Source organism: Gossypium hirsutum, chromosome D02 (genome assembly GCF_007990345.1).
Source record: "Gossypium hirsutum isolate 1008001.06 chromosome D02, Gossypium_hirsutum_v2.1, whole genome shotgun sequence".
Taxonomy (NCBI): domain Eukaryota; kingdom Viridiplantae; phylum Streptophyta; class Magnoliopsida; order Malvales; family Malvaceae; genus Gossypium; species Gossypium hirsutum.
The window spans coordinates 40,291,665-40,363,753 of NC_053438.1; the positions used below are offsets into that span (position 1 = coordinate 40,291,665).

Sequence of the window (72,089 nt, forward strand, 5' to 3'; positions counted from 1 at the left end):
CTTTCAATTTTTGGATCAAAGTCGGCAAGAAAATTTGAGTTGCCTTAGGTCATAACACACCTAAAACGAAATTGAAGAATTAACAACAAAGAAAAACCAGTTAGTGAGTACTAAATATCATATAAAGAAAACAAAATGAAAAAAACACTAAAAAAAATAAACATTAAACAAGAGCCATCCTCGGCAACGGCGCCAAAAACTTGATCAACTGTAAACATCACAGCAATAATGTGCAAGTGTACACTATTAGTGCAAGTATAGTAGACAAATGTGAGTCTGTCAAATATCGATCCTGTAACATCCCGATTTTGAGCCTAGTCGGAACAGTGGTTTCGGGACCACAAATTCGATGAGGAAAAATTTATTTTTCTTATATTTTTATGGTCTAAAATTTCACAGAATGATTTTGTGAAAATTTCGTTCAAAAATTTCGATGTTTGGGCACTGAATTTAGTCAAAAGGACTAAATTGTAAAAAGTGTAAAAGTTGAGTTCTACATGTTAGTGGTGTCCAATTGTTTTGAAATTTTAAATTTGAGGTCCTTATATGGTAATTAGACCATTTTTTAATTTGGTAGACAAAAATAGACATGGTTAGGCATGTTTCCAAAGTTTTCCATTAAGGGTATTTTGGTCATTTAGTTATTAAAATGAATTAAAAACAAAATTAAAAGCCAATTTTTGTCCATCTTCAACCCCATGGCCGAATTTCACAAGGGGAAACCATGGCTAGGGTTTTTCAAGCTTCCAAGCTCGATTGTATGTCTGTTCTAGCCCCGTTTTTAATGTTCTTTACGTTTTTGGAATCTCGGTAGCTTAATTTAGCTTATTCTAGCAATAATTTAACCTAGGGTTCATATTTGGAAAAATAGCCATAGGTGAAATAGGTTTATTTTGATGTTTGTGGTAGAATATGAAGCTAGAAATTATGTCAAACAACTTTTGTTAGTCGATTTTAAGTGAAAACGAGTATATTGACATAATCGGCAAAAATACCTAATGTCATAAGTAAGTGTTAGAGTAAGAATTTGATGTTTTCATAGAAGAGAAAAATGTTCAGCATGTTATAAAACATAAGAATAAGAGATGAAGTTTAATTTTTGAGCTTTGGGGAAAAAGTGTAATTATGTAAAAGTTTAGGGGCAAAATCATAATTTTGTAAAAGTTAGAGTCGAGGACTGTTTTGATGAATGTGGGTATTAAATAAGCTAAATTTGAAATTATAGATTACGAAGAATGAAATCCGAAGCTAGACTAGGGAAAGAAAAAGATTGAGGACTAAAGTGTTAGATTTTATCACATTTTTGTACTGAGGTAAGTTTACGGTAAATAAATGCAATATTTTGATAATTATTATTAATGCTATTATTTTTTAGAAATTATGTATTTATTTCATGAAAATATCTAATTTTAACTCAAGTATGAGATGACAGAGAATCAGTGTTAAAAGGCCCCGTTGAAACATGAGGAATGTATCGGATACAAATGTCATGGCATTAAGAGGATGAGATCCCATGTAAGACCATGTCTAGGACATGGCATTGGCATCATTGAGATTATGAGAGGTCCCATGTAAGACCATGTCTGGGACATGGCGTTGGCACCAAGATGAGAGGTCCCATGTAAGACCATGTCTGGGACATGGCGTTGGCACCAAGATGAGAGGTCCCCCGTAAGACCATGTCTGGGACATGGCATGGGCACCTATATAAGAACTCTCGATTTTCTCTTGTCTCGCACTTAGAACTCCTCGTCAGGAATGGATCTACATCAATCTTCATGTTGGCTCACCCAAGGAAGGTTTAAGCTGTCATAGCCGTAAGCTCCAAAAATAGGGTAAGGAAAAATAGTGGTCCAAAAAATTCGTCTTTTCATTTTTCTCACGTTAACCTTTTATGTTTTCCTCAATAGTACAGGTGTCTTTCCCTCAAGATTCTTCTGTCCTTGTTCATACAGGGTAGTTACACTGGACTGGACAACTCAAGTATTTTTGGTTTTTTATCCAGAAAGCTGTCAATTGCAGCGACAATTCTGGACGCAATCTAGAATTAACTAATGCAGCGACATTAGTGTAGAAAAATAGAAAAAATAAGGATAAAATAGGCTAGGATTCACTGGGTTATAAAATGAAATTTATTAAACTAAAAATGCTAAAATGTATGCTAAAGATAACTAAATGGGAACAAATTAACCAATAAGTAGGGAGAAAACATATGTTCTTTCTAGTACAATCAGAAGTTTAACATTGATTCAGTGTCCACCCAAAGGCGTTGTCTTTAGATGGTCATCATGAATATCGTTCTTCAGATTCCACTATAAAGGCATTCATTTTTAGTAGAGCTTGCCACCAGACATTCATTTAACAAAGATAGCCACAAAGGCATCCTCTAGACAGAGATCACCACAAATGCATCCTTATAATAGAGATCGCCACAAATGCATCCTTATAACAGAGATCGCCACAAATGATTTCTTATAAAAGAGATTGCCACAAAGGCTTTCTTATAACAGGGATCGCCACAAAGGCTTTTTAATAACGGAGATCACCATAAAGGATTTCTTATAACAGAGATTGTCAAAAAGGCTTTCTTATAACAGAGATTGCCACAAAGGCTTTCTTATAATAGAGATCGTCACAAAGGCTTTCTTATAACAGAGATCATCAAAAAGGCTTTCTCATAACAAAGATCCCCACAAAGGCTTTTTTATGATAGAGTTTGCCACAAAAGCTTTCTTACGGAAACTTCTAAAATGACACTTCTTTAACAGAGATAGCCACAAAGACTCACTTTTAACTAAGATAGACAAAAAATGCATCCTTTTAGAGATGACCATAAAGGATCAGTTATACAGTAATTGGTGTTTTTGACGATAGAGATTCGTTTATACTCACCATCGTAAGGTTTGCCCCTATCGATGGTACTCACCCAACCGTCCTTTACATATTTCATATGATGTCGTGGCCTAGCAAGGTTTTACACTATATGGTCTTTAGTGTGCCATGACCATGGACTTGTCTTTATCAAATATTCATGTTTTTAGTCCCAACAAACCCCTTTAGATGACTCCGAAGACAAACACATACTCAACATACAAACTCATACTTGATAGAATTATTTTCTTCAAACTTCTTCATAATAGATGCATTCATGCTTACAAACATGTAACACCTTCCCTTAGACTTCATGTAGTGACTTGCTCGTGATAGACAGAATCATGCTTTCAAACATATTATACAAGCATATACTTCTTTTCTTATTAGGGACATAGTATCATACTTTATTATTTTCAGTTTCATGCTTTAGTCACTTAGCACAGAAGTATCTAGATTACAAACATGCATGTAAAAGCTGATCTATAGCCTCACCTTATTATAAATTTAAAGGTAGCTTAAACTTCAGATTTAGCCCTTTCTTTTTGATATCAACCACTTGAGCTCCAGATCCTTCATTCAATTAGATGCTATGGCCTTCTCGCCTCGCCAAACAAAGACACTTTGTTAGATTTCATTCGAGTAACCTTTCACCTCTACTTTGAAACGTACCTTGTTGAGAGGGAATCACTAGAAAAAATTGGGGTTTCAAACTCATCTATTGGGAGGTACCTTCATCTGCTTAAGGCCTTTATTCTTATGAAGGGAGAAAACCCCCTTAACTTAACCTGAGTGTCCTTTTAAGTTAACTCAAGTTTTCATGGGGACTTGGTAAAGGTCACATCCAGAAGGAGTGGTTTATCAAAATTTGCCACGTCTAACAGGCTTACCTGATACTTCTTCAACCTTTGACTCTTTTGATTCATGTTTGGTTAGTTACGAGTCGGCTTTCCTTACAAATAGACTGATACAGGACCACTTTGGTTACTGGAGGTATTATGTCTTATGGCATGGCCTTATACCTCATAATCATCCTTATTCTTAACTATCACTTTTGTTTCACTTATCATCCTAATCTGACTAGGAATCCTTGTCTACTTATTTCCATTTCAGAATCCACCCATTATATATGCCAAAAATGTAACACCCCTAACCTGTATTCGTCGCCAAATTAGAGTTACGGAGCATTACCGTACAATCGAAAATCATTTAACATCATAACATTAAATAAATTAAACATATTATAAACCATTCAATAATATGTGTTTTTCCCTAAATTGAGCCTTCGATGCCCTAAAAATAGATTAGAAGCAATTTGAGACTAAATTGAAACAAAACAAAAGTTTTAAGAAAGAGTTGGAAAAATTAAAAAATAGGGGGTCACACGGCCGTGTGGCCAGGCCGTGTGACATAGCTCAGGAAGTGTAATATTTGAACAAGGGACACACGGTCATGTCCCAACCCATGCCCTCACCCTGTAACTCATTGAATAGGTGGAAACACAAAGATTTATATACTTTTTCATACCGAATTTTACTTAAAATCATGCATTTTCGATAGAATTTTTGTCATAAAATAATTAAATTGTATTAAAATTTTGAAAATGTTAATTTTTTGTGAAATTTAAAATTATTTTTAGTGAATTTTGATTATTTTTGACAGATTCGTATAAAGGGAGAAAATTGACTTGGCAGACACCATTAGAAGAACAAAATCGAGAAGCAATTCGAAGTAGCAAGGAAAAATAATTTCCAGCCTAAGACGGTCCAAATATGTGTATTAATTCATAATATAATTAATTTTAATTTATTCTCAATTTAATTTGGTCTAAATAAATTGATTTTAATTAATTATGGAAAAGGGCCTAGTTGAACCGCACCAATTGAACCAAATTGAGCGAATCGAACCAGCCACCAATTGGGAAGCCCAGAACCATTAAAATGCTGACCCAAATAAGAATTTTCAGCTGATTAAATGAGCTGCAAAAAGGCCCTTCGAAGACTTCCAAATTACATTCAAACCTGACCTTAAAGTAAGGCTTTACGGATTTGCATCAGGCTAATTTTAGCAAAGTTGAAAGTCTCAACTTTGCCATGTAAGATGGCCGGCCATGAGGGGGCTCTTTGGCTGATGAAATTTTCTATTTTTAGCACCCATCCTCAGCTATATAAACCCCCCTTTGCTTCCCATTTAAAACATCCCTCATTCACATCCCTTCTCTCACAACTCTTCTCCCATCTCCCACTTTTTTCATTCATTTTCCGATTCAAAGTTCCTTGCTCTTGTGCCGGTTTCTCCTCTTGGGAAAGGGGTCTTCTTCAGCCATTTTGGAGAAGCAATTTACTGTTCATAGTAGCCTTGACCGACGAGGACAACAAAGAAGGAATAACGAAGCAACCTAGTCAAGCCACGGAAAACCACCGGATTTGATTCTTGTTCCTTATCTCTTTAATTTTTGTTATTTTTATGATGAACATATCTATGAATATTTATGCTATTGGAATGGTTAATTTAATCAGCTTAGCTTGAATTTAATTCATGTTGGGTTGATTGCATTTCGTCCTCTTGATTTGTTAAATTTATGTTTATGCTGTTATAGGCCTCGGTAAAATGTTTGATTAAGTAAAACCATGATTAAGTTATTCTTGCATTACAATTGTAAGATAACTAAAGAATTAGTTATTTAAACGAATTGAAATTGTAATTAATGGACACAGTACTCAATCAGTGCATGTTTAAATTTTCTAAGGTAGCTGAAGATTAGATTAGCATTGTATTTGGCGATACATATGCCTTGCATAACTTGCAAGATTATTGTGATTAAGCTATTTCAAGGTAAGGATATTTTGTTACCTCATATAGTCTTTTATATGCTTATTAGGTTGAATTAATCATTCTAATCGACATAGGAATATGCGAGAGATTGTTTAATCTAATAAGTATGTATGTGCAATAACATGTTTATCTTTATAAATCTGTTTTATCGGTCGAATTGGCATAGGAATATGTATAAGAGATGAATGTATTTTTGATTTGTAAATATTTTCATCAGTTAGGAAATTACCGAGTTGCCGTGATTTATTAGTAATAAGTATAAGCATAAGTTTAATGATTCTAAGGTAAGGAAATGTAATTAATCCAACCCAATTATATCATCTTGATTAAAATCAGCTTTTGAAATCATGCATTAGAAATTTATTTTATTTTCTTTTATTTTTCTAGTTTTTAATCATTTCCCAAATCCAAATATTTCTCTTTCACCAAAGTGTTTAAACTTACTTTCTTAAATAATTCTTTTACAGTCCCTGTGGGTACGATAAATCGACATTTACTTGTCACTTTATTACTTGCTGCGATTGTGTACACTTGCACATTTTCGTCGTTCTATGTTTTTGGCTCCGTTGCTGGGGACTATTTTAAAAAAAGCCATTATTTGTGAATCTATTTTTACATTTTGGTTTATTTATTTTCCTGTTTAAATCATTACTTACTTAATCTTTCTGTGATTATTTCAGGTGTTTATGAGTATTGAACAGATTATCGACTTACTCCCTGTGGACCCTAAAATAGAACTAACCTTTCGACAGCGAAAAAGATAAGCAAACCAAAGAAGGACCGATGAGATAAACTTTGAGAATATGAATCAAGGAAACAAAACAAACCTTGCTCAGAATCCTATCCTTATTACTGATGATAGGGATAGAGCTTTACGACAGTATGCAGTGCCAGTATTTAACGATCTTAATCCGGGTATTAGCAGACCCAAAATCGAAGCACAATAATTTGAGCTGAAGCCAGTCATCTTCCTGATGCTTCAAATTGTGGGCCAATTCAGTGGAATGCCTACTAAAGATCTTATATTCACTTAAGACTATTTATGGAAGTGAGCGATTCTTTCAAGTTAGCTGGAGTACACGGAGATGTATTACGACTAAAGCTATTCCCATATTCGCTAAGGGATAGAGCTCGTGCCTGGTTGAACTCATTGCCACTGAACTCTATTTTTAAATGACAAGAGTTAGCTGAGAGATTTCTCATGAAGTATTTCCCGCTGAACAAGAATGCCAAGTTGAGGAATGAGATCACTGTCTTTCAACAAATGGATGATAAGTCCCTGTATGAAGCATGGGAAACGTACAAAGAGTTATTACGAAAGTGCCCTCATCATGGAATCCCACATTTTATTCAACTTGAGACATTCTATAATGGTCTCAACGCTCACACGAGGATGGTAGTGGACTCCTCTGCTAATGGTGCTTTCCTTTCTAAGTCTTATAATGAGGCTTACGAAATTATTGAGAGGATTGCCAGCAACAATTATCAATGGCCAACCAATTCAACAGTGTCAAGAAGATGAGTCGCTGGAATACATGAAGTGGACACTCTAACTTCACTCGCATCTCAGGTATTTTCAATATCCTTAAATGCTTAAGAATCTTACCACTAATAGGTCTAATAGTTTTGTAGCCCAACCACCTAACCAATTTGAGAATATAACCTGTGTTTATTGTGGGGAAGGACATTTGTGTGAAGAATTTCCATCGAATCCCGAATCCATATATTACATGGGTAACCAAAATCAAAACCGAGAGAGGCAATGCTGCAATCCAACTTTTATAACTCATCGTGGTGAAATCACCCGAATTTTTCCTGGAGTAACCAAGCGGCTGGAACCAGTAACACTTATGCCTAACCTAGACCAACTCAGTCGCCTAGTTTCCCCCAACAAGTTAAAAAACCAACCCAAGCGGAACCATCCAATAGCTTAGATAATCTATTGAAGGTGTACATGGCAAAAAACGACGCCACTCTAAGGAATTTTGAGAATCAAGTGGGCTAGCTTGTTACTGAACTCAGGAACCGACCACAAGGTGCTCTACCTAGTGACACAGAGAATTCGAGAAATCTGGGGAAGAAACATTATAAAGTGTTGACATTGAGGAGCGGAAAGATAGTAGAGCCCAACACTATCGAAGTTAAAAAGGAGCCAGCTGACATTCAAGATTCAAAAGAAGTTTAACCAAGTGTTGAAATTCCAGTTTCACCAGAACCAAAATCTATAAAACCCGACAAAGTAACCTCAGGACCAGTTAATTCTGATCAACTAACAATTTCGTTAGAGAAACATAAGTAGGAGATTCAATTCAAGAAGTTCCTTGACATACTCAAGCAACTTCACATCAACATCCCGTTGGTTGAAGCACTTGAGCAAATGGCGAACGACGTCAAGTTCATGAAAGATATCTTGTCTAAGAAATGAAAACTTGGAGAGTTTGAGACGGTAGCTCTAACAAAGGAATGCAGTGCATATCTTCCAGATAAACTACCCCCAAAATTGAAGGATCTTGGATGTTTTACCATACCGTGCAACATTGGAGCAACATATTGTGGTAAGGCATTATGTGACTTAGGTGCGAGTATCAACTTGATGCCTATGTCAATATTTAGGAAGTTGGGGATAGGAGAAGTTAGACCAACTACAGTTATGCTTCAACTAGCAGATCAATCCTTAGCACATCCAGAAAGAAAAATTGAGGACGTTTTGGGACATATTGATAAGTTTATCTTTCCTGCTGACTTTGTAATTCTAGATTTTGAACCAGACAAAAAAGTACCAATCATCCTAGGAAGACCGTTCCTAGCAACTGTAAGGACCCTTATTGATGTGTAGAAGGGCGAGCTCACTATGCGTGTTCAGGATGATCAGGTAACATTTAATGTCTTTAAGTCTATGCGATTTCCTAACTCAATGGATAATTGCTCTACAATTTCTGATTTAAAGGATTTAATAGTGGAGAAGGAACTCAACTGTGCTGAGGACCCACTGGAAAGAAGTTTAACATCGGATCCTCCAATTGATGAAGAGGAGGATGAATACTTAGCTTTGCTAAAAGCTAATCAAATGGGATATAATCCGTAATCTCGCTTTAAATATTTAGAGTTAGAAAAGAGGGACAATTCCCAACCAAAAGTGTCGATCGATGAGCCACCTAAATTAGAAGTCAAGGTATTACATTCTCATTTAAAATACATTTATTTAGGTAACGCTTCTACTCTGCCTGTGATTGTTTCAGCAGAATTGACCACTAAGCAAGAAGCGAAACTTATCTTAGTTCTAAAACAATTCAAGAAGGCCATCAGATGGACCATAGTCAATATTCGCGGTATTAATCCATCTATATGCATGCACAAGATTATCGTGGAAGATGGTAAAAAAGGGACGATCGATGGAGAATGGAGACTGAACCCCATCATAAAGGAAGTAGTAAAAAAAAGATCATTAAGTGGTTAGATGCGGGTATCATCTATCCCATATCAGACAGTTAATGGGTAAGCCAAGTTCAATGCGTGCCAAAAAAAAGAGGTATCACGGTCGTAGACAACGATAACAACGAGTTGATACTGACTAGAATGGTTATGGGATGGAGAATCTGCATCGATTACCGGAAGCTGAAAAGGGCGACTAGGAAAGATCACTTTCCTTAGCCGTTCTTGGACCAGATGCTAGATAGACTCGCAGGACGATTTTACTACTATTTTCTCGATGGATACTCAGGGTATAATCAAATTATAGTAGCACCGGAAGATCAACACAAAACGATATTCACCTGCCCATATGGTACGTTTACATTTAGACGCATGCCATTTGGTTTATGTAATGCTCCTGCTACATTTAAAAGATGTATGATGTCTATTTATACTGACATGGTTGAGAAATATTTGGAAGTTTTTATGGATGATTTTTCATTACTCGGAGATACTTATGATGATTGCTTAGCCAATATAACTAAGGTACTAACCCGATGAGAAGAAACGAATCTCGTACTTAACTGGGAAAAGTGTCATTTTATAGTACGAAAATGAGTTGTTCTAGGACATCGGATAACGAGTCATTGGATCGAGGTAGACAAAGCAAAGGTAGACGTTATTGAGAAACTCCCACCTCCAACATCTATAAAGGGTGTTAGGAGCTTTTTGGGCCACGCCAGTTTTTATCGAAGATTTATCAAGGACTTCTCCAAAGTTCCTAAACCCTTATTGGAGAAGGACTCTATATTCAAGTTTGATGAGGAATGCTTAAAAGCTTTTAACGATTTAAAGAATCGATTAGTCATGGCACCCATAATCGTCACATCAGACTGGGATTTGCCATTCGAATTGATGTGTGACACAAGTGACTTCTCAATTGGAGCTGTCTTGGGCCAGTGAAGGAACAAATTTTTTCATCCCATCTACTACGCAAGTCAAACCCTAACAGGAGCTCAACTAAATTATACAATAACAAAAAAAAAGTTACTTGCTATTGTGTTTGCTTTCGACAAGTTTTGATCTTATCTGGTAGTTACCAAAGTGACTGTCTATACGTAGCATTCGGTAATTAAGTATTTACTTGTAAAGAAAGACGCTAAGCCGAGGCTAATCCGATGGGTACTTCTACTTCAAGAGTTGGATCTAGAAATTCAAGATCGAAAGGGAGTCGAAAATCAAGTAGCAGATCACTTTTCCATATTAGAGCCACAAAAAGGGAATTCTCCTCTTATACCAATTCAGGAGAGATTTCCAGATGAACATATCCTGAAGGTAAATCATGTCCATAATACCCCTTGGTTTGCTGATATTGATAATTATTTAGCTTGTGGTTTGATGCCAATTGATAAGACGTATCAACAAAGGAAAAAGTTTCTTCACGATGTGAAGTACTATTTCTAGTAAGAGCTATATGTGTTTCAACAGTGTGCAGATTAGATGATTAGGAGATGTGTGGCAGAAGATGAAATACCGAAGATTTTATACCATTTTCACTCAACTCCAAGTGGGGGACACTTCAGAGGTACACGTACAGCGGCAAAAGTATTACAAGCCAGATTCTTCTGGCTAACACTATCAAGGATGCATATGCTTACGTGAAGAGCTGTGATCGATGTCAAAGGGTTGGAAATGTCACCAACAGAAATGAGATGCCTCGAACAAATATCATTGAGGTAGAGTTGTTCGATGTATGGGGTATTAACTTTCATGGTCCTTTTCCTCCGTCTTGCGGTCACAAGTACATACTAGTAGCAGTAGACTATGTGTCTAAGTGGGTCGAGGCTGAGGCATATCCGACAAACGATGCTAAGGTTGTGATGAAATTTTTGCAGAAGCATGTGTTCAAAAGGTTTGGAACCCCAAGAGTTATCATCAGTGATGAAGGCTCCCACTTTGTTATTAGACAAAGTGAAACACAAGCCAGAGTGAAACACAAGGTTGGACCAGCTTACCATCTGCAGACAAATGGGCAAGCTGAACTGGCAAATAAGAAGATCAAAGGCATACTTGAGAAGGTAGTCTGCCCAAACTGACGAGATTGGTCCACAAGATTAGATGATGCTTTATGGGCTTACAGAATAGCATACAAGACACCTTTAGGAATGTCACCCTACAGGTTGGTCTTTGGGAAAGCCTGTCACCTACATCTGGAGTTAGAGCACAAAGCTTACTGGGCTCTTCGACAACTCAACCTGGATCATAAGCTTGCTAGATAGAAACATATGCTTCAAATCAACGAGCTAGAGGAATTTCAAATGTTCTCATACGAAAATACCAAATTACTCAAAGAAAGACTCAAGAAGTGGCATGACAAGCACATTCGAGTTAGAGAATTTGAAGCAGGTCAGCAAGTCTTATTATTTAATCCAGATTGAAGATCTTCCCAGGTAAGTTAAAATCACGTTGGTCCGGTCCATTTACGATTCAACACGTCTATCCATATGGAGTTGTTGAACTCCAAGGTAAGGGAGGTAATTTCCAAGTTAATGGTCAACGTTTGAAACATTACTGCGAAGAAAAACCTAAACGAGATCAAATCTTGTTTAGTTTATCAGATATTTAAATTTTATTATTTTTGATAAATTATTTAGGGTGTATTATTATGTATATTATGTTTAAATAAATTCTGTCTAGGAGATTGGAACTTAAGTGAGACCACTTGTGACCCCTCCAATCTTATTGGGAATTGATTTTTACATAATTTTCCAAGAAATTATTCCTTGAATGACAAAATAAATTTTTAATTTTTCAAATAAAAGGGTCAAATTGTGATCCAAGTTTTAAATTACAACTTAATTTCAAATTTTCATTAAGTTTAGGGACTTAATTGAATTATTTTAAAATTTTGGTTGTTAATTTCGTTAATAATATAAACTAGGTGCCTCTTTTTGTAAATATTTCCAAAAGGCATCCTAAATAAATATTTTTTTAATATATATATTTATATAAATATGATAAATTTTAATATATAATTATATCTCTTATAATTTATATATTAATTTTTATCAACTTAGCATAGAATTAGGATTAGTTTAATTTTAATCATATTTTATTCTTGTTTTAATAATTTAATAGCAATTGATAATTTCATTATTAATTGTTGTTAACTTTGAGTAGGACTAGACTTAGAATTTTTAAATTATTAAATTTCTCTAAGAATTCTACTCCAATTCCTACTTCTCCCACTATAAATTCCACCCTTACTTCTCCCCATTCATTTATCACTTAAAACCCAAAAGCACCAAATCCTTTAAGTGCCGCAAGCATCAATCGTACATTGCTTGGCTAGCAGCCTCAGCACGCCACACGCCCCAGCCCCAACAGTAGCCTAGGCCGTGTCCTGCTCCTGTGCGTCACACCTACGCACGTCCTAGCACATCAGGCTTGCTTGCCAAAGGTCCTGCACGCTACTGCTTACGCCTAACCCCTATTGCGTGTTGTTGCCCGCTTCTGCACCCATCTACCATACACCTAGTAGCCTTCCAACACTTCTGCGGCACACACCTTCACCCATCCTTAGCCAAATCCTCCAACCTACCTTAATTCGACCTCTTTTGCTGTTAATCATTTTTAAAAAAGGGTGGTAAGACCGAATTTTCTCTTGAATTTTAATTTTATTCAATTATTTAATTTTTCAAATCATTGAACTATTAATAATTTTTATTATTTAAATTTTTGAGAAAATAATTTTCCCATTTTATGTTCAGGTTAATCATGCCTAGCAAGAGAACTCATGCCTCTACCCAAATCGTTGAAACACAAAATAAGTTCCACTGTGAAGAAGCCAAAGTAAGATACAGAAGTATCTTCAAAAATCAACAGATGCATCTAGAGAGAGGCTTCACATTGAAGGAAAGCAACTACAGAGACTTTATGGCACGTATTCGTCAAGTTGCTGAAGCCCTCAATTGGGAATTGTTTTGTGAAAAGAGACCAAGGTGGATGAGGAACTAGTTCATGAATTCTATGTGAATTTAACCTCAACCGAATTGACCGAAGTCCCATTTCATGGAATCAAGGTACCAATAAATTCAAATGCTATTAATAAGTTCTTTGAATTACCTGATTTCGAAAAGGATGAATATCCTTCTTTGTTGAGCAACATTAAGCCTGAAAATTCACAAGAAATTCTTGAGGAACTCACAATTCCAGGTTCTAAGTGGACTGTGTCAAAGTAAGGAATCCACACTTGTCGAAAAGAATATTTGACACCACTTGCGAAGGCATGGTTCTATTTCATCCGTTTCAGCCTTATGCTTAGTTCGCATGGGACTACAATCTCATTAGAGCGAATGGTCCTATTATGCTCAATTCTAATTGGAAAGACCATTGATGTGGGAAAAATCATCCTAAGAGAAATGTGAAATTGTGCCGTTAGACGTTCTGGCCCAGCCTATTTCCCCTTTACGATAACAATTCTGTACTTAAAAGCAAAAATTCTTGCGAACGTAAAGAATAGAGGGTATAGTCAGGGCACAATCACCGATTGGGACCTCTACCGAGTAGCTGGAGATTCTGTTCCATAGCAACGAGTTGAAGAAAGTGAGGATCTCGAAGAAGCAGAAGATGACCCCACAGAGATCCCGCCAGAGCAATCAATTGAAGTCCCTAATGAGGCAAAACCAATGGAACAAGAAGCTAAACCTGATATCAAAACCTCAATGTTTGGAGCTCCACCGGCTAGCCCAGATCTTCGTGACGGGCTGTCAAAGCTGATGAACTTAATGCAACATATGCAATGGCAGCAACAAGCCTACTAGAGATACTCAAAAATAAGGGATAACTCGATGAGGAGTGCCCTGAGGAAAATTTATAATGACCCATTTATTTTTGTGCCTGAGTTTCCAGATTTCATATTTGAACTATGGACTTCATTGTCGAAAAGGGAGCAAAGCGATTCATGCAAAGGGAATAATGATGAAGCAAAAGATGAGTCGAATTCGGAAGGATCGGCAAACAAATTAAAAAGGGAAGACCCCAACTTTATTTTATTTTTATTCTTAAGTTATTTTAGGATTAGGTTAATTAGGAATCATGAATAAAATCTGAACAAGCCACAAAGGCTAAAGTGTGGCAATAGGTATATACATGTCTAGGATTGGATTTCGAGAGAGCTTGGTACTTAAGCAGTCAATTTGACTCACCTCCTCTTTTCTAAAATCCTACCTAGTGTATAGTATCTATTCACTTTAAACAATGAGGACATTGTTCATTTTAAGTTGGGGGGACCGGAAATTTGAATTAATTCCACTCAGAATTAAAATTTCTTTTAATTATGATTAGGATATATTTTGTTCAATAATTTGAAATTTTGTTAAGTATGTTAAACTTCAGTATTAATAAAGTTATATTATTTCAATAAGTTATTATGTTAGCTTAATAATGATATGAATGTATTTTTAATAAATCATGCAAATTAGTACCATAGAATTTATTTTAATTCCTTACGAAATAATTAGGCATGCATGAAAGTTTAAGTCTTTAGAATTGACTTAGTAAGTTCTTAAGGCGAAATCCTAGAAAGCAGGGAATATTGAAAATGACTTAGGCAATTGTTGTTTGAACCGTTTGATCCTTTCAAGCCGACTATGATAAAACTTTCCTTTGAAACCCAACTTTGAGACTATATGGCCTAGTTTTATTTGGACCTTTCCAATATTTAGCGATCACTTTTCTCTTCATTATCTTTAAATTTGTCCCAAACACTAGACTTATTACTATTCAGAATATAGTTTGAACATAAGTTTGGGGGAATTGAAAAGAAGTATCAATTGCCCGAAAATTGTAGTACATGAAGCAAGTGCTTGAATTTGAATTTTTTTTAAAAAATGTACTCAAAAGAAAATAGATGTACAAAAGAGCATGTGAAAGTAAAATAAGTTCGTATATCGAAGGTAAAAATTCTGAAGGTTTGATTTTACGTTGGGTCTAGGGTTTTTAAGCCAACATTTATCTATCTTTTACCTACCCATAGCCTAGCCACATTACAACCTTAATAAAGACCTATTGATTCAAGTTTCTATGCTACCTACATTAGTGGAGAGAAATTGATAAGATCAACATATGAAGACATAAGTTAAACTTAATGATTGTAGCTTAGTCTTGAATAAGGGAATAAAAAAATCAAATTGGTAAGGGTTAACATGTCTTTGTTAAAGAGACATTTAGTCTAATTTTTCTATTATAATAGTTTTTAGATGTAATTTGAACGATATGCATACTTAAGTAGCATAATTATCAAATTTCTTATTTTTGAGCCTAAGTATATTAAATTCATAATTTTGAGAAGAAAGTTATTCTGAAGGAATTCTTCAAAAGTGTTTCTAAGAAATTCTTTCCAAAATTTGTGCATTACTCTGGACGAGCAATGATTTAAGTTTGGGGATGTGGAAACACAAAGATTTATTTACTTTTTCATACCTAATTTTACTTAAAATAATGCATTTTCGATAGAATTTTTGTCATAAAATAATTAATTTTTATAAAATAATTAAATTATATTAAAAAAATTGAACATGGTAATTTTTAGTCAATTTTAAAATTATTTTTAGTGAATTTTGATTATTTTTGACAGATTCGTACAAAGGGCGAAAATTGACTCGGTAGACACAGTTAGAAGAACAAAACCGATACAATTCAAAGTAACAAGGCAAAATAACTTCCAGCCTAAGATGGTCCAAATATGTGTATTAATTCATAATATATTTAATTTTAATTTATTCCCAAATTAATTTGGGCTAAATAAATTAATTTTAATTAATTATGGAAAAAGGCCCAGTTGAACCGCACTAGTTGAACTAAATTGAGCGAACCGAACCAGCCACCAATTGGGTAGCCCAGAACTGTACAAATGCTGACCCAAACCCGCATTTTTAGCTGATTAAATGAGCTGCAAAAAGACCCCTGGAAGACTTCCAAATTGCATTCAAACCTCACCTTAAATTAAGTCTTTACGGATTTGCCTCAGGCTAATTTTAGAAAAGTTGAAAGTCTCAACTTTGCCATGTAGGATGGCAGGCCATGAGAGGGCTCTTTGGCTGCTGAAATTTGCTATTTTCAGAAGCCATACTCAGCTATATAAAGCCCCCTTTGCTTCTTATTCAAAACATCCCTCATTCACATCTCTTCTCTCACAACTCTTCTCTCCTCTCTCAATTTTTTCTCTAATTTTCCCATTCAAAGTTCCTTGCTCTTGTGCCGATTTCTCCTCTCGGTAAAGGGGTCTTCTTCGGCCATTTTGGAGTATAAATTGAGTGTTCATAGTAGCCTTGACAAGCGAGGACAACAAAGAAGGAAGAACGGAGCAACCTAGTCAAGCCACAGAAAACCACCGAATTTGATTCTTGTTCCTCATCTCTTTAATTTTTATTGTTTTTATGATGAACATATCTATGAATATTTATGCTATTGAATGGTTAATTTAACAGCTTAGCTTGAATTTAATTCGTGTTAGGTTGAATGCATTTCGTCCTCTTGATTTGTTAAATTTATGTTTATGCTGTTATAGACCTCGGTAAAATGTTTGATTAAGTAAAACTATTATTAAGTTATTCTTTCATTACAATTGTAAGATAACTAAAGAATTAATTATTTAAACGCATTGAAATTGCAATTAATGGACACAGTACTCAATTAGTGCATGTTTAAATCTTCTAAGGTAGCTAAAGATTAGATTAGCATTGTATTTGGCGATACATATGCCTTGCATAACTTGCAATATTATTGTGATTAAACTGTTTCAAGGTAAGGACACTTTGTTACCTCACATAGTCTTTTATATGCTTATTAGATTGAATTAATCATTTGAATCAACATAGGAATATGCGAGAGATTGTTTAATCTAATAAGTATGTATGTGCAATAACATGTTTATCTTTATAAATCTATTTTATCGGTCGAATTGACATAGGAATATGTACAAGAGATGAATGAATTTTTATTTCTAAATATGTTCATAAGTTAGCAAATTACCGAGTTGCCATGATTTATTACTAATAAGTATAAGCATAAGTTTAATGATTCTAAGGTAAGGAAATGTAATTAATCCAACACAATTATATCATCTTGATTAAAATTAGCTTTTGAAATCGTGCATTAGAACTTTATTTTATTTTACTTTGTTTTCTAGTTTTAAATCATTTCCCAAATCCAAATATCTTTCTTTCACCAAAGTGTTTAAAATTACTTTCATAAATAATTCTTTTACAGTCCCTCTGGGTACAATAACTTGACATTTACTTGTCATTTTATTACCTGTTGCGATTGTATACACTTGCACATTTTCGTCGTTCCAGTAGGGTCACACAACTGTGTCGCAGGCTGTGTAACTCTCTAAGGTGCTACACACAGCCGTGTACTAGGATGTGTAACTTATTGACTTGAAACACTAAGAAATTTCAAATGACACATGGTCGTGTCGCCAGGCCGTGTGTCTCACATGGTCATTTGACAGCTCGTGTCTCAGGCCGTGTGATCCCAAAATTTGACCTAAAATCAAGCCATTTCAAGTCAAATTGATACCTAACCATTCATACCATTTGGACATACATTCAAGGGATTTAAAAGTCATTCAAATACACATAAATATGCTATTTCAAACACCCTAATTCATCTATCCAATATGCCATTCAAAGGCACCACATATATACCAAAATGTCACTTACCAAAACAAGTCAGTATTGCCATTTTCCAAGCATGCAAACCTAGTTCATTTAATCACTACATGTTACCACAAATGATCATTTACAAACCATCACACACATACCAAAATGAACTTTTATACAAGCACTTTAAATTGACAATCGAAATAGGGACACACGGCTATGTCCCAGCCCATGTCCGTGCCAGTGTAACTCCCTGACTTGGGTCACATGCCCAAGCCCCCATGCCTATGTGCCAGGCCTTGTAACTCTCGAAATGACCTCACATGCCTGTGTGCCAGGTTGTGAGCTAGGTCGTGTAACTGCCTAACTTGAAACCTTTAAAACCTACAGGGGACACATGGCCATGTCGCATAATCCTGTGTCATACACGGCTGAGACACACGCCCATGTCTTAGGCCGTGTGGACAAGAAATTGGCCAAAATCAAGCCATTTCTTTCACCATTCAAGTATTTACCTACAAGCAATATACACATATACCCTAGGCACCAAAACATGCATAATAAGACCAATTCAATAGGCCATTTATCCATCCAAAAAATATGCCATATAGGCACCTCAATTACTACCAAGCAATTATACCTAAACTTATGTCTAATTGGTCATATTTCATCCAAACACATTTAGTTCAATTCTATATCAAAGCATACCACAATTAGCCACATTGCAAACATACCAACACTTATCACTTTGGTCATAAAACCATGCATCAACTTGACCATATTAACATCCAATCCACAAGGTACCAAAAGTACCAAAAATTCTAAGCAACATTTACATGCCATAAACATCAACTAGCCATTAAACATAAATTCACCTACACATGCCACTATAATATTCATCAAAACTTCAAAATCTACCGATATAATCGCTGGATAGTGTGATAGGTCTCTGACAAGCTTCCAAACCAATCAAGCTTTTGATAATCTATAAAACATAGGAAAGAAAACTACGTAAGCATATAAAACTTAGTAAGTTCGTATAATATAAACATAACTTACCATTTCAATGCATAACTTTAAAATTAAACATGATAAATCCAACCAATAGCTTGGCACAAGCCTAAGCATCATCAACAACAATTGTTAGTACTTTAACACATAATGCAATAGAGTTATCCCATGGTAAGGTAAATCACATGAATATAATGCCATTGGATTCATACTTTCCATAAACTTAGGTATATATTCATAGATCATTTCATACATTTCCATAGGTTTATAACATAGCTATTGGAACACTTACCATTCCTTCCCTTTTCATGTCCGTTGAAGCACTTAGAATAATATCAGATACGCGGGAAAGCTCACACAAAGTGTGCTAAACATATGATCGAAACCATTCCTTTTCCTTTACATCATTGCTCACTTGAGCCATAAAATGGGTCTGCTCACACAAGTTGACGGTCGAAATGTAAGCTACATGATGCCACTAACACAAGCTGACAAGTATCCGCAAGAAATGCTGGAACTCAACCATCGGTAGGACATTCAAAATCAGGACCCGAAACATGGTGACCCTAATGACATGTCATTTGTATCCTATATATTCCTAAGGTTCAAACGAGGCTCGATAATCACCGAAACATTGCTGGATTTCCATCATTTAATAACATGATAAATAGCAAATAGCATATATATCAAGATAACATTAAAAAGTTATTTAAACATACAAACTTACCTCGATTACAAAGATGTAAGAACGAGATCACTAATCTGAGGCTTAAGCTTTTTCTTGATCTAGATCCGTACGAGGTTTACCTTGATCTAAATAAGCAAATTCAGTCCATTTATTATTCATACTGTTCAATTTAGTCCATAATCCATACTTTTAAAAATTACAATTTTGCCCCTAATATTTTAACTTCTTTACAATTTAGTCCTTAAGCTCGTAAATTGACATTTATAGATATTCATCCATATTTCATGCTAGCCAAATTACCTAGGGACTTATACAACCTAATACAACTTAACATTTCACAATTTTATCATGGTATTTTACTACTTTTACAACTAAGTACCTACATGATAATTTTATCAAAAATCACTTTATAAAAATTTATTTAATTAACAACAAGGGCTCATAATCTTTCATTAAAATTCAAAAACAATAGAAACATGTTCTTAGAAAAACCCTAATCCTTTAACAGTTTTGCAAATTAGGCTCCATTTGTTTACTTATAAAAGCTTTTCCATAAAAGCTTTTCAACCTTTTCTGGTGTTTGTTTGGCTGAAAATAATTTCCTAATTTAAAACCTATTACAAAACACGGGAAAACACAGGAAAATGACTTACCATTTTTATTTCGATAAGACATTTTTGGGAAAAAGAAGCCTCTTACCCTTCGCCTTCCCCCATCCTTGACACCCCGATCTTCTGCTCGCCAGCAACGATTATCAACACTAGACACCGACATTCATCTTTGATTTTCCCATATTCACCTTTCGTTGTCGAAATCTGGACTTCACCACCAGTCAGGGATGGCGTTCATGTTCCTCTCTCAAAGGTAAGAACGAAAAAAAAAGAAATATGTGATTGTTTTTGTTTATTTTTGTACTTATTTGGGAAGGGCTGCGATTTATTCCAAAAAATACTAATCAATTTCTAGTAGTTCCTATCTTGGATTTGACCTCCTTCAAAAGGAAAAAATTCATTTAACTGGAGAAATACAAACATAATTTCTTTTTCCTTCTCTTCAATGGATTTCATGTTTTGTTCTGTGTTTCTGTTATTTGATCATTATCCTAACATTATTTGCAGACAAATTATGCTTATACTGAGAGGTACTATTTTGTCCCCCTCCCCCTCCCCTCCCCGAAGCTTAATATATAAGGGGCAATTTATTTTTTGTTTGATCTGTATGACAATGATGTGTTTCCTCCTACACAGAGATGTAGCTGTCTATGCCTTGGGTGTTGGAGCATGTGGTCGGGACACCGTCGATATCGATGAACTTAAATACGTTTACCATGAAAACGGGCAGTATTTTATCAAGGTTATACTTATACATCATTTGGATGGTTTTTTTTTAAAGAACACCACTGTTCTTAATTGGAAAATGCGCTTATATTTGTTGTTGCGGTTTAGCTTAACCTGTTGTATTAAAGGTGAATTGAAATTGCATTTGAACTGCAAGTGGGACACCTAATCTACCCAGAATTGAGTAAAAAAGAAACCCTTTTGTGTTAGTCGATTAGGGGAGGAAGTGGAGTTGTCCTAATCTGCTCGTAACAAACCATTGGTGCTTGTTTAATTACGGACATAACATAATACCTTTCCTAAGTTCTCCTACTCCTTCTGAAGTTTTGCCAACATTTTCTACTTTATTTTCACTTAGAGGTCTGCCACAACTTAGTGGTGTGCCTGACTTAAAGTAAGTTATTGGCCCATGTCATTTACCCTGTCTTGTCTTTCTAAAAAATAATCTTGTCTCTCATTTTCCCTTTGATTGATTTAAAAGATTTTAACAAATTGTTTAAAGCTTTTAAATATAAACTCGTTAACATTTCTAGTTTTTTTTTTGTTTTAAAAGGTTTGATAAACGTCTTCTATTGCATGGACAACAATGCATAGAAATACACAAGCCACTTCCTTCAAATGCCTCTATAAATCTATAATACTAACAATTGCTAACTCAAAATTTTATCTTAGGTTGAGGATTTCATTCTTTATTCTTTTAAAATAACATTTCGCACATAAAATCGATGATGTACACTTAGAGAATATTTGGTCTTCCTGCGGAAATTGTTTTGAAATTTCTGTTTATTACCAGAGTTAATTGTTGTTGTTATTAAATTTTTTTTCTTGCAGATACATAACAAAACAACCATCGTAGGTTTCCATGACAAAGGTTTGTACTCATTACTTGAAATGATGTCAAGTAAGTCGGGTGGTATTTGTCACCATGAAATCAAGTTGTTTATGGTAGTGTAAATCTATTACTCTCGTAGTCTTTCACTTTTTATCGATAATACTGTATTTAAAAGTGAACTTGTTAGGATAACAAGCACAAACGAATTGGTTGTTGGTTGCTAGTTGCTTCGGTATTTTATTAACCGTGGGAAAACTGTAAAAAGTGAATAGAAAGAGAAGTGATATCTGCAAGTCTATTTCGAAAGGATAGTCTTGACGGTTTTTCCCCTCCCCTCTAAATATCAGGTAAAGCAGCAATACTTGAACTTGAAACCAGAAGTTATGAGAAAAAGTATGGTGAAATATTAACCTTGAATCGGTAAGTTGTATTTCCCCACTATCTGATCTAACACTCTCATGCTGTAGTTTATTAATGTATAAATGAGTCTTTAGGACAAGTGTTTTTCTACGTGGTGCTGGTGGCTTCTCAGATCCATCTAAGCCCTTTACATACTCAAACTATCCAGTCAATCTGGCTTCAGCTATGAAAATTCCAAAAACTCAACCTTCTGTAGTATTTGAGGATTGTACCCAACCACCTCAGGCATGTAGCAACAATACTAGAATTTTATCCCCAAGAGCTTTTATGTCGCTTTCAAAATAAAAAAAAAGAGATGTTCCCTAGTTAATTCTCTTTTTTTCCATATACTATATAGTCTGTGGATTAGTTTGATCTGGTATCAACTTCTGCTTCGACAGCTTGTGCTATGAAATGCTTTTTTATGATGAAAAGCTTCTCTAGAAGTTTTGAACTACTATTTTTTTCCTTTGACAGGCTTTATTGTATAGGTTATCTGGTGACTATAATCCTCTGCATTCAGATCCTATGATTGCAAAGGTCACAGGGTTAGTTCATTACTTATGTTGAGGCTACGGTTATTGGTTGCATTACTTGATAAATCTCCTTTGCATCCTAAGCTTTTATACTGATTTATGCTTTGCCTATCCCATGTTCATAGATTTTCAAGGACAATTTTGCATGGATTGTGTACCCTTGGGTTTGCAATACGGGCTATTATCAAATGTATTTGCATGGGAGATCTAGACATGGTCAAAAGCTTCTTTGCACGGTTCCTTTTGCAGGTGTATCCTGGTGAAGCACTCATCACTGACTTGTGGCTTGAAGGCTTGAGGTACACTTCTTCTTTCTTTTTCTAATAACATTCAAGTGAATGTAGATCTGATGTTGGTGTTATAATCTACAGGGTCATATATCAGGTAACGGTGAAAGAAATGAATCAAGCAGTGCTGTCAGGCTATGTTGACCTCCATCGATTAGCAGCTTCACTATAAATCAACTAGAAATTAACTTGATATATATCCGACTTGTGTTATAACTGCTACTTCAAAGAGCAAACTGCATAAATAGGAAACTTAATGAATGGAAAATTTCAAGATAAAGTTGAATTTCTTAAACTTATTGAACATCAAAGTCTGTTGGCATTCAAGAATGTGATGTAATAAATACAAACCATTTCTTTTATGTTTGATTGGGGATGTTTTAGTTGTTAAATGTATTGACATGATCTTTTATTATCACTATTTTTTAACACAACTTAAAACAATTTAAAATGTATGTAAAAACAATTTAAAATATAAATTTATTAATATATGTAAAAACAGCTTTCTGGAAAATATTTTCGGGAACTCTGCCAAACAACGGAAAATATTTTACACAGATTCATCAAAACACCAGAAAAGTAAATCATTTTCAGAAAAGTAAATCATTTTCCAGAAAACATTTTTCTGGCTAACAAACGGAGCCTTAGTCCCAAGGCTAGTTAGATTAAGCTACAACGACTTCAAAAACATAGAAATCATTAAAAACGAGATCAAAACTACTTACATGCAATGGAACTTAGCTTGACCTAACCCTAGCTATGGCTTCCTTGATAATTTTGGTTGGGGGATGTCAAAATGAAGAAGATGTACACATTCTGTTTAAGTTAATTTAACTTTAATTACTTATTTATCATTTTGTCTTTTAAAATTATTCATAATTTCAATAAAACCAAACCCATAAATGTCCACTACCACATAAATTGATTTATTTTCCATCTAAATCCTCTTAATTTAAATTTCATAGATATTTGATACCTTTAGCTACTAAAAATTTACTTTTTCACCTTTTACGATTTAGTCCTTTTTACTAAATTAAGCATGCAAACGTCAAAATTGCTTAACGAAAACTTTATACGACCTTACTAATATTTTTAGACACTAAAATAATAAGAAAATAAATATTTACTCATCATATTTTTGGTCCCAAAACAACTATTCTGATTTCACTAAAAACAAGTCATTACATGGATAGTGTAATAGGTCTCAGACGAGCTTCCAACCGACCAAGCTTTCGATAATCTATAAAACAAAAGAAAGTAATTACGTAAGCAATGGGTGCTTAGTAAGCTCGTATAACATTAAACATAACTTACCATTTCATTAACACAATTCATAGATTAAGCATAAAATCATTACGAATGCCATAAGCTTAGAATAAGCCTATACAACATCATCAAAGTCACAAGTTAATACACTTGTCCATGATACAATGAATTCAAGCATAAGATTAGTAGATTTCCATATGTATGTATACATTTAACTAATCATCCTTTTCATAAGATCATGACTTATTCCATTTGCATACTTACCATTTCATTTCCTTTTCTTACCCGTTGAACCATCTAAAATTACATCGGATACTCGGGAATGCTCACACATAGTGTGTCTTTCCATATAAATGTAACCTTTCCTTTACATCAATGCTCACATGAGCTGTGAAATGGGCCTGCTCACACGAGCTGTAGGTTAGAATTTAAGCTACACGATGCTGCTCACATGAGCTGTGGAGAATCTGCAACAAATGCATGACCGTAGCCATCGGTAGGACATTCAAGACCAGCACTCGAAACATGAAATCCCTAATGATATGTCATTTGTATCCTAAGAATTCTTAAGTTTCAAACGAGACTCGTTATCCGTCGATTCATCATAACATTGATACATTTATATTCAAATTCATTTATATTAAAACAAAATAGCAAATAGTCAATTTAGATAACATTAAAACGATTATAGTTCGTATGAACTTACCTCGATAACTAGGGTCGTAGTAGTAGAGTCGAACTAATCTGAAGCTTTAGCTTTTTTCCAATTTAAGTCCGATCGTGGTTTACCTTGATCTAAAGAAATAACTTCATTAAATTAAGTACTTCTAGGATTCAATTTAATTCGTAATTCATATTTATGCAAAATTACAAAATTACACCTAATACTTTGACCTGTCCCAATTTAGTCCTTAAGCTCAGAACTTAAATATAATTCATTTTAGCCTAAATCCAACTTAACCAATGTTACAAGGGACCTTGGAACAACCCATTATTACCAACATTTTACAATAAAACCCATAGATTTATACTTTTAATAATTTAATCCTTAATTACAATTTCACCAAAAATCACTTAACAAAACATATTTATTTAACAACCAAAGTTAATAATCTATCAACTAACATCAAAACACATTAAAAAACAAGCATGGAAAGTCCCTCAAACTTTAACAGTTTTTCAAATTAACCCCTAGACTAGTTAGATTAAGCTAAAACAAACTTAAAAACATAAAAATAATTAAAAATGGGGCTTGAATTCACTTACATGCATAGAAGAATATCAACTGAACCTTCAAACCATAAAAGTGGTTGTTCCCTCTTAATTTTTTGGTGGTGAAGACAACTAAAGAAGATGGTATCCTTTTTGTGTTATTTTAATTTAGGTTTTATTCATTCAATTACAATTTTAACCTTTAAAAAGTATCAAAATTTCAATAAAACCTTGTCCATGCACATCCATTAACAATTTAAATGGTATATTTACCATTCAAGTCCATAACATTCATTTCCATAACCATTTAGCCCTTTTAATCAATAGAATTCAACTTTTACACCTTTTATGAATTAGTCCGTTTCACCTAATTAACCATTTAAACATCAAAATTTTTTAACGAAATTTTACCTTAATATAATCCCTTAGATATTAAATAAATAATAAAATAATAATTCACTCATCGAAATTGTGGTCCTAAAACCACTAATTTTGACACCACTAAAAATGGGCTGTTACAAAAATACATTCTTGGCTCGGCTATTCTATACGCCGAAATAGGCCTTTTTGGGCAAACACTTCTTTTCCTATCATTTTTCTATATAACTATACGCCTAATTCAAGTACTGATACACTCTCACTGTTATTCTTTGAATTGTCATACTTAAATTAGCCATAATTTTCGTTCACGCCTAACTAAGGCATTACACGCACGCTCAAAAAGCAACTTATACTTAATCCAATCCTAAAGTTGTACAACATAAATCTATCCTCTTAAGCATTAATTGCATGGACTATATTTCAAACTTTCAAGACTTCACCCAAGGGTGTAGTCATAAACTTTTATTTCTTAAATGAATCTATCACTTTAATTATTCAAACTCATTCTAAAATTCTTACTTCTAAAACAACACTCGAATACTAGGGCTTCATCGGACGAGTTGTTACATTTCCCTTATCATCGTGTCCTACGTTAAAATGGGTAAGATTTGGCTAGTTTAGGACTTGCTCCTTGGTAAACTCATCTCCAATTGATTAGGCCTTTCGAGGACTTGTTCATACTTGTCCTCGCTACCAACAACATTCACTACCGACTGTTTGGCCCAATATATGAACCGCTCAATCGACCACATGTAAGAGTCTACCGCCATGTCCTCTATAAGTTGATAGGTCTTCGCATAGGTCTTTGACATGAATGCTCCAGCGGATGCTCCATCAAGAGTAGAGCGTATGTCTACATCAAGCCCATTATAGAAGACTTGAAGTTGCATCCAATCTTGTAAACCATGATATGGACACTTCTATAGCAATAGCTTCAAGTGCTCCCATGCCTCATATAATGACTCTCTTTCCAATTTTTGAAAATCTGTAATAACCATACGAAGTTTCATTGTCTTCCTTGAGGGAAAGTACTTTGCCAAAAATTTTCTCATTAACTCATCCCAAGTGTTGATGGAATCTACCGACTATGAAATAACCACATAAAAGCATAATAAGTAAGAGAGAGGGAATAACCGAAGACGGATAACGTCATAGGATACCCCATTACATTTAAATGTATCACAAATGTTTAGAAATTTCTTAAGGTGTTGATTTGAATATTCATTCATTTACCCTCAAAATTGAAGGTTCAATTGTATCATCTGAATCATGTTTGGTTTGATTTCGAAGTTGTTAGCATTAATCACTAGGCAATTAATGCTACCTTGAACAACATCCAAGTTAGGCATCGCATAGTCGCACAAACTTCATTGCTCTATAACTCGGTATGGTGGTTGTTGAATCTCTACTTTCGTATCTTCGATGAGCTGCTCCCTTTGTGGAGGTGGGATGTCCCTAAAATGTTGCTCCCTCATCGTGAGTGTGATGATACATTTAGATTCCAGTTTGAATGGTAAGACACTATTATTGGTCTGAGTCATACAATGCCTCTTGCAAGCACAAAAGATTGAAGAAAATTAATATAAAAATTTCTAAAAAATAAAAACAAATAGAAAAAAAGTCGTATCTATAAATCCTACCTTTTCTACTTAGCTCTACTTAACATGAACACTAAAAATTACTCAATCTTACACCATCTCCCTAGCAGTGATGCCAACTACTTGACCAGCATCTCCCATGTGCACATAAAACAATGATTTTAGAAGAGAATTTTTAAAGTACAATTTTACTGCAAGTGTACAGGTCAGTAGTAATAATTATAGTGTTACAATGGAATATCAGGGTATTAAAAGGATCGAACCCTAAGGAGATCATGGTTGAGTGAGAACAAGCATACAAGAGAGAGTCTAAGTAGTTAATCATACGATTTTATAGTACGGCAAATTATAGCAAGAAAATATGATAGGAAAAGTAACTATGCTAATATAATGACTAAATTGTAAAGAATATAAAACTAAGAAATTAACCAAATAATTAACTAATAGTGGTTGGTTGATTTTAATATGGCTCATCAATTCTCGAACAAAACACTTAAATCGATTAAATAACTTAGTGGCTTCATTTTATCTTTCGAACTTAATTTTACCGACTTAGACGACTTAGCTCCAATTTATATCTCGATCTCACTAGTTAATTCGAGACTAATGAATGAGTACGCAACGAGATTACCTTTTGGCCTCACTTTCCTAGATATTCCCTTAGGGGCGTCACGTCCTAGGTTTTTAGGTCTATTCAATTTAGTCCAATTTTTTATGATTTAGTCATTGGTCCAAAAATCAGCTTATCCATATCTTTACCAACCGACCCCTTTGAGATTTAGCTACTCATGTTGAAAATAAAGAGGATGAACATGGAAATGAAATACAAAATAGTCAGCAAAGTAAAACTTAAGAAAAATAGAAAATTTGACATTTTATGTAAGAAAACTTAAAGAAGATGAAACTAAAAGCATTCAACAAGAAAATCTAAAGCAATAAACATAAAAGAAAAATATTTAACAAATTTAAAGTAAAAGAAACTGAAATATATTAAACTAAAGCTAAAAATGTCGTGCAACCAAGGCATAGCAACTGAAAGTGTAAATAAACCTAAGCTATAGTGGTAACTAACTTAACTAACACTAAGAACATCAAGAACAAGAAGTAAATGTAGAAAAATAAACTCTAAACTAAGAAATAAGAAGAGAAAATGAAAACCCTAAAAAAAGTGTAGAAAAACGAAGAAAAACCTAGAGAAAACTAAACTTAAAAACTAGGTTAATGTGTATCTCTCTCCTCCTCAGCCAATTTTGGCTTTTTTAGGCTGTCTTCTGATGAGTTTTCATTGCCAAAAATGTCCCAACACGGGCCTTCAGTGATTGGTGGACCAGGTGGACAAAGACTACCTTTTTGTCTAATTTTGTCCCATTGATGATGTCGATGTCGTGATATCCTGAAGAGGATATTGGGATACCTCGGGTAGTCTTGAGCCTTGGGATCTTCTTAGAAAGGTGGATATCGTGATACCACTAAAGGGTGTCTCCAATCTTCCATACTATTGGAGGTATCGGGATTCCAAGGTGTCGATATCACTATACCTTTACCTTTGGTTTCTATCTCACTTGTTTTTTACGTCCAAAATGTACCTACACCACTCAATCACACGTTAGGCTTCCTAGTGGCTCCATTGGCTGAATTGGGTCACAAAATGGGCAAAATGAGACATTTCCACTTATTAACTGAAAACCTAAAAATAACAAAAAACTATGCAAAAGATGTTACTTTGCTAGAGAACAAGCTCCTTAAGTATACTAGGAAAGCCTAATTTGCCAATCAATTTGTTCAAATGTTCCAATGGACATTTTGAAAGTTAGTATTGTAAATGGTTGAAATAGTTGGAAAATAAACATTGGTATATGGTTGTTAACAGGTTAGACTTTGGTAAATGATCAATTGTAGCCTTAAAGGTATCCATGTAAGTGAAATATGCTTGTGAAACAATATATGCAATTGGATTTTTAATAGAACAAGGGATCACGTCGCGACATAGGTTCTTCAATGTCGTGACAAGGGCTGGGCAGAGAGTTACATTATGATGATTGACTCTCAACGTCAAGATAAGTTAAGATAGAATATGGCATCACGACGAGGAACCACTAACGTCACGACGCCAACTTAATATTTTAAAATTTTTTACAATTTGGTTTTATTTCGACTTTGAGTTAGCAAAAGAGCTTTTGTAAGATCGTATAAAATCTGAAAATGATTATGTATCATTTTATACCCCTGTTTTACTTACATCTAAATGTTTAACATTTTGAAAATAAATGTAAATTAATCGTAGTTGCTCTAGAAATGAATGTGGCACCTTGTAACTAGGGCCCAACGATCAAGTCAAGTATCGGGGTGTTACAGCCAACGTCAAGGATATCGCGACTCCAGCTAGTCGATGTCGTGACATTGAAAACCCCCAAAGCCAAGATTGTACAACTACCGAGGTTGTCGTGACATTGAAATTTGACGGGGTAAAAAACACTACATGGGTAAAAAACACAAACAGAAGTAAACTCATACATTCCAGTGGCATTTTTGTCAAACTTTTGGGTTGAATTTTGCATGTATTAAAGATAGTTGGGTTGTCAAACTTAAATGAGCTAACTTTATCATCTTTTTAACTAATCTTTTATTCTATTATCCATTTTTAGGTTTAAAAACTTTTTATTTCTTAGCTTAGAAGTTGTAGCTAGTAGTTTCTTTAGTTTTTATTGTAGCTTTCATTTTCTTGCATTTATGTACAAAAAATCTACTTTGTATTTTGATTTCTCTTTACAAACTTTAATATATTTCGGCTTTTTGAAACTTCAAAAGTGAAAAAAATCTAAACTTTAGTTGGGTTTTCATCACTTTTGGTGTTGCTTTCATCTTCAAGAAAAACTCCATTAGGAGTCCCTAAGATTTTTTTTAACCTTGATTTTAATGAATCATTTGATCATTTATTTGACTGATGTTTGCATGTTGATGACGAGTGGTAATTAAATCTTATGGTGATTGGTTGATGGAAATGTTGCAAAGTTAGTTTTTGCTTCAATGACTAAATTGTAAAAATTGGAATAAATTGAATAAATTGAATAAATTTCAAAACCTAGAATTGGTTTATCTCTCGATCACTAGTAGCCCTTTTAGCTAGACTTCAATGGAATAAAGTGCACAAACCTATGACGATTTCTACTTTCATGAGGGCTATACCAAAATGGATAACAGTTGTCCAATATTCCCACCTTGGGAATCTTAAAAGATTCTTCCTTCTCCTGATGCCAACAGGTGGCTTACTTGCATTGATGGATTTGAATGGTTTCTTAGCACTCATTCAATTTTCCATAAATTCCTACGCTCTCCTACGATTATAAATAAACCCGAACGCTAAAGGAAAATTCATAAGTCTACTGGCCTTTGGATTGACCAATCCTCTCATTATTTCCCACTTCACTTTTTCCTATCTTTCCTATTCTCATCTATCTACATCTTTAGAATGCAACTCCCTTACTTCTCCAACTTTAAGATCTAGAAAACAAGTCCTCTATTTTCTACCTTCCTTGCCTGTCCACTGGTTAAATTCTCAATAGAAAGCATAGGCAAGGCAAAAATTCCTGACTTACAGGGGTACACCCACAGAATACAATATGGTGGTTTATCTGTTACCCCAGGAAATATGTTTTCCCCACCTTACTTTTTTCTCGATGTAGATTAAGAGAAAGGTCATCTAGGCGACTCTAATGACTACCTCATTTTCCTCTAGAGAGAATGCTCCACTACAAGATATTATACGTCTCCATCTTTGGCCAACTTAGAAAAAGGCAGGTTTCTGCCTTAAAAATTAGGGAAGTTCCTTTCCTCAACTTTTTTGTTTCTCCCCAGGGCCCGACTTATCACAGCTCCTACTTTAACACCATGGGATACCACATCAACATCGCTCAACTCCCCACCACATCAGTCCCAGTGTTCCTTCCAACTATTTAAAGGGTGGTTACATCCTTGCCTACCCTTTAAAGTGAAAGTGAAGCTAGGTGGGGTAAACTCAAAAGGGTTACCCATTCTAGAGGGCTGTGTTGTTTACAACTCCCTAGATTCATAAAAAGTTGTCTCAAGGTTAGAGGTTTACCTATGCTCTCCCAGCTCAGAGGTCCAAATTCAAAACCACTATGGGTATGCAAAAGAAAAGAGCTAGTGGGAGCCACACATTGATGAAGAGGTGAACTTGCAAAATAGAGGGTCTCTAAGCCTTGAGGATAGTACTACAAAAACCAAGTCCAGCATCCAAGTGTACCTTCCACCTCACCCCACTTGTTTGATCCTTATTCAATCTACTACAAGGGTCTTCCTTGTTTGGTTTCAAACTCGCAATCATTCCTAAATCCTTTTAGAGGACTCAACCAAAAGAAGGCAATGACATTTTTAAGGCAATAACTCAATCAACAGATAATGGTATTTTATCTTTGTTGTATCTCTTCTTTAATAATATTTTCCTTTCCCCAGCACTTGTACTTTTGAATCAATGCATCTACTTATCCTTACTTTATGTCTTTTTCTCTATTTGCCTACTTTTACCCTCATTTCTGTCCGCCAATTTAGGCAATCATATTTACACACTCAGCGTGTAACAACTTAATAAAAAATGGCTCGAATGATTTAGTCAGAGCGAACACCATGCACATAAGGGGTACACTTTCCAATTACTGGGTCCAAAATACTAAGTCGTACTCTGGTACCACTAAATTTGTAACACCCCTACTCGACCTGATTGTCGAATCCAGGTATGGAGTGCCACGGCTAAACCAGATTTTTCCTAACAACAAAATTTAAACTTACTATTTTAACAAACAAAATTCATTTCTCATTAATGATTACTTTTACAACAAATACCTTAAATTAAAACTTAAGTTGCTATCATAAGATTTCTTGACTCTAGAGAGGTTATTTTGTTACAATATTTTTACTACATGGTGATGTAACACCCCGTACCCGAAACCGACACCGGAGTCGGACACGAGGTGTTAACCGACTTTAACCCCTTACAAAATTTATTTTCCAGACACTGCCCAATCTGTGTACCAGTTGTTTTAAAAATCATATCTTGAGTTTCGTAACTCGAAAATCAGTTTCGTAATTTTTCCCAGAAACTAGACTCATGTGCCCATCTATCTATTTTTTTCTAGAATTTTTGGTCGGGCCAATTAGTACAGTTTATTAGTCAAAGTCTCCCAAGTTGCAGGGATCGACTACACTGACCTTTGTCCATTACGACTTGGATATCTCCCTACACGGGGCTTCAATACTGATGCCGTTTGTTTCTATGAAAACTAGACTCAGAGAGGAATCTGTACATATATGGTATGACCCCTAATTATCTCTGGTTAATTTATAATGAATTTCCAAAGTCGGAGCAGGGAATCCAGAAACCGTTCTGGCCCTGTCCCACAAAAATCTGATTATCTCTTAATATACTGCCCATATGATCTTTTCGTTACTTCCTCATGAAAACAGACTCATCGAGCTTCGATTACATAATTTATTCATCAATTAATTCCACTCCTACTATTTTTAGTGATTTTTCAATCTCATGACACTGCTGCTGCCAGCATCTGTTACGAAAGTAACTAGGTCCATTTCATGTCTACCCTTGATCCAACTCAATCGAACATACGTGCCATTTTCGCATGGCTTAAGGTTTACATGCCAAAATTCAAACACAACGTAATAGCTTATACATGCCAAAATGTTCTTCTAAGCCAACTAAGAAGAAAGTACCAAAACTTGCTATCCGGTGTGATGACTTCGATGACGGCCTGACCCCGCAAAATTAGATGAGTCCAAGCAACCTATAATGGGTGACAAGGAAACACCGAGTGAGTTTATAACTCAGTAAGTCATAAGCAATGCACTACCATCCATCAATAACATTATCACAAGAGAAAACAAAATGGAACGAGGCTAATTACTCCATCCATTCCGAACCATACCATAGTTCCTCCAACCTATCGATTCAATTTCATATCAATTCATGCATTCACATTCCATATACTCATCAATAGGACATTGAAGCATTTTCATAAATCAATTTATTTTCGTTACAATCAAACGAATAAACGGCCTTTCACCCATCCTACGATAAATTTTATGTACGTGACTTCAAGTATAGTTGTCACATAGGTTCAACTTACCGAGCTCAACACCAAGTATAAGCATAGCACATATTAGCCATGTACTCAAGACACTTACCCGATCCGCTGTCCGCGATCGACTCAATAGTGTCGCACACATAGTGTCCATAATGATTCACGATTGTATATTGAGTCCGCGCACTCAGTGCTATATAATCAACTCGCACACTTAGTGCTACGTAATCAAATCGCACACTTAGTGCTACATAATCAAATCGCACACTTAGTGCTACATAGTCAAACTCGCACACTTAGTGCCGCATGGTCAATTCGCAAACTTAGTGCATCGTATTCATTTCGCACACTTAGTGCAACATAGTCAAATCGCACACTTAGTGCCGCATGGTCAATTCGCACACTTAGTGCATCGTATTCATTTCGCACACTTAGTGCAACATAGTCAAATCGCACACTTAGTGCTGTACAATTTAATCCCGCGCACTTAGCGCTAATCTCATGGTCATAAATGGTTATCCCGCACGTTTAGTGCCAAGATCAACAGCTCAGTACATCTTACCTCTTTTCTTTCATTCAACAATTTCATCATCACATACGTACATGCATATATATATATATGTATATTTATTCATTCCATTCAGCATCAATACATAAACATTATGACCATTTGAAATAATACCAACTACATGCTTAATGACTTACCTCGTGTTGGGTAAGACGGTTCCAACTCGGCTACTCGATAACCTTTTCTTTGCCTTTGCTCGATTCACCTCCTTTAACTCCTTGAGCTAAATCAATAATTTAACTAGTTTAACCATCTTGCTAAACATTCATACTTCAATTACACATGCATATGTATGTTAGTATATTCGGCTAATAGCCTCATGCAACTACCAAAGCCGAATCAACTAAATATACTTATGAACATATATATCATCATCGAAATCACCTAAGCTTAGACATCAATTTTTAATTCCAAGCAAGTTGCCGAATGCAACCTTACTAAATTTTCATGGATTCAAGTCATGGATTCAATATACCATTACCATGAAATCAACAACCAAAAATTTATAGACAATTTAGGAAAATCACATTACAAATCTCAAATTCAAACAAAGACCATGGCCGAAATGCACATATAACCACATAACAAAAATATTGAACCTTTGGTTGCTTAACTCGCTTAACATCCATCAAATTTAAAATCAAGAAACTCACCTCATCTATAATCAACCCTCAATACCCTAAAGCATCAAAAACGACATCAAAGAAATACAACCATCCATGGCCGAATGTCATCTTCTTAACTTTACAAAAAAAACATTTGCCATGAGCTAGCTTCTATACTTGATGGCCACTCCAAATATACAAAGATTTTCAATGATGGAGCATTAACATACCTTAATCCACTTAAAGGATCACCTTGGCCGAATCTTGCTTCCTCTTCTTCCTCTAGTTAGAACAATTGCAAAAGAAAGAAAACATGAACACTCCTTCTTCCCTCCTTATTAAGCATTCGAACTCCCTCATTTTTCATGCCACAACATCAAACACTCCTCCTAGGCACAAGCAATGGTCGAATTCTTTCCATGTTTTCTCTCCCCTTCTTTTTCTTGGCTTTTCGGCTAGGAGATGGCAAGTATGACACCCATTTTTTTTGTTCCCTTTTCTATTATTATCCCCATCATTTGTTCACCAAAAGAAAACATATTAAATTAGAATGAGTGGAGCATCATCACTCCTTGGCCGGCCACCATGAATTTTATGGGCAATTTGACATGCAAAGCCATGCTTCCTCACCCTATTATTAATTAATCCTTATAATTCATCTATCATCTTTTCTAACTTCGTCAACTAGGTCCTTTTGAATTAATTCACAATCCTAATGCTAATATTAAGCATTTAATTTCTCATATATTCATTGTCACACAACAATTTATGCAATTAAAACACGAAAATAAATCCTTGGCTCGGTAATGTGGTCTCGAAACCACATTCCGACCAGGGTCTAATTTGGGTTGTCACAACTCTCCCCCACATAAGAAATTTTCGTCCCCGAAAATCTTACCGGTAAATAAATTTGGATATCGATCCTTCATAGAGTCCTCAAGTTCCCAAGTGGCTTCTTCAATTCCGTGTTTATGCCACAGTACTTTCACTAATGAGATTTTCCTGTTTCGTAGTTCTTTTACTTCATGTGCTAAAATACGAATTGGTTCTTCTTCGTAACTTAAATTAGATTGAATCTCGATCTCCGATGGAGGAATTACGTGCGATGGATCGGACCTATATCGTCGAAGCATCGAGACATGAAAAACGTTGTGAATCTTTTCGAGCTCAGGGGGCAAAATTAATCGGTATGCAACGGGTCCAACTCGTTCGGATACTTCGTACGGACCGATGAACCTCGGACTCAATTTGCCCTTACGACCAAATCTAAGCACCTTCTTCCAGGGTGAAACTTTGAGAAATACTTTGTCTCCAACCTGATATTCAATGTCTTTTCTTTTCAAATCCGCATACGATTTCTGACGATCTGTGGCTACCTTCAGACTTTCACGGATTACCTTTACTTTCTGTTCGGCATCTTTAATCAAATCAACTCCGAAAATTTTACTTTCACCGAGCTCAGTCCAAAACAATGGTGTACGGCATTTACGACCGTACAAAGCCTCGTAAGGTGCCATCTTAATACTTGATTGGAAACTATTGTTGTAAGCGAATTCGATCAAAGGTACATACCGTTCCCATGAACCACTAAACTCAAGGATGCAGCATCTCAGCATATCCTCGAGTATCTGAATTATCCGCTTGGATTGACCATCGGTTTGGGGATGAAAAGCGGTGCTAAAATGCAGCTTGGTACCCAAAGCTTCTTGCAATTTCTTCCAAAATCGCGAGGTGAATCTCGGATCTCTATCCGACACGATAGAAATAGGTACTCCATGTAATCTCACAATCTGAGAAACATACAATTCGGCTAGTTTATCCAATGAAAAATCCGTACGCACGGGGATAAAGTGAGCCGACTTAGTCAGCCTATCAACAACAACCCAAATCGCATCCTTCTTACTTGTGGACAATGGCAGTCCGGACACAAAGTCCATTGTGACTCGGTCCCATTTCCACTCGGGTATCATGATCGGCTGAAGTAACCCTGAAGGCACTTGATGTTCCGCTTTCACTTGTTGGCATATTAAACATCTCGAAACAAAGTCGGAGATGTCTCGCTTCATACCATGCCACCAAAACTGACGTTTCAAGTCGTTGTACATTTTCGTACTCCCCGGGTGAATTGACATTCGGCTACAATGGGCTTCGTTCAGAATCATCGGAATGAGTTCTGAATTCCTTAGAACACACAAACGACTTCTAAACCTCAAACAACCATCATCATCAATCTGAAACTCCGATTCCTTGTTCGGAACACACTCAGCTCGTTTTGCAACCAATTCATCATCGATTTTCTGAGCTTCACGAATTTGATGAGTCAATAATGGTTTGGCTTTTAATTCAGCTACTAACACATTGTCAGGTAGAACAGACAAGTGTACATTCATCGCTCGCAAAGCAAACAGTGATTTCCGGCTTAAGGCGTCCGCAACCACATTAGCCTTTCCCGGGTGGTAATCAATGACAAGCTCGTAATCTTTCAACAACTCAAGCCAACGTCTTTGTCGCAGATTCAAGTCTCGTTGAGTCATCAAATATTTGAGACTTTTGTGATCCGAAAACACATGGCACTTCTCACCAAACAAATAATGTCGCCATATTTTCAATGCAAACACAATGGCGGCTAGTTCGAGATCATGGGTCGGAAAATTTCTCTCGTGTGGCTTCAATTGTCTCGACGCATAGGCCACAACTCGACCTTCTTGCATCAATACGCAACCCAACCCAAGTAGGGATGCGTCACTATAAATGACAAACTCCTTACCTGATTCGGGTTGCACCAAAATTGGAGCTTCAGTCAGATGAGTTTTCAGTTGATCGAAGCTTTTCTGACATTTCTCCGTCCATTCGAACTTAACATCCTTCTGAAGTAGCTTCGTCATTGGTGTGGCTATCATCGAGAAACCTTTGACAAATCGTCGGTAATAACCGGCGAGCCCTAGAAAGCTCCGGACTTCGGTAACATTTCTCGGAGGCTTCCAGTTAAGTATGGCTGAAATTTTGCTCGGGTCAACTCGAATACCCGATGCGGATACCACATGACCCAAGAAGCTAACCTCTCTTAACCAGAACTCACACTTACTGAACTTAGCATATAACTGCTTATCCCGCAAAATTTGCAACACTTGCCTCAGATGCTCAGCGTGTTCGGTCTCATCTCTTGAATAGACCAAGATGTCATCAAGTACATACGCGAGGTATGCTTCGCACCCTTTCCTTACATATTTCTGGGCCAACATTGCCGATATTACAGCTGGCAACCCCCTTAAGTCCGCAGACTCAACTCGGATTATTTCGTTATTTGCGCACCTCAAATCGATAGTCTTGCTTTTGCAATTCACAACCGCATCATGCGCGGTTAACCAATCCAAACCAAGAATAACATCAAACTCGTCGAACGGCAAAAGCATCAAATCGGCCGGAAAACAGGATTCTCGGATTATTAGACGGCATCTCTTACACACTTTATCAACAAGTACGCATTGACCCAAAGGGTTTGATACTCGAATTACGAGCTCAGTAGACTCAACAGGTAGAGTCTTACTGGTTGCTAAGGTTTCGCATACATATGAATGAGTAGAACCAGGGTCAATCAATGCAATCACATTAGTATCAAAGAGAGTGAAGGTACCAGTGATGACGTCGGGGGAGGATGCCTCCTCTCGTGCGCGAATGGCATATGCTCTAGCAGGAGTACGGTTCTCGGCTCGATCGGCCGTATCAGAGGCCCCCCTCTGACTACCACCCCTGCCTCCTAAAATTCTCGGTGGTCTACCTCTAGATGTCACTCCACTAGGTCTTGCACCTTGAATCTTATTCTTCTCATCCAGCTCCGTGCAATCTCTAATGAAGTGGTCCTTCGAACCGCATCCGTAACAGGCCTTGCTAGTAGACTTGCCCCAACATTCACCTAGGTGTCGTCTTCCACATTGGGGACATTCAGGTTTCTCGTGACGATTATTGCCCACACTAGCTACCGAAGTAGCTCGGGAGCCCATCGATGGTCTTGCCCTGATGGAAATTCCCGCAGTCGCCCTCGACTTATTAATGTCCTCCCTGAACTTCTTTACAGCTGAGAACGGAGCTTTACCCGTCGATCTTTTACGATAATCTCTAGCTTCAAATTCAGCCTTCCTCTTCTCCTTTCCAAGTTCTTCCGCCTTGCAGGCTCGTTCGACTAGTGTTACGAATTCTTTTATTTCCAAAATACCCATTAGTAGCTTTAAATCTTCATTCAATCCTTCCTCGAATCTTTTGCACATAGCAACCTCATCGGCTACACACTCCCGGGCATACCTACTGAGTCTTACGAATTCATGTTCGTATTCAGATACAGTCATACGGCCTTGCTTGAGTTCCAAGAACTCCTTACGCTTCTGATCAATGAACCGTTGGCTAATAAATTTCTTCCGGAATTCCGTTTGAAAGAAGTCCCAAGTTACTCGCTCGTTCGGGACTATGGAAATCAAGGTCCTCCACCAATAGTAGGCTGAGTCTCGCAACAAAGATACAGCACATTTTAGACATTCGTCAGGTGTGCATGACAATTCATCGAACACCCGAATGGTGTTATCAAGCCAGAACTCGGCCCTTTCGGCATCATCAGTTACTATGGCCTTGAACTCCTCGGCCCCACGCTTCCAAACCAAGTCTACAGGTGGCTTACTCAGCCTCACAGGATCAGCGACTGATGGCATTACAGGCTCTTGGGGTGGATTATTCAAATTTGGGAATTGTTGGACAGCCGGGTTGGTTCGGGCATATTGCGCGACCCACTCATTCATCATGGTAAAGAAGGCTTGTTTAGCCCCCTCACCTTGATTATTCGCAGATGATTGAGGTTCAACAGGCGGCGTCCCTTGTGCAGGAGCAGCCGCTACGCTCTCATCGTCATCCGCTAGGGTTCTTTCTACACCGGGATCCATTTACAAATCAAAACAAAAACATTTCAACCGTCAGAAGTCATCACCCTTTTAAACATTAACATTAAGGCATGTATAGCTAGACTCATACGTGCTATGGTAGTCCTAGAACCGACTAAACCATAGCTCTGATACCAATTAAATGTAACACCCCGTACCCGAAACCGACACCGGAGTCGGACACGAGGTGTTAACCGACTTTAACCCCTTACAAAATTTATTTTCCAGACACTGCCCAATCTGTGTACCAGTCGTTTTAAAAATCATATCTTGAGTTTCGTAACTCGAAAATCAGTTTCGTAATTTTTCCCAGAAACGAGACTCATGTGCCCATCTATGTATTTTTTTCTAGAATTTTTGGTCGGGCCAATTAGTACAGTTTATTAGTCAAAGTCTCCCAAGTTGCAGGGATCGACTACACTGACCTTTGCCCATTACGACTTGGATATCTCCCTACACGGGGCTTCAATACTGATGCCGTTTGTTTCTATGAAAACTAGACTCAGAGAGGAATCTGTACATATATGGTATGACCCCTAATTATCTCTGGTTAATTTATAATGAATTTCCAAAGTCGGAGCAGGGAATCCAGAAACCGTTCTGGCCCTGTCCCACAGAAATCTGATTATCTCTTAATATACTGCCCATATGATCTTTTCGTTACTTCCTCATGAAAACAGACTCATCGAGCTTAGATTACATAATTTATTCATCAATTAATTCCACTTCTACTATTTTTAGTGATTTTTCAATCTCATGACACTGCTGCTGCCAGCATCTGTTACGAAAGTAACTAGGTCCATTTCATGTCTACCCTTGATCCAACTCAATCGAACATACGTGCCATTTTCGCATGGCTTAAGGTTTACATGCCAAAATTCAAACACAACGTAATAGCTTATACATGCCAAAATGTTCTTCTAAGCCAACTAAGAAGAAAGTACCAAAACTTGCTATCCGGTGTGATGACTTCGATGACGGCTTGACCCCGCAAAATTAGATGAGTCCAAGCAACCTATAATGGGTGACAAGGAAACACCGAGTGAGTTTATAACTCAGTAAGTCATAAGCAATGCACTACCATCCATCAATAACATTATCACAAGAGAAAACAAAATGGAACGAGGCTAATTACTCCATCCATTCCGAACCATACCATAGTTCCTCCAACCTATCGATTCAATTTCATATCAATTCATGCATTCACATTCCATATACTCATCAATAGGACATTGAAGCATTTTCATAAATCAATTTATTTTCGTTACAATCAAACGAATAAACGGCCTTTCACCCATCCTACGATAAATTTTATGTACGTGACTTCAAGTATAGTTGTCACATAGGTTCAACTTACCGAGCTCAACACCAAGTATAAGCATAGCACATATTAGCCATGTACTCAAGACACTTACCCGATCCGCTGTCCGCGATCGACTCAATAGTGTCGCACACATAGTGTCCATAATGATTCACGATTGTATATTGAGTCCGCGCACTCAGTGCTATATAATCAACTCGCACACTTAGTGCTACGTAATCAAATCGCACACTTAGTGCTACATAATCAAATCGCACACTTAGTGCTACATAGTCAAACTCGCACACTTAGTGCCGCATGGTCAATTCGCAAACTTAGTGCATCGTATTCATTTCGCACACTTAGTGCAACATAGTCAAATCGCACACTTAGTGCCGCATGGTCAATTCGCACACTTAGTGCATCGTATTCATTTCGCACACTTAGTGCAACATAGTCAAATCGCACACTTAGTGCTGTACAATTTAATCCCGCGCACTTAGCGCCAATCTCATGGTCATAAATGGTTATCCCGCACGTTTAGTGCCAAGATCAACAGCTCAGTACATCTTACCTCTTTTCTTTCATTCAACAATTTCATCATCACATACGTACATGCATATATATATATATGTATATTTATTCATTCCATTCAGCATCAATACATAAACATTATGACCATTTGAAATAATACCAACTACATGCTTAATGACTTACCTCGTGTTGGGTAAGACGGTTCCAACTCGGCTACTCAATAACCTTTTCTTTGCCTTTGCTCGATTCACCTCCTTTAACTCCTTGAGCTAAATCAATAATTTAACTAGTTTAACCATCTTGCTAAACATTCATACTTCAATTACACATGCATATGTATGTTAGTATATTCGGCTAATAGCCTCATGCAACTACCAAAGCCGAATCAACTAAATATACTTATGAACATATATATCATCATCGAAATCACCTAAGCTTAGACATCAATTTTTAATTCCAAGCAAGTTGCCGAATGCAACCTTACTAAATTTTCATGGATTCAAGTCATGGATTCAATATACCATTACCATGAAATCAACAACCAAAAATTTATAGACAATTTAGGAAAATCACATTACAAATCTCAAATTCAAACAAAGACCATGGCTGAAATGCACATATAACCACATAACAAAAATATTGAACCTTTGGTTGCTTAACTCGCTTAACATCCATCAAATTTTAAATCAAGAAACTCACCTCATCTATAATCAACCCTCAATACCCTAAAGCATCAAAAACGACATCAAAGAAATACAACCATCCATGGCCGAATGTCATCTTCTTAACTTTACAAAAAAAACATTTGCCATGAGCTAGCTTCTATACTTGATGGCCACTCCAAATATACAAAGATTTTCAATGATGGAGCATTAACATACCTTAATCCACTTAAAGGATCACCTTGGCCGAATCTTGCTTCCTCTTCTTCCTCTAGTTAGAACAATTGCAAAAGAAAGAAAACATGAACACTCCTTCTTCCCTCCTTATTAAGCATTCAAACTCCCTCATTTTTCATGCCACAACATCAAACACTCCTCCTAGGCACAAGCAATGGCCGAATTCTTTCCAAGTTTTCTCTCCCCTTCTTTTTCTTGGCTTTTCGGCTAGGAGATGGCAAGTATGACACCCATTTTTTTTTGTTCCCTTTTCTATTATTATCCCCATCATTTGTTCACCAAAAGAAAACATATTAAATTAGAATGAGTGGAGCATCATCACTCCTTGGCCGGCCACCATGAATTTTACGGGCAATTTGACATGCAAAGCCATGCTTCCTCACCCTATTATTAATTAATCCTTATAATTCATCTATCATCTTTTCTAACTTCGTCAACTAGGTCCTTTTTGAATTAATTCACAATCCTAATGCTAATATTAAGCATTTAATTTCTCATATATTCACTGTCACACAACAATTTATGCAATTAAAACACGAAAATAAATCCTTGGCTCGGTAATGTGGTCTCGAAACCACATTCCGACCAGGGTCTAATTTGGGTTGTCACAGGTGAAGCCTCTGATGGTACCACTTCCTATGTGCATGCCACTATATTGATAATGATTTTTAATCTAATTTAGTTTGGATTGGTCCCTCATTGAGTTCCTTATTCCGCAAATCCTGCAAGACACATGTTGAACTTTGGTAAGTTCAATGAACTTAACGAGTTTCTTTGCATATAACATAAGTCATAACTAAAACCCATTTTGCTCTGTTTTAAAATAAAAGGGAATAAATACGCTACTCCCTATTCGGCTTAGACGTTTATGTTACAACTAGAGTGGCAGACACTAAAATAATTCTTGTATTTCCTTCTTGGCAAACCAAACAACCATTACTTGGTCAAGCTTATGACCGATTACCATGCTATGGTGATTCACAGACCTTTTCATCATACTTTTGGATCCCTGCCTTCCTATTCATTTCATGTTCCTAGGTAAACTCCCACTTCTTGGCATTCGTTCTGTTGTTTTCCTCATATCTACGCCCTTCTGGAGGTCTTACCTCATTCCATCTTCCCACTTCTACCATTGATTAGGGTTGAATTATCACTGGTACACTTCCATGTAGTTTGCCTTATTGCGTGCCTTACTTCTATGTTATCTTCGTCTGTCTGCATTAGACCGCTTGAGCTTCCAGTCTTCAGTGGACTATTTTTTAAACAATCGTTCCAGGTTACAATTTCTTTTACATGATAGCCCCCTATGGAATAGTCTTGACAAACATATCTATCATTGGATACTCTTTTTAGGTAACTCTTTGTCTCTTTCTCATCCAAGTTTCATTAAACGCCCTCTAGCGGTCCTTAAAGGTGGAACCTTAATTGTGATATTCAAATGCAACAGTAACATCCCAAAACAAGGCCTAGGAGTTTTAGGGGTATTTTAGATATTTTAGCTTTAGAGTGCTCGAAATTCTATGACATGGTACACCATAAATGTTTTCGACTAAGGTTTTTTTTAAAAATAAATCAATTTTGAAAAAGTGTCTTAGAAACCTTGAATTTTCAGAAAATGATTGATTTGTAACTGGGTCAAAATTATGAGCATTTATGCTACAGTTTTACCAATTTTTAAAAATGCAACCTAAAACCATCCCCCACCTACAGATTCATGTTATCTTTTCTTCTTTGCTTGCTTATGTCGTCGATTTTCTCTCCCAATCTTCCACCTTTAGTTTTCTTTGTTAAATCTTCATCCTTTTGATTTCCATCAATTCTCAAGTATTAAACCTCCATAAATCCTCAAGAAAACATCCTAAAATACTATGATTTTCTTCATCTTCTTCACTTGTGGGTTTCCTAGATTTCGATCAAAAACTCGTTATTTGCTACATCGAAGGTAACCATTCACTTTCTTATTTTTTTTAATGTTATTAGGCCTTTGAAACTGAGTCTTGATTTATTAAGTTATATGTTTTAAATAAAATCCAAAAATAGAATCGTTAATAGTGAATTTTGGATTTTCGAGTAGAACTGTGGTTTCAAAGTGTTAATCAATAGGCTTTGACATGATTAAGAGGTTCCTAAACTTGCTTTGCAGTTTCGTTAAAGGTTTATTAAGTTTTAATGGATTTTCATAAAAATAGTCATAAACATGTTGAAAAAGTCGATACCATGAACTAAGTAGATTAACGTAGTTTAAGGGTTGAGAATTAGTCGTAGGTGAACTATATTATGAACGGAATTGGTTTTAGGTGAAAAGCCTAAGTTTAGACCAAGATGTTCAAACTTAAAGTTTGTTATGTTAAAGGTTTCGATCACATGAGAACTTAGTTTAGGATAATTTTTTTATTGCTTGTGGTGAGTCCTTAGCTAATTTTTGAATGTATTATTGTGTGAATTATTGAGTTGAAGCTTCAGATTCACTAGGACCATCTACGAGTTAGGGAAGACTAGTTTGAGCTTTTGGCTTTTCGACGAAAGTGTATTGGTGAGTGTTTGGAGTAATTGCTTGTAGACACGATTCAATGCATTACTTGAGAATTTAGTAGTAGCCTAAATCCCTACTCTAAATTTCGAGTGTAAGCTTCCTCGTACTCACGTTTATCTTGTGAAATATGTACTTGTGGTAATGTGAAATTGTGAACTAAAATGAGATGCTATTTATGTGTGCTATATGTTCATGATTACTATTGTGAAAGAGTATATGTAGGCATGTCATACATGCTAAGTGATAGTGATAATATTGTGCAGATGATACAAGTGTCGTGATAGTAAATGAAAATTGATAAGTAATATGTGTGTTTAAATAAAAATATTTTGGCCTTGCGATTCTTGAGACCATTGGATATATTTGACATGCCATAGGACTATGAGTACTCACCTATATGTATATGTGATTTGGGCGTTGAGGCCCTGGGACATGTTTGGAGAGATAAGGGAATGTGAGCTAAGATCCATTCAACAAGACATGTTTGGTGTCTTGGAGAGTGTTAGCTTTATGCTTCACTTTTGGGACATGTTTGACTCTATGAGTCTATATGGTGTGTTGGAGATCCATGTATCCGATGAGTGGTGGTAGTGCCCACTTTTATGTTTCATAGCTTAAGTGACAAATTATCTCTTATATGTTATTATATGTGATGTGTTATATGTGTAAAGGTGAACGTGCTTACTATGTAAATGAACTATTAAATGTTGGATGAGTACATATATTATGATACTAATGCTAAAACTGTTGAGACTGTGTTATATGGTTGTTTTGTTAATGCTTGATGAAACGTTAGCATGGTAGTCGTTCTAGGCATTCACCGAGCTTGTTAAGCTCATCCACTCCCTTCTTAAACCATTACAGATTAGTTATGTGCCGATGTGAGCGGTCTGGTTTCGAGGGGAGATCCAAGCAAGTCCATTTCGCTTTTCGTAGTTGTTTATTGTTTATTCAGTTATGTTTTAGGAATAAGGCAATGTAGTAGACCTTGTACTAGTTTTTTCCATGATCTTTTCAACATTCCATAGCTTAATTGCTTTTAGGATTTTGGGATTCAAATCTTGTTATGTTGATTACTACTTGGATTGATTTTTTATGTTGAAACTATTATTATGGTTATTTTGACGTTTATTTGAAAATGTGATAGTAGCATGATGAATTGGTACAAGTTAGAGTGATTTTTATGCTTATGTATGTTGTATTTTTCTAGTTTAAAGTAAAGGTATCGATATTCGTGTTAAAAAAATGATACCTCTATGATTTTGAAATATACAAGAAGCCAGAATTGTACTTTGGTATCGATACCATGTCACAAGTATCGATACTTGAGGTAAAATTGTCGATCCTTTTCGAAAGGTACTGATAATTTCCAAAATTTTATTTTTGGGTGAGAAATATAATCTTGTGTTAGTATCGATTTTCCATTTAGTATCGATACCAAATGAAGGAGATATCGATACCCATGTGCCAGTATCGTTACTTACGTATTTGATTGGAAAATTTTGCTAAATGGACTCTATGTATGTTTAATTATTATTATTATAAGACCATTTGATGTATGCTTAGCATGTAATGATGATAGTTAAAGAGTATGATTGACTTAAAACCTATACGAATGTTAAAATGAAAGACGTTTACTCAATAATGAGTTCAATTGTTCAGTGTGTGACAAGAGATGGCGGAATGGCATCATGATATTCGGGCTTAGTTACTGGCCCAGGTGTAGGGTGTTACAGCAACTTCACTCGTTCGTCCTTCCCACATGCATTACTAATATGTCCTTTCTCGTATCTGATTCTAGCTGGGTTACCACCCATATGCCCTACAGCTTCTCCGATTACTGCTTTTGCAGGCTTTTTCCTCTTCCTACGTCAGTTATCTTATTTAGCGGATTCCTTAATACTCAACTGGCTTACTTTTATTTTACCAATACCATTTTACTTCCAACCCTTTTTTTTGGATTGCTTGACTTCTCACATTTTCTATCATAGTGATCTGCCTCGTGTCTATTGGTCCAGCAAACTACCTTGTATCTACAGTTCTAACAGTTTGTCATGCATAGCCATAGTTGAGCTATGGTATTACTCTACATGTTCCAACAATTATAGTCTTGGTGGACTTTCTACGCTACCTTGGATGAACCAAGGGGTTGCACCTTATGAAACCATGTTTCACGTCCTAGCGGACTACCCCATGTTCACTATCTCTGTGTAATCTTTATGCTACCATAGCTGAGCTATGGTCTTACACAAAATTCACCCATGTTTAACACTCTCGCAGACTCTATTGATCATCATAGTCGAGCTATGGTCTTACACCTTAAACCTCTTGAATGTGTCGCCCCGAAAGACCTTACTGTTGTCGCGGTTTTTCCCCATAGAACTTGTTGACCGCCATTGCAGTGTTGCTCATTAGAAACTTATAACCATCAATGCTAATTCATCTAATATCTACCTTGATGCTCGAACACTGAAGTGACCCTTCTGTAAGGCTTAGAGCTTTGCACATCACGGTTTGCTCCCAGCAATCCCAGATGGCAGAATCTTAACAAAATTCCAATTTCTTATTGCTTCATTCGTCATCCTAACCTTGATGCCCAAACACCACTGTGTCCCCTTCGTAAGGCCTAGAGCTTCGCTCATCACGGGTGTACTCAGTAACACCGTATAGCTGTATCTAATAGAATCACTTTTTTTCCAAATATTAACTTCATCTAATCCATCAATTATTTCTCACATTATGATCATGCATTATATGCATTTCACTTGCATACGAGCATAGAGTACACTATCACTTTAAACGTGCTACTTATATTGAACTAATTTGGCAGATACCCATACATCAAACACATTTCATAAAGGCTCATCATCCATAATCAACAAAGTTCATTTATCATCACAGCTCTAGCCTGCTACTAAGAATTTCAAGAATGGAGGCCAAAAACTCACTTGATGCTTCTTTGATTTATTAGCTTAGCTTTTCCAAACGCCATAGCTTTCATTCTCCAGCTTACTTGATTCTCTACTTTTCTGACTCAAACCTCATGGTTTTTTATCCATGTAGAGCTTCTTGTAATCATCTCGACTTCGAAGCAACGAAGAAAATGAATGAAGGGAAGAAAATGAAACATAATTAAGATAAATCCTTTCCTAGAAGTCACCTCTTAGCAATTTACAGCCTTCTCGCAAGGTCTGCAACTGTGCAAAATCCACCCATTGACAATCATTGTATCTCCCACTAAGGGACTAATTGGTTTTAATTCGATCGAACCAGAATTGGATTTGAACCTTGTCTAATTTCATTCCCAAATTATCTTGACTTTTCAGGAAAGACTGCTAGTTTACGGTCTCTTTCAATTTAACCCCAAATTTGTTCCTAATTTTCCAAGTTTAAAGGAAATCAGGTGTGACATCATTTAGCCCAAAAATATAAATTCAGATCTTTACCTTGTACCGATCGATTTCCAATTCAATCAGTACGGTCTAATTTAAAAAACATTGGTTAAAAGTGTCTTCTACTTAATTAAATTTAAATTTGTCATACAATAATAGTCACAGACCGGAGACCCGGATAAGCTTTGGGTCATTGACCCGTAACCGGCCTAGACCCCACTAGATGGATGCACACGAGATGTACAACGAGAGGACAGTTAAGAGAGCTCACGATATTGGCTCTTGAGAATTGAAGGGATCTCGCGATATCAGCTCGTAGAAGTTGAAGGAAATTCGCAGTCCCAACTTGCATACACTCAAGGAGATCTCATGGAGGGGACCATGAATCCAAAATGTGACTTGGAATGATACACATGTCCAACATTCTCAAGACCTGTTCAGAGTGTCAGTCCTAAGTCATGAACAACGATAATATGTATATATACCTTAATGTTTCCTTTAATGAGACACAGACCTAGAGCATCAGGTTCAATCAGTCAGCCTAAGACCTAGATAAGCTTTGGGTTGCCAACTCGTGACCCGTCTAGACCCCACCAGATGGATGCACATGAGACGTACAGAGAGAGGGTAGTTAGGGGAGCTTGCGGTATCGACTCGCAAAATTTTAAGAGAGCTCGTAGTATCAACTCATAGGAATCGAAAGGATTTCGTGGTCCAAGCTCACATACACCCAAGGAGTTCGCATGGAGAGGACTGCGAACTCCAGCATGCGACTTGGAACGATACACATGCCCACCATGCGCGAGGCCTACTCATAGTGTCAGTCCTATGAATAGTAGGGTTAAGTCATGAGCAGTGGAGTGAAATCATGAATAGTGATAATATGTATAAATAACCGAATGTTTCCTTTAATGAAACACAAAAAATTACTCAACAAAATTTATATTCTTTTAATAAATTGCAATATGCCTTTGATAATTTGGCAACAAAATTCGACAAAAATTGGTTTTAAATCATAGAAATATGATTTCTAAATTAAAGTTTGAAAATATTATTTTTTAAAAAATGAAAATGAAAAATTGAAAATTGATTTTGAAACTGTCACAATACCTATATATAAAAACAACCCCATTATGGATTATACTTTGACACTGGCTATTTCTCTTTGTTAGTGAAGTTATTTGGTTGGCTATCTATTAGAATGAACTTTTTCATTAGTCTAGATATGTTTGTTTTTTTTGTCTCAAGTAATGCACTATATGTCTACAGCCTTGATACGTGACCTATTTTCTCATTAAGTTCACATTTGCATGAACATATGGATAGAAGCTTCATTGATAGTAGACAGCTATCCTTTTGCATGTTATGTGTAGTTATTCCATTTGATGTTCCGATAAAAGGCATTCGGGTTTCTATCATGTAGTCTCCCTTTCATTTTATTTCATTCATGTTTTATGAAAGATGATTATCAACCGACGAACACTTTCTTAATTTATTATCTTTAGAATTCTTTTGCTTTTTGTGTAGTTGAGTAGACCATTTACATGTGGTTCGATAAATTCAACAAGAATCGAGACCTGTCATTGCTACAAATAATTTTACTTCATGGCTTCATCTCGGGGACACTATTTTGTGTCAGAACATATGTTGTTGTCAAGCGCATGATGAGGATGGTAAAAAACTTTCTATTACAAGGAGCTTTAGGAGATAGCTTACCATCCATCGATGATATGCACTATATAAGAAGAGTTATGACTCATAGCATTTGGATATAATATATAACTAGATGTATGTATGTAAGCATAGTGTTAAGTTAAAGATTTTAAACAAAAAAGTCGAAAAGAGAAAAGAACATGGGTATATCCTTGGCACATAAATCATTAATAGCAAAATCTGAAGCTTTTTTTTTTTTTGCTTTGCTTTTATTTTTCGTCAAACAAATAAGTCAAATGAGATAAAATCACATCAAGCAATGTTGCAAAGTTTTGCTTTAGGCATCAAGGTAATATAATCTAATCTTCTTGACCTAGGAAATATAATCCCAAGTCTTCAACACCATGAAATTTTATAGTTTTTATTTCTTTTCTTTCACTTTTCATTCTTTTTCCAAACAATCAGACAATCATAGACTCATATCAATGCACAACCTTATGAAGAAAAAGAAACCTCAAAAACAATTTTCTCAATTGTACATTTTTCTCTTCTTCTTTGTTTTTACCAATCACACAATTCCTATCCATAAAGTTTAATTCTATTTCACATGGTTGATTTATTTACTTCTATTCAATTTTCAGTAGTACCAAAAATGATAGTTTCGAAATTTCATTTTTAGATAATCGAGTCAATAAATATTATTTATTAATATTTACAAGGTCATTATGATATTATATTAAGTTTTCATCCAATAATTTTAGTTATTTGAAAAGTCAGTCAAGGTACAAGTGTATCGATTCAAAAGTCAATGATTTTGGAAAATAAGTTATTGAGACATTATTTATGTAAATCGAGATCGTAAATATTTCTATTAAATATTTACAGAGCTATTGTATGAGTGAATTGAAGTTTGGTCTAATAATTTTAGTGATTTGATAGTTAATTAAGGAAAAAAGACTAAAAATAGTAAATGTTAATTATTATTGAAATTTGGTTGACCAAAAGACTTAAGTTATATTATTTCAAGGGTTTGGTGGCCTAGTAATTGATAAATATCTTATGTTTTTAATATTACTTTATTATAATAATACATGTTTGATAAATTCTAAGGGAGAAGACGACTTAACATTCCGCCAAATTTGTGTGCTTGCATGGTAAGGATTTATAAGTCCTTTTTGTAATTTTTATATTTTTGAGATCGCTGTAATTTAATCTAGTTAACCTAAACTTTCATTTTTAAAACTGTTAAAGTTTATGAAAGTTTTCATTGATGAATTTTAGCTGTTCTTGATAGAAAAGCGTAGATTTGTAAGCTTGAGATGTTTTAAAACTATTTTATTAAGTGAAATTTGTTAGTTTTGCATTTAGGGATTAAAATGAAAAGTTATCGAAAGTGACATTAAATTTCTATAAATTTGGATTTTAGGGGGCTGTAGAATGACATAATTGAAATTGAATGAAAAATGAAGTTCAATTGTGAAAGTTATACTTGTTTCGATTTTAAGGACTAAATTGAATAAAATGTAAAGTTTAGAAAAATTGTGTAAAATATAATTCAAAGGTCATAAGCATGTATTTGAGTGTGTTAAAGTATTTTAATTGATAAATTGAACTTAATTATCATATAAATAAAGGATTGGACCAATCGGAACTTAATCGTAAAAAAAGACAACTGCAAAATAGTCCTCAGTGTCGTGTTTGTTGCTGGTTTGGTTAGGTAAGTTCGTATGGACTTACTTTATCAATTCTTTATATGTTGTATTGTTTTTTTTACTGTTATTTAGAAATGTTATATACATCAAGTATTGTCATCGAATGGATTTAATCATAAAAATATGAATAGATGTGTGGTATCGACTAAACGTGAAGTTGTTATATAAATGTATGATATGCATATAATAATATTACATGGTTTGGAAAGTATTTGAATCTTTTTTTTGAAACGTGAAAACGTGTACATAGCTACAAAGTTTGAAATTTTGAAACGTTTTTAATTTAGTACTAAAGTGAGAAACGATTAAGGATCTAATTGTAAACCATGTATCCTGAAATCATGAAGTGACCCTAATTTATAAATGTTACGAATCCTATCTAAATTTTCATTTGAACGTAGTAAACAATTAGGACACAATCGACATGCCAATAGAGTTAGAAAGTGTGCTTGTACAAGTTTGCACTTTGATACCCCAATTTGCACTTTGGTGCCCATCTTCACACTTCGATGTCCTTGTTTGCACCTCGGTGCCCATGGTCGCACTTCGATGCCCATATTACCATTATGATGCTCCCTAATGTGGTGTAGGTAATTGTGTATTCGAGTTATGTTTGCTATAGGTTTTCAAGCCTCTGATATCATTTTAATGAAATTATTTCAATTATGTTGAATATGAATTCTGAATGATAGTGGAATTTCATAAATGTTATATGATTCGTTTATGATAAACTCACCTGATGTTGTGAAATTTTGATAGCAGGGGTCTATATAGTAGCTAGTTCATTTATTTAAATAAGAACTAAGGTGAGTTATACTGTTTATAATGTGAATGATAATGGAATAAAATGACTTTGGTTATAAATGGTCAAAAGTTTGAACATGAGTTAAATCGTTATATCGTAAATCGAACTTTATTTGAATGTAATCTGAACATTAATTTAATTATATGCTTATGAATTGAGATATTAGTTAAGTACATGTGATTCGTATTATAAGTGCTTGATGTGTAAACAAACAAACTTATTGGTTGTTTTGTTGAAATTTATATGAAAGCTTAAGGATGACAAGAAATGCCCAGTTAAATACCAACATGTTTTAACTACTTAAGTTAATTTAATGTTAAGACAAGTTAAGTAAATTTTGTATGGAATTACTAAGCATTAGAAATGCTTATCTTGTTTTGTTTTCTTGTCTCTGTTTAGGTCTTATTGCGAATAAGCTGATCAAATCAACTTAGGGCTCACACTATTCAATCTTGATAAAATATATATTTTATTGTTCTTGACCTGATTAAGTGGCATGTATATATAGGTTGTATTGTATAAGTGAATATTGGGATGTATGTGATCTTCCATTTAAATGATGTTTGATTTTGGAAATTTACATGTTATGCATTTAAGTGTGCATGATGCATAGTGACAAGCTACAAATGAAATCATGAATGACAAAATTTTGAATATGGAATGTTTGGGAAAATTTGATAAATATGATTATGGTATGAGAATAAGATGACGTATAATGATAAATTAATTGCTTCATTTTCTAGTGAATGCATTTAAGTAAGATGTTTAATAGGTGAAATTTGGCACTTTGGTAAGTTATGCTTGAAATACGTAGATGGACTATTTCGTTGACACAAATGTTATGTTTGATGATGTATAAATGACCATCTCAAATTGAAAAGATTTGGCATGTTATTGTACGAAATTTTGCATGTCTTAAATAAGTAGTGAATGTAACACCCCGAACCCGAGACCGACACCGGAGTCGAACACGAGGTGTTAACAGACTTTAAACCCCTTATAAAATATTTCCCAGACGCTGCCCAATCTGCATACTAGTCGCTTTAAAAATCATATCTTGAGTTTCACAACTCGAAAATCAGTTTCGTGATTTTTCCCTGAAACTAGACTCATATGCCCATCTACATATTTTTTCTAGAATTTTTGGTCAGGCCAATTAGTACAGTTTATTAGTCAAAGTCCCCCATGTTACAGGGATCGACTACACTGACCTTTGCGCATTACGACTTGGATATCTCCCTGCACAGAGCTTCAATACTGATTCCGTTTGTTTCTATGGAAACTAGACTCCCATCTACATATTTGATGAATCAATAATGGTTTGGCTTTTAATTCAGCTACTAACACATTGTCGGGTAGAATAGACAAGTGTACATTCATCGCTCGCAAAGAAAATAGTGATTTCCGGCTTAAGGCGTCCGCAACCACATTAGCCTTTCCCGGGTGATAATTAATGACCAGCTCATAATCTTTCAACAACTCAAGCCAACGCCTTTGTCGCAGATTCAAGTCTCGCTGGGTCATCAAATATTTGAGACTTTTGTGATCCGAAAATACATGGCACTTCTCACCAAACAAATAATGTCGCCATATTTTCAAAGCAAATACGATGGCAGCTAGTTCGAGATCATGGGTTGGATAATTGCTTTCGTGTGGCTTTAATTGTCTTGACGCATAGGCCACAACTCGACCTTCTTGCATCAATACGCAACCCAACCCAAGTAGGGATGCGTCACTATAAATGACAAACTCTTTGCCTGATTCGGGTTGCACTAAAATTGGAGCTTCAGTCAAATGAGTTTTCAGTTGATCGAAACTTTTCTGTCATTTCTCCGTCCATTCGAACTTAACATCCTTTTGAAGTAGCTTCGTCATTTGTGTGGCTATCATCGAGAAGCTAACCTCTCTTAACCAGAACTCACACTTACTGAACTTAACATATAACTGCTTATCCCGCAAAATTTGTAACACTAGCCTCAGATGCTCGGCATGTTCGGTCTCATCTCTTGATTAGACCAGGATGTCATCAATGAACACAACTACGAACCGATCCAAATATGGTCTGAAGATCCGATTCATCAAATCCATAAATACCGCAGGGCATTAGTGAGCCCAAACGGCATCACTAAGAATTCGTAGTGACCATATCTCGTTCTGAAGGCAGTTTTGGGTATGTCCGAATCTCGAATTCGCAACTGATAATAGCCCGATCTCAAATCTATTTTTGAGGACACTAAGGCTCCCTTCAGTTGGTCGAACAAATCATCGATGCGCGGCAACGGATATTTGTTCTTTATCGTCACTTTATTCAGTTGACGATAGTTAATGCACAACCTCATGGTTCCGTCCTTCTTTTTCACGAACAATACTGGTGCACCCCAAGGTGAGAAACTTGGTCGAGCAAAACCTCTATCCGACAATTCTTGCAACTGAGCCTTCAACTCTTTTTACTCGGTTGGTGCCATACGATACGGAGCTATCGAAATCGGCGTAGTTCCAGGTACAAGCTCAATACCAAACTCTACCTCCCGAACAGGTGGTAAACTCGGTAATTCTTCAGGAAAAACATCCGGGTATTCACAAACCACCGGCACAGATTCGGGTTTCTTTTCTAATTCTTTGTCATCAAGTACATACGCAAGGTATGCTTCGCAACCTTTTCTTACATATTTCTGTGCCAACATTGAGGATATTACAGCTGGCAACCCATCCAAGTCCGCCGGAAAACAGGAACCTCGGATTACTAGGGGACATTTCTTACACACTTTGTCGACAAGCACGTAACGACTCAAGGGATTTGACACCCGAATTACGAACTCAGTAGACTCCATAGGTAAAGTCTTACTGGATGCTAAAGTTTCACGTATGTAAGAATGAGTAGAACCGGGGTCAATCAAAGCAATTACATTAGTATCAAAGAGAGTAAAAGTACCGGTAATAACATCAGGCGAAGAAGCATCCTCGCGGGCACGTATAGCATAAGCTCCAGCAGGCGCACGAGCCTCGGATCTGGTCGTAGTATCTCTAGATCCTCTCTGACCACCACTAGCATTGCCCGTATTTCTAGATGGTCTACCTCGAGCAGTGGTAGCACCCGGTTTCTCACTCTGATTTACATTCTGTTCAGACATCCTCGGGCAATCTTTAATGAAGTGGTCAACTGATCCACACTTGTAACAGGAGCGGTCATGGAATCTACAACTCCCCGAATGCCATTTACCACAATATCGACATTTTGTTCTGTCTCGACGTTCATTCCCAACACTGGCGATCGAAGTGCCTTGGGTACCCACAGGGGGTCGATCACGATCTCGTCTAAAAAGGCCCGAAGTGCCTCTAGACCGACCCACATCATCTCGAAATTTCTTCGATGCCTGTTGAAGAGACCTTCCCGAGGATCTTTTACGAAACTCTCCAGTTCTCACATCAACTTTTTGTTTTTCTATTCTAAACTCTTCGGCTTTACAAGCTCGCTCGACATCGTCGCTATCCGTAGCCTTAAATTCAGTAGCCCCATGTTTTCGGATTTTGTCAACTAGGGGCTTATTTGACCTTATTTGGTCAGTTACCGGAGGTATTGTAGGTGCGGGGGTTGTATTAGTCGGGAATGGAGGTTGTGGAACAGCCGTATTAGTTCGAATGTATTGGTTAAACCAATCATTCATCACGCTATAGAAAGCTTGTCTACCTTCATCATTCGGGTTACTAGCATTCGGTTGAGAGTCCGCCGGCGCTGTCCCTTGTGCGGGAGCAGGCGCTACACTCTCAAGATCATCAGCTACCACTCGGTCGGGATCGGGATCCATTACTATAATTAAACACATTTGCAAATGTCAGAAATCACCACACTATCATATAATCACATAAAATGGCATGTATAGCTAGACCCAACGCATTACGGTAGTCCTAGAATCGACTAAACCGTAGCTCTGATACCAATCAAATGTAACACCCCGAACCCGAGACCGACACCGGAGTCGAACACGAGGTGTTAACAGACTTTAAACCCCTTATAAAAATATTTCCCAGACGCTGCCCAATCTGCATACTAGTCGCTTTAAAAATCATATCTTGAGTTTCACAACTCGAAAATCAGTTTCGTGATTTTTCCCTGAAACTAGACTCATATGCCCATCTACATATTTTTTTCTAGAATTTTTGGTCAGGCCAATTAGTACAGTTTATTAGTCAAAGTCTCCCATGTTACAGGGATCGACTACACTGACCTTTGCGCATTACGACTTGGATATCTCCCTGCACAGAGCTTCAATACTGATTCCGTTTGTTTCTATGGAAACTAGACTCAGAGAGGAATCTATACATATATGGTATGACTCCTAATTATCTCTGGTTAATTTATAATGAATTTCCAAAGCTGGAACAGGGAATCCAGAAACTGTTCTGGCCCTGTCTCACGAGAACCTGAATATCGCTTAACATACTGTCCATATGATCATTTCGTTACTTTCCTATGAAAATAGATTCATCAGGGTTCGTTTACATAATTTATTCACTATTTAATTCCATTCCTACTATTTTTAGTGATTTCCCAAATCTACATCACTGCTGCTGTCAGCATCTGCCTTTAAGGTAGACTTTACCTATTTCATAGTTTCCATAATTCAACTAGCCCTTTTAACATGAGTAGCACAAATGATGATGGTGATTAACCATTCCCATGGCCAATCCTTGTCAAGCATATTCACACTAAATGATTATAACATTATACTCAAACACATATAAGCCATTTTCGCATGGCTAACCAAAATTATACAAGTCCCAAGGGTCCATGACCCACAACAAACGGGTAGTCCTATACATGCCATATCCAGAGTTTAACTAAAAGAGTACCAAAAGAGCTTTGATAGTGTGGATGACTTCGACTTCGATGATCCTGAATCCGATAGCTAACGAACAATATCTATAAAACAGAGAGCCAAAGCAACGGGGTAAGCATTTTAAAGCTTAGTAAGTTTCAAGTAATGAAATCGGCTTTGACTAAAGTATTGCATTCACATAGCTAAATAAATCACTTTATTAATTCACATTCTCATAAGCATACTTACTTCACACTTCATCAACATATACACACACAAGGTATCAACCTATCTAAAAGCCGAAAATTCGTTAGTCGAGTGAACGAATATTATTTAAAGCGAATCGACTTTTTTTTTCGAAGCACATGCAAACATACCTTATCATTTGGGTTTATCGAGCGTATTAATTTAATTTATTGCAGCACAAAACGCTCACATTCAAACCCAAGTTTCTTCGGAATTTAGCCGGATATAACCACAAGCTCAATTGCCTTCGGGTCTTAACCCGGGTATAGCAACTCGCACGAATGCCTTCGGGTCTTAGCCCGGATATATCAACTTGCACAATTGCCTTCGGGTCTTAGCCCGGATATATCAATTCGCACAAACGCCGTCGGGTCTTAGCCCGGATATATCAGTTCGCACAAATGCCTTCGGGTCTTATCCCGGATATATCAATTCGCACAAATGCCTTCGGGTCTTATCCCGGATATATCAAATCGCACAAATGCCTTCGGGTCTTAGCCCGGATATATCAATTCGCACAAATGCCTTCAGGTCTTAGCCCGAATATATCAATTCGCACAAATGCCTTCGGGTCTTAGCCCGGATATATCAATTCGCACAAATGCCTTCGGGTCTTATCCCGGATATATCAATTCGCACAAATGCCTTCGGGTCTTAGCCCGGATATATCAATTCGCACAAATGCCTTCGGGTCTTAGCCCGGATATATCAATTCGCACAAATGCCTTCGGGTCTTATCCCGGATATATCAATTCGCACAAATGCCTTCGGGTCTTATCCCGGATATATCAATTCGCACAAATGCCTTCGGGTCTTAGCCCGGATATATCAATTCGCACAAATGCCTTCGGGTCTTAGCCCGGATATCATTCAAATGCTCATGCACACATATATCAACAATCATGACACATCCATATTTCACTTTCGTTACTAAGGCTCAAACACAAAGCATTTATTAAACCTTTCCAATTTCGGCTCAATAGCCACACACAAACAGCATGATTTCAATTGGCTTTATAACATAGTCTCTATGCACATTCGACTATCCATCATAGTATGACTAATCATTTCAATATAATTCAAGTAGGGTCATTACTCGAAGACTTACCTCAGATGTTGTCGAACGACTTCAATGGCTATTCAATTACTTTTTCCTTCCCTTTATCGGATCTAGTTCCCCTTTGCTCTTGAGCTTAAGTTCAACAAAATTTTAAAATAGTCATTAATCGACTATTCAAGTATTACTTTCAGAATAATATATATATTGATCCGACTTTCACACACATAGATTATAGTAAGCTTTATAATAATCAATAAATAATTCATTGGCAAATTTTCATTAATGTTTACAACAAAATCACATATTCACTACGAGCTGTTTTCCTGAGCAGCAGTTACTAAATTATTTATAAATGGAGCTACTAAACTCCAAATCACTTTCCGTTAATTTTCCCTGAATATAGACTCGTATATCTTCCATCCATTAAAATTTTCAGAATTTTAGGCTTGGCCAATCAATACCAGATTTTTCTTAAAGTTTCCCCTGTTTCACTGTTTGACTATTCTGACCACTCTTCACTACGAATCAAATTTCTCATTTTACAGAATTCAAAATGTGTTGTATTTAATCTCATTTGAAACTAGACTCATTAAGGAGTCTAAGCATATAAATTTTATCTTATAATCATTTTTGTACAATTTATAATGATTTTCTAAAAACAGAACAGGGAATCTAGTAGTCATTTTGACTCAGCCCCACAATACTTCAAATATCTCAAGATCGGTAACTCTTTTGTTTTTATAGTTTCTTTTGTAAGAAAATAGACTCTTCAAGCTTTAATGACATAATTCACTCAGCTTCTAATTCAACTCCTACAAATTATGGCGATTTTCCAAAATCACCTTACTGCTGCTGTCCCCAAACAGATTATTACCAAATCAAATACTAACATTAGCATTTCACCTTAATAGCTAGCTTACCAAGCCTTAATTTAACATATAATTCACACATATCACATTCAGCTATATATACATTTATCATATTTCCATTTCAGCATATATAACTAACATTTATTCCGAAATTTTAATATCTAATTGCTTATAAACTTTCTTCGGATGTCGTCGACTAATTGATCGGCTACTCAACTACTTTCGATTTTCCCCGATCTAAATCCAATTTCTTGGTTTCTTGATCTTAACATATTCAAATAAATCTCATTTTAACATATTTTCATTCAATTTAGTCTAATAACGCATAAATGGGTAAATTACATTTTTACCCCTAATATTTCGCACTTTCACAATTTAGTCTTTATTCCACAAAACACAAAATACACAAAATTTGGTCACACTCCTTAAGGGCCGAATCTTCCTAGTACCCATATAAGTCCATACATTTCATTTATTTCATCTTTGAGTCCTTCAAAAATTTATTTTTGTAATTTAGCCCTAACTACTCAAAATCACCAAAAACTTCAACACAAATAAGCACTCATCAATGGCAAAACACAAAATCATCATCAATTCACAAAATTGAACCATGGGTTTTAAAGAACACAAAGCAATGATATCAAAAATGTGAAAATTATCAAAAACCAAACAAAAGACTAACCTTAATCTAACTCCCAATGGCCGAACCTTAGCCAAGCTTTTCTCTTTTTCTTCTTTCTCCAGTTTCGACAATGGAGAAGATGATATGATAGTGGCTTCCTTTCTCTTTTTTTTTATTCTTTCTTTAATTCATTATGTCTCCAATAACCCAATTTCCTATTATAATATCTAATTCAACAAATAAATTGCCCATCATCAATCCATCTTGGCCGGCCACTATAAGGGAATTGGGCAAATTTGACATGCAAGTCCACCTTTGTGTTGACATGCACTAATAAGCCCTTTAAAATTAGCCTATCATATTTCACCATGTCTCATGTTGATCCCTATTTAATAATTCCTCATACAATTGGCAAAATTAGGGAATGAAATTTCCACATATGCATGTACACACATAATAAGCATAGAATATAACAATTAATTATTTTCATAACTCGGTTTTGTGGTCCCGAAACCACTTCCCGACTAGGGTCAATTTAGGGCTGTCACAACTCTCCCCCACTTAAGAAATTTTCGTCCCCGAAAATCTTACCGATAAATAGGTTTGGGTATCGTTCTTTCATCGAGCTCTCAGTTTCCCAAGTAGCTTCCCCGATCCCGTGTTTGAGCCATAACACCTTAACTAACGGAACCCTTCTTTTTCGCAACTCTTTCACTTCACGAGCTAGGATACGAATCGGTTCTTCTTCATAACTCCAGTCAGATTGAATTTCAACTTCCGAGGGATTAATCACATGTGACGGATCGGATCTATAACGTCGAAGCATCGAAACATGAAAAACGTTGTGAATCCTTTCAAGTTCAGGGGGGTAAAATCAATCTATACGCCACTGGACCAATTCTTTCGGATATTTCATACGGCCCAATGAACCTCGGACTCAATTTGCCCTTACGGCCAAATCTGAGTACCTTTTTCCAAGGGGAAACTTTAAGAAACACTTTATCTCCAACCTGATATTCAATGTCTTTTCTTTTCAAATCCGCATACGACTTTTGACGATCTGTGGCTACCTTCAGACTTTCACTTGTTGACATATTAAACATCTCGAAACAAAATCGGAGATGTCTCATTTCATACCATGCCACCAAAATCGACGTTTCAAATCATTGTACATTTTCGTACTCCCCGGGTGAATTGACATTCGGCTACAATGGGGCTTCGTTCAGAATCATCGAAATGAGTTCCGAATTCCTTGGAACACACAAACAACTTCTGAACCTCAAACAATCATCATCATCGATTTGAAACTCCGATTCCTTGTTCGGAACACACTCAGCCCGTTTTGCAACCAATTCATCATCGACTTTCTGAGCTTCACGAATTTGATGAATCAATAATGGTTTGGCTTTTAATTCAGCTACTAACACATTGTCGGGTAGAACAGACAAGTGTACATTCATCGCTCCCAAAGAAAATAGTGATTTCCGGCTTAAGGCGTCCGCAACCACATTAGCCTTTCCCGGGTGATAATTAATGACCAGCTCATAATCTTTCAACAACTCAAGCCAACGCCTTTGTCGCAGATTCAAGTCTCGCTGGGTCATCAAATATTTGAGACTTTTGTGATCCGAAAATACATGGTACTTCTCACCAAACAAATAATGTCGCCATATTTTCAAAGCAAATACGATGGCAGCTAGTTCGAGATCATGGGTTGGATAATTGCTCTCGTGTGGCTTCAATTGTCTTGACGCATAGGCCACAACTCGACCTTCTTGCATCAATACGCAACCCAACCCAAGTAGGGATGCGTCACTATAAATTACAAACTCTTTGCCTGATTCGGGTTGCACTAAAATTGGAGCTTCAGTCAAATAAGTTTTCAGTTGATCGAAACTTTTCTGACATTTCTCCATCCATTCGAACTTAACATCCTTTTGAAGTAGCTTCGTCATTTGTGTGGCTATCATCGAGAAACCTTTGACAAATCGTCGGTAATAACCAGCGAGTCCCAAAAAGCTCCGAACCTCAGTAATATTTCTCGGAGGTTTCCAGTTAAGTATGGCTGAGATTTTGTTCGGGTCAACTCGAATACCCGATGCGGATATCACATGACCCAAGAAGCTAACCTCTCTTAACCAGAACTCACACTTACTGAACTTAACATATAACTGCTTATCCCGCAAAATTTGTAACACTAGCCTCAGATGCTCGGCATGTTCGGTCTCATCTCTTGAATAGACCAGGATGTCATCAATGAACACAACTACGAACCGATCCAAATATGGTCTGAAGATCCGATTCATCAAATCCATAAATACCGCAGGGGCATTAGTGAGCCCAAACGGCATCACTAAGAATTCGTAGTGACCATATCTCGTTCTGAAGGCAGTTTTGGGTATGTCCGAATCTCGAATTCGCAACTGATAATAGCCCGATCTCAAATCTATTTTTGAGGACACTGAGGCTCCCTTCAGTTGGTCGAACAAATCATCGATGCGCGGCAACGGATATTTGTTCTTTATCGTCACTTTATTCAGTTGACGATAGTTAATGCACAACCTCATGGTTCCGTCCTTCTTTTTCACGAACAATACTGGTGCACCCCAAGGTGAGAAACTTGGTCGAGCAAAACCTCTATCCGACAATTCTTGCAACTGAGCCTTCAATTCTTTTTACTCGGTTGGTGCCATACGATACGGAGCTATCGAAATCGGCGTAGTTCCAGGTACAAGCTCAATACCAAACTCTACCTCCCGAACAGGTGGTAAACTCGGTAATTCTTCAGGAAAAACATCCGGGTATTCACAAACCACCGGCACAGATTCGGGTTTCTTTTCTAATTCTTTGTCATCAAGTACATACGCAAGGTATGCTTCGCAACCTTTTCTTACATATTTCTGTGCCAACATTGAGGATATTACAGCTGGCAACCCATCCAAGTCCGCCGGAAAACAGGAACCTCGGATTACTAGGGGACATTTCTTACACACTTTGTTGACAAGCACGTAACGACTCAAGGGATTTGACACCCGAATTACGAACTCAGTAGACTCCATAGGTAAAGTCTTACTGGATGCTAAAGTTTCACGTATGTAAGAATGAGTAGAACCGGGGTCAATCAAAGCAATTACATTAGTATCAAAGAGAGTAAAAGTACCGGTAATAACATCAGGCGAAGAAGCATCCTCGCGGGCACGTATAGCATAAGCTCCAGCAGGCGCACGAGCCTCGGATCTGGTCGTAGTATCTCTAGATCCTCTCTGACCACCACTAGCATTGCCCGTATTTCTAGATGGTCTACCTCGAGCAGTGGTAGCACCCGGTTTCTCACTCTGATTTACATTCTGTTCAGACATCCTCGGGCAATCTTTAATGAAGTGGTCAACTGATCCACACTTGTAACAGGAGCGGTCATGGAATCTACAACTCCCCGAATGCCATTTACCACAATATCGACATTCTGTTCTGTCTCGACGTTCATTCCCAACACTGGCGATCGAAGTGCCTTGGGTACCCACAGGGGGTCGATCACGATCTCGTCTAAAAAGGCCCGAAGTGCCTCTAGACCGACCCACATCATCTCGAAATTTCTTCGATGCCTGTTGAAGAGACCTTCCCGAGGATCTTTTACGAAACTCTCCAGTTCTCACATCAACTTTTTGTTTTTCTATTCTAAACTCTTCGGCTTTACAAGCTCGCTCGACATCGTCGCTATCCGTAGCCTTAAATTCAGTAGCCCCATGTTTTCGGATTTTGTCAACTGGGGGCTTATTTGACCTTATTTGGTCAGTTACCGGAGGTATTGTAGGTGCGGGGGTTGTATTAGTCGGGAATGGAGGTTGTGGAACAGCCGTATTAGTTCGAATGTATTGGTTAAACCAATCATTCATCATGCTATAGAAAGCTTGTCTAGCTTCATCATTCGGGTTACTAGCATTCGGTTGAGAGTTCGTCGGCGCTGTCCCTTGTGCGGGAGCAGGCGCTACACTCTCAAGATCATCAGCTACCACTCGGTCGGGATCGGGATCCATTACTATAATTAAACACATTTGCAAATGTCAGAAATCACCACACTATCAGATAATCACATAAAATGGCATGTATAGCTAGACCCAATGCATTACGGTAGTCCTAGAATCGACTAAACCGTAGCTCTGATACCAATCAAATGTAACACCCCGAACTCGAGACCGACACCGGAGTCGAACACGAGGTGTTAACAGACTTTAAACCCCTTATAAAAATATTTCCCAGACGCTGCCCAATCTGCATACTAGTCGCTTTAAAAATCATATCTTGAGTTTCACAACTCGAAAATCAGTTTCGTGATTTTTCCCTAAAACTAGACTCATATGCCCATCTACATATTTTTTTCTAGAATTTTTGGTCAGGCCAATTAGTACAGTTTATTAGTCAAAGTCTCCCATGTTACAGGGATCGAATACACTGACCTTTGCGCATTACGACTTGGATATCTCCCTGCACAGAGCTTCAATACTGATGCCATTTGTTTCTATGGAAACTAGACTCAGAGAGGAATCTATACATATATGGTATGACTCCTAATTATCTCTGGTTAATTTATAATGAATTTCCAAAGTCGGAACAGGGAATCCAGAAACTGTTCTGGCCCTGTCTCACGAGAACCTGAATATCGCTTAACATACTGTCCATATGATCATTTCGTTACTTTCCTATGAAAATAGATTCATCAGGGTTCGTTTAAATAATTTATTCACTATTTAATTCCATTCCTACTATTTTTAGTGATTTCCCAAATCTACATCACTGCTGCTGTCAGCATCTGCCTTTAAGGTAGACTTTACCTATTTCATAGTTTCCATAATTCAACTAGCCCTTTTAACATGAGTAGCACAAATGATGATGGTGATTAACCATTCCCATGGCCAATCCTTGTCAAGCATATTCACACTAAATGATTATAACATTATACTCAAATACATATAAGCCATTTTCGCATGGCTAACCAAAATTATACAAGTCCCAAGGGTCCATGACCCACAACAAACGGGTAGTCCTATACATGCCATATCCAGAGTTCAACTAAAAGAGTACCAAAAGAGCTTTGATAGTGTGGATGACTTCGACTTCGATGATCCCGAATCCGATAGCTAACGAACAATATCTATAAAACAGAGAGCCAAAGCAACGGGGTAAGCATTTTAAAGCTTAGTAAGTTTCAAGTAATGAAATCGGCTTTGACTAAAGTATTGCATTCACATAGCTAAATAAATCACTTTATTAATTCACATTCTCATAAGCATACTTACTTCACACTTCATCAACATATACACACACAAGGTATCAACCTATCTAAAAGCCGAAAATTCGTTAGTCGATTGAACGAATATTATTTAAAGCGAATCGACTTTTTTTTTCGAAGCACATGCAAACATACCTTATCGTTTGGGTTTATCGAGCGTATTAATTTAATTTATTGCAGCACAAAACGCTCACATTCAAACCCAAGTTTCTTCGGAATTTAGCCGGATATAACCACAAGCTCAATTGCCTTCGGGTCTTAACCCGGGTATAGCAACTCGCACGAATGCCTTCGGGTCTTAGCCCGGATATATCAACTTGCACAATTGCCTTCGGGTCTTAGCCCGGATATATCAATTCGCACAAACGCCGTCGGGTCTTAGCCCGGATATATCAGTTCGCACAAATGCCTTTGGGTCTTATCCCGGATATATCAATTCGCACAAATGCCTTCGGGTCTTATCCCGGATATATCAAATCGCACAAATGCCTTCGGGTCTTAGCCCGGATATATCAATTCGCACAAATGCCTTCAGGTCTTAGCCCGGATATATCAATTCGCACAAATGCCTTCGGGTCTTATCCCGGATATATCAATTCGCACAAATGCCTTCGGGTCTTAGCCCGGATATATCAATTCGCACAAATGCCTTCGGGTCTTAGCCCGGATATATCAATTCGCACAAATGCCTTCGGGTCTTATCCCGGATATATCAATTCGCACAAATGCCTTCAGGTCTTAGCCCGGATATATCAATTCGCACAAATGCCTTCGGGTCTTAGCCCGGATATATCAATTCGCACAAATGCCTTCGGGTCTTAGCCCGGATATCATTCAAATGCTCATGCACACATATATCAACAATCATGACACATCCATATTTCACTTTCGTTACTAAGGCTCAAACACAAAGCATTTATTAAACCTTTCCAATTTCGGCTCAATAGCCACACACAAAGAGCATGATTTCAATTGGCTTTATAACATAGTCTCTATGCACATTCGACTATCCATCATAGTATGACTAATCATTTCAATATAATTCAAGTAGGGTCATTACTCGAAGACTTACCTCAGATGTTGTCGAACGACTTCAATGGCTATTCAATTACTTTTTCCTTCCCTTTATCGGATCTAGTTCCCCTTTGCTCTTGAGCTTAAATTCAACAAAATTTTAAAATAGTCATTAATCGACTATTCAAGTATTACTTTCAGAATAATATATATATTGATCCGACTTTCACACACATAGATTATAGTAAGCTTTATAATAATCAATAAATAATTCATTGGCAAATTTTCATTAATGTTTACAACAAAATCACATATTCACTACGAGCTGTTTTCCTGAGCAGCAGTTACTAAATTATTTATAAATGGAGCTACTAAACTCCAAATCACTTTCCGTTAATTTTCCCTGAATATAGACTCGTATATCTTCCATCCTTAAAATTTTCAGAATTTTAGGCTTGGCCAATCAATACCATATTTTTCTTAAAGTTTCCCCTGTTTCACTGTTTGACTATTCTGACCACTCTTCACTACGAATCAAATTTCTCATTTTACAGAATTCAAAATGTGTTGTATTTAATCTCATTTGAAACTAGACTCATTAAGGAGTCTAAGCATATAAATTTCATCTTATAATCATTTTTGTACAATTTATAATGATTTTCTAAAAACAGAACAGGGAATCTAGTAGTCATTTTGACTCAGCCCCACAATACTTCAAATATCTCAAGATCGGTAACTCTTTTGTTTTTATAGTTTCTTTTGTAAGAAAATAGACTCTTCAAGCTTTAATGACATAATTCACTCAGCTTCTAATTCAACTCCTACAAATTATGGCGATTTTCCAAAATCACCTTACTGCTGCTGTCCCCAAACAGATTATTACCAAATCAAATACTAACATTAGCATTTCACCTTAATAGCTAGCTTACCAAGCCTTAATTTAACATATAATTCACACATATCACATTCAGCTATATATACATTTATCATATTTCCATTTCAGCATATATAACTAACATTTATTCCGAAATTTTAATATCTAATTGCTTATAAACTTTCTTCGGATGTCGTCGACTAATTGATCGGCTACTCAACTACTTTCGATTTTCCCCGATCTAAATCCAATTTCTTGGTTTCTTGATCTTAACATATTCAAATAAATCTCATTTTAACATATTTTCATTCAATTTAGTCTAATAACGCATAAATGGGTAAATTACATTTTTACCCCTAATATTTCGCACTTTCACAATTTAGTCTTTATTCCACAAAACACAAAATACACAAAATTTGGTCACACTCCTTAAGGGCTGAATCTTCCTAGTACCCATATAAGTCCATACATTTCATTTATTTCACCTTTGAGTCCTTCAAAAATTTATTTTTGTAATTTAGCCCTAACTACTCAAAATCACCAAAAACTTCAACACAAAACATATTAATCTTTAACATATCTTTCATTTTTCATCAACAACTATCAAAAAGCTGAAGCACTCATCAATGGCAAAACACAAAATCATCATCAATTCACAAAATTGAACCATGGGTTTTAAAGAACACAAAGCAATGATATCAAAAATGTGAAAATTATCAAAAACCAAACAAAAGACTAACCTTAATCTAACTCCCAATGGCCGAACCTTAGCCAAGCTTTTCTCTTTTTCTTCTTTCTCCAGTTTCGACAATGGAGAAGATGATATGATAGTGGCTTCCTTTCTCTTTTTTTTTTATTCTTTCTTTAATTCATTATGTCTCCAATAACCCAATTTCCTATTATAATATCTAATTCAACAAATAAATTGCCCATCATCAATCCATCTTGGCCGGCCACTATAAGGGAATTGGGCAAATTTGACATGCAAGTCCACCTTTGTGTTGACATGCACTAATAAGCCCTTTAAAATTAGCCTATCATATTTCACCATGTCTCATGTTGATCCCTATTTAATAATTCCTCATACAATTGGCAAAATTAGGGAATGAAATTTCCACATATGCATGTACACACATAATAAGCATAGAATATAACAATTAATTATTTTCATAACTCGGTTTTGTGGTCCCGAAACCACTTCCCGACTAGGGTCAATTTAGGGCTGTCACAGTGAATGTGCATTAAGAATGTTTTGAAGTGTTGGATTGGTTAAGCTTTACAATTGAACCATGTTGGAGTTATAATTTTTGGATGTTTGGCTAAGATTTAGAACATGTTTGTGATGGTGCCAAAATGACATATTGGTTAGACATTTTTAGGTTAAATTACTTCATGTTTATGTTTGGTTTTGGATGTGAACTGAGCATATTATGGTACCATTTTATGTCTTTGGAATTGCCTATTTGTATCAATTGAATTAGTGTGAAATGCTATGAATTTAGGTCACATGATTTACCACATGGTGATGTGTCACACACGGTTTGGTGACACGATCGTGTGCCACTAGTATCTAGAATAAATGATTTATGACATGGCCTGGCGACACAACCGTGTGATCCAACATTACACGACATCAATTTTGTAAACGGCTTGAAGGCATGACCATGTGATCCATTGTCACACGGCCTCAATCTGTCACACGATCTGGTCATGCGATCGTGTAATCTCTATTTTTTGTTTTTGCCTCACTTTTAAGTAAAATTTCAAATTAGTCCATGTTTAGTTTTGAATTATTTTCAAAGCTTTTGTAAGCATCTCGTACGTACAACATGTTTTATTTGAATAATTGAATTCTAATTAATGTTTAAAATAATTTTTGAATTAAAACTGCTTGTTCATGTTCTATAATTTATTGTAGCATCCTGTAACCCTAATCTGATGACGGAGACAAGGGAGGGGTGTTGCAATCATATCATTTAACATTATTTGTAAGCTTTAATACTTTTAAGCTCAACACTTTCCTGATTCTACTATTAATGCATTATAGCTTACGGATTTAAAAAATTATTAGCAAATACCATCTCATTTGGATTTGGCTTAGATTTTTTGTTTTTTCTTTCGTTTTTGATTTTCAATTTGTTGTTTCCTTAAAATAAAAAGTTCATTTAACTATTTTCTTTGTTAATTATCTCCCGTATATGTTTTGCATCAAATATTATGCATTTATATATTAGAAGTATTTTATTAAAGTAGTAATAAATTTTAACTTTATAAATTTATATTTAACTTGGAAAATAATCAACGTTGAATATTATTAATCGAAAATAAAAAATTAGTGAAATTCATTAACCCAAGCACGGGATGCATACTAGTTTAGATTTGAAAATCAAACTTAAGAGATTTAGTTTAGAAAAAGAATTTTTTTTTTCATTTGTGTCACATTCGAATTTCGTAAAAGACTTTAACTAAAATGAATTTTAGGATTTAGTTGAACTCATAGTAAGTTGTTAGACTCTACCAAAAATTTTGGGAAAAAATTTTGATTGTCAAGTAAATAGTTAAGTTCCAATTCTAGTTGGTTAGAATGGAACTAGTTGATTCTATAGTGGGAGACATAATGATTGTCGGCGATCAGTGAAGATGGTTTGGGAGACCGTCTATAGGAGATTTATATATATTAGTGGAAGTGGACATTCTTGCAAAATGAAAACTCATATTTAATTCTGTCTAGAAATTTTTTTTTTTACTTGATTTATCTTCTTCAGAGCTCTACATGGAGCAATAGTTGCGAGAATTGGAATCTAGAAGTAGAGAGATTGTGAAATTGGAAAACTTTCTAACTCTTTGTGCTCGAGAATTTGAAAAAGACGAAGGGAAAATACTTCTAATAAGTTTCTATTAAGATAATTTTGGGTTAAGGTTTGTGTGACTTCAATTTAACCGATATATGTGGTTGTCATGCTTAGTTTCAGCTAAGCTGACAAGGAAAAAGGATTCAAGGTGAGTTTTGGTACTCCACTTTTGGGTGATTAATGATGTTATGTCATTTACTTGAATTGCAAACTATCAAGGGATACCTGAGTAGGAGATAGTACGTTGGGAACTACCTGTCTATTGGGGTATCTTAAAGGACTTAACTAAAAGAATAAGTCTTATGGGTTTACATTAGGGGCACGAGTCCACCATGAAAAAAGGGTTTCATTCAACCAAGCACTATAGTTAAGTCTGGAAAATAGGGTATTGGAAAGAGACCTTAATCAGGAAAAATAAATAAGTTAAGAGCCCTCAGTCGTGGAAATTAATTGGATAACCACCAATAGTTGTAGGCAGTCCGCAATGGTGAATATAGGACAATAACAAAGCCTAGCTGGAAGGATATAATGAAAGTTGAAACAATGAATAAATGGGGTACGACCCATATGAGAATGTATCTAGATAGAACATGGTTATGACCAAACCAAGGGTTATGCCTGCCAACATTCGGCTCTGAGAGAATGAAGCATTGTCTATGCCAACTAAGTTCGCAAATTTCCCCACGAAATCCAGGGAGTTTGACTCCGTGCATAGAATTTTTTGTTTTTTAGAATTTAAGTAGTATTTTATAAATTTGAATGAACAGACGTCACTAAGTTATTATGAACTTATAAAATTTACTGCCTGGATGTAGAATAGATAAAGACATGGAAATTAGAGTTAAGATTTTGGCATGGTAGTTGTCTCATGTATATAGAGGGCACCCTTAGAGGCCACGCCTCAAGGTTTAAGTTGATTGTGTTTGTAATTGAATCCTAGTTTAAAACTTGTAAATGGTTTTCAATTTACTTAAAGAACCAAGGTTCTAAGACATTTTAACTAATATAGTATGGGTTTCAATAGTAGTCAGAATTTGAAGTTTAACCTATCTAAGTGTGTAATTAAATCAAACCAAAAATATGTTGGAAAAAACTCGGTTTGAAAATGGTTTTTTAGCACAGCAGAAAATTAAAATTTTGAAATCGACCTAGTTTGTGATATTTATAGAAATAAACCTTAACCAAATTCATACTTATGTCTTTGGATAAGAGGATCCTTGATGTTTTCTAATTTCAAGCCAAACGATATTCTCTGCTATTTACGTATCATGTTGGCTCGAACTAACTAAATCAAAACACAAAACTAGAAAAAGTTTTCATTTTAGGGTGAAAACAAAAATTCTCTGTTCTTTAAAAAACTAGTAAAACTTTTATTCCAGAAAAATATATTTAAAAGTTGAGAATAAATTATCTCTATTTTCGGTATAACAACAATCTCTCAAACTTCTTTGTTAATAGCTCTACCTATGTCATCTATTTATAGGAAGAGAATGTAGAACTCTTGTAGAGTTGTAGAGGCTTATTTTAAATAGAAAAATGACATACTACTTAGAACAGGAGAGTGGTGAACGACTCACCATTGTATTTGTACTAGGGTTTCCTCCCCCTTCATGTTATATGAGGAGTTTTAGATCTCTTTCACATTGAGTCCAATTAAGAGTACTTCCTAGTGCTTTTTGACATAGTAATCTATAATGTGATCCAACCCCATTTAGTTTTTATATTTCCTAAAATAAACTATAATATTTACATATTAAATAATTTTCTCATCCCAATTTTACTCCAGTAAAATATAGACGATTTTACCCTCGATAAAATTTTGAGAAAATTCATTCAGTATATCACAACTCAACATGTTCACTATGACCGAATGATTTATTTTCATTTTCGAGATTCAAAACAGTCCAAAAACATAAACTTATTCTTTCATCATTTTTTAAGTAATCCTATATAGGATTGCAAATTTTCATTTTCATTTTTGGAAACTTACATTCATTTCCAAATGATTTCAATTCTCCATTTCGGAGAAAACCATAATCATTCCTGAATGTTTCTCATTTCTCTTTTTCTCTTCATTTC

General features: G+C 36.0%; 1 protein-coding gene and 2 non-coding genes across 3 annotated transcripts; 2 read left to right on the plus strand and 1 right to left on the minus strand.

Annotated features, from left to right (window-relative positions):
* Positions 1–6,937: 6,937 nt before the first annotated feature.
* On the minus strand, positions 6,938–7,044 carry LOC121214946 (small nucleolar RNA R71). Its single transcript, XR_005910682.1, has one exon. It is a non-coding gene; the product is annotated as a small nucleolar RNA R71 (small nucleolar RNA).
* Positions 7,045–8,620: 1,576 nt separating this feature from the next.
* On the plus strand, positions 8,621–23,099 carry LOC121214554 (enoyl-CoA hydratase 2, peroxisomal). The gene is made up of 14 exons (XM_041088324.1): positions 8,621–8,787; positions 12,888–13,071; positions 13,707–13,875; positions 14,029–14,132; positions 20,601–20,623; positions 20,730–20,860; positions 21,144–21,213; positions 21,373–21,449; positions 21,655–21,690; positions 21,999–22,071; positions 22,146–22,296; positions 22,528–22,598; positions 22,712–22,885; positions 22,958–23,099. The coding sequence occupies exons 1-14, from the start codon at positions 8,621–8,623 to the stop codon at positions 23,043–23,045; spliced, it is 1,518 nt and encodes a 505-aa protein (XP_040944258.1). The 3' UTR covers positions 23,046–23,099.
* A 3,533-nt stretch (positions 23,100–26,632) lies between these two features.
* LOC121215143 (small nucleolar RNA R71) lies at positions 26,633–26,739 on the plus strand. Its single transcript, XR_005910872.1, has one exon. It is a non-coding gene; the product is annotated as a small nucleolar RNA R71 (small nucleolar RNA).
* Positions 26,740–72,089: the final 45,350 nt, after the last annotated feature.

What these genes read in the sequence shown, in the direction of transcription:
- LOC121214554 (XM_041088324.1), top strand. Translation starts at nt 8,621, where the DNA reads ATGGATAATTGCTCTACAATTTCTGATTTAAAGGATTTAATAGTGGAG. An exon ending in AATCAAATGGGATATAATCC is followed by an intron (nt 8,788 to 12,887) that starts GTAATCTCGCTT and finishes TTTTATGTTCAG; the next exon opens with GTTAATCATGCCTAGCAAGA. An exon ending in AGTCGAATTCGGAAGGATCG is followed by an intron (nt 14,133 to 20,600) that starts GCAAACAAATTA and finishes CATTATTTGCAG; the next exon opens with ACAAATTATGCTTATACTGA.